Source organism: Hemitrygon akajei, chromosome 8 (assembly GCF_048418815.1).
Source record: "Hemitrygon akajei chromosome 8, sHemAka1.3, whole genome shotgun sequence".
NCBI classification, from domain to species: Eukaryota; Metazoa; Chordata; class Chondrichthyes; order Myliobatiformes; family Dasyatidae; genus Hemitrygon; species Hemitrygon akajei.
The window spans coordinates 137,156,196-137,228,284 of NC_133131.1; the positions used below are offsets into that span (position 1 = coordinate 137,156,196).

Here is a 72,089-nt window from a genome sequence, read left to right on the forward strand (position 1 = left end):
TATTATGATCAACACCCCTGAAACAATTTGGAGAATTCTGCTTTTTACATTCTGAATCATTCTGCACACAGTTCATAGAGACTTCAAAGGAAACATGTTATTAAGTGTATTTTTATAGTCGTGAACATTGTTTCAGGAAGGGGTGCAGTGCACATGCTTCTGGCTATATTGACAGTGTCAATGTTGAGTGGGCTGAGAGTTTCAAGTTCCTCAGAGTGAACTTTACCAGTAACCTGTCCTGGTTCAACCATGTTGATGTCACAGACAAGCAATCTCACCAATACTTTTATTTCCTCTGGAGGCAAAAGAAATTCAATATGTCCCTTTGACTCATACTAAATTTTATTGAGAAACCTAAGAAGACATTCTGCCTGAATGCAGAACATCTTGGTTTGTCAAATGCTCGGCACGTGACTGCAAGAAACTGCAGAGAGTTGTGGATAAGCTTCGTATATCACAGGAACCAGCCTTCCCTCTATTGGTTCTTTGCATTTAGGAATCAATGGCAGAGGGGGAATAAGCTATTCCTAAACTACTGAGTGTGTGCCTTCAGGCTTGTGTTCTCCCTTCCTAATGGTAACAATGAGAGGAGCCCATTTCCTGGGTGATGGGGGTCCTTAATAATGGACGTGGCATTTCTAAGGCACTGCTCCTTGGATACTATGCATGCCCGTACCCAAGATGAATCTGACTAATTTTCTAATATTCTTTTGGTTTGGGAAATGTATGGATGTTTTGAAACTCATTGTAAACCTGAATGAAGGCAGAAATACTATATTTATATTCAGACCGTTCAGCATTCACAAACCATATGTCAGAAGGAGTAAACTCTTAAGAGATAGCAAAACTTTCTGGGAAAATGGCACGATGGATATTACCTTATATTTGTTATCCTGATTGCTTTTGGCTGTAAAAGAGCTTATAATACAGTGATCAGTACAAAGGAAGTGACATGTGTTCGACCAGAATATTACCTTCATTTATTTTATGGGAAAAAATGTAATGCCTTTTTTATGCTGTTATACTGTAAGGATTTCATTTTAGCAGTTTCTGTAAAAGCAGTATGTCCTGCTGGTGGAATGTTTTGGTTTTGACTAAAGATAAGGAGCCATGTTGCTCAACTTGAGAATGTTGTGTCAGCCAATCGGGATGGTGAGGTCAGGAGATGGCTCTGGAGAGAGCTGGGCAGGGAGAGATTTGTCATGGACGATGGTTGAGTTCATGGTATTTTGACGGGAGAAGACGGCTAGAGGATTCAATCTGAGGGGCAGACCCTAATGCAAGCAGTGACTTGGGACGTGAAGGAATCCATGAAGAGAAGTTCTGCCTGTGATTGGTGATGAGAATTCAGCACGGTGAGTAATGACCATTGCAATATGACATGAACTCCAATGTCTGTTCGCACCTTTAGACTGGTATAATTGTAATGGGCCATTTTATTTTTATCCGTTGACATTTCATTCTATTAACTGTTTGACAAATCTGAAGCTGGTAAATATACTTTTTTATAATTTTGTACAGTGTGACATCTGTTATTTCTTGTTGATTGATTATTGTGTATAGGCAGTACTTACACAACATTTGCTCAAGTCGAGGTTCCTTTAATCAGAATTCCCAATGTTCACGATTGTTGAACCTCAAATCATACTGAACCTAGATGTATATTTTTTATGAAAGGTGGCTTTCTCACAGCTGAGTCTCGTGGATGTTATCAGAGTTTGCATACAAGCCTTGATGAGAAGATTACACACAGTTTCCTAATTACTTCTGAGAACGTGCTGACACGGATTTTCCCAGAAGTAATAAGGAAAACCTCATAGCTGCACTTATAGACCTTCATTATGGTATTCAGAAAGCAAAGAATTTTAAACCTTACGAGAATACATAATTGAAATCAATTATATGCAATTATCAGTTATAAATTTGTGTTGCTCATTTGCTTTTCCTAAATTAATTCATGAAATATATTTAGAAACAAACTTGTGCCAAATTTACTTCACATTACAAGCCAAAGAGTCCCCATTCACATCTTTGTAAACATAGGTTTTTGTAGATTCTCCATTTACCAGGATGAGGTAGGAAACAGTTTTCCTAATTTTCCTGTGGCTGGGCTGTTAAACTTAGTATTCTCCCTTGATCTTTACTGTCTGGGCATTCCGGAAAATATGTGAGCAACTCACAAACACGAAGTCATGCAGGCTCCTGTGAAACAGAGGAGGAAACACTGCATATTGTTACCAAAGAAGCATTCATGATAGTCATGCTAAAGCACTGTTATTCTACGACATATTAAAGATACAGGGGCAGCTGTCTCAATATCATAAATTTTAAGAATCATATTAAAATTTCAATAGAGCTTTTTTTTGATGCAACTGAAGTACTGATAAGTGGCACTTCTTTGGAATAAGAGATCCGAAAAGCCAGTTCCACCATTGGCATCTTGGTCAAAATGAGTAGTGGCGAACTGACAAACCAACATAATGAAACACGTATTGCAGAGGAAAAATCAGAAAGATGTTGTAACAGTCATCCTCCACATTCATCGGTTGCAAATTGCTTCATAGCACCAGCAATCAGTGATCAGCATTGAATTCCTCCCTCTGTCTATAAGGAGTTTGTACGTTCTCCTGTAACTGTGTGAGTTTCCTCCGGGTGCTCTGTTTTCCTCTCCCATTCCAAAGGAAAGTGGATTAGGATTAGTACATTGTGGGCTTGTTATGTGAAGAATACTGAGTGGTGGCAATGGATATTGGACAGGTGACTTCTTAGACACCTGCTTCACTCAGAGGATACACAGATGGTTTGTTTGAGAGGCTATTGGACCTTTATGCCCCATTCTCTCCACTACTGAGGCTCTTGTATTCAACTGCAATATAAGTAAGCTCCCACTAGCCCAATCATTCTGAAGCTGACTGATGCTATTCACAGTTCAAAGTATATTTATTATCAAAGTGTAGCAGTGTGCTACACATAGCGCTGAAATAACGACACGCAGTCGGTAAGTTGTTTCATACTTATTATCAAAGTATGTGTACATGCAACATTAAGATTTGTCTCCTTGCAGGCAGCCACAAAAGAAAGACACCGAATAGGACACATTAAAAAGAAGACCATCATACAACCAAAGTGCAGAAAAGAAACAAATTGTACTAACAATAAGAGTAAGCAAAAAACATTCAGAACTAAAGTTCATGAAACTGAGACCACAGCAACGAAGCCAGTCACAGCCAATCCAGGAGCCTGTTATATGCAGACCACAGCCTCCAGTCAGTGCAGAGATGAGTAAATCTCACAAGCAGAAAGCTGAACACTGGCCTCAATCCCCGACAGTTCAATCTGGCCTGACACTTAAATTGGTTAAAAAGTAGGTCATTCCTTGTTCTCGGACCTGGGCCCTGCTGCTTCAATATGCTCTCGGGCACGGCACCTGCTGCCTCGATTTGGCTCACATTTGTCCTTTGAAATCTGGCCCGCTGCTTAGATCGATCAAACGTTGGCTTGTTCATTGTCCTCAGGTCCCAACCCCACTGCTTCCACTCTGCCACACCTCAGTTCTACTGTGTCAAATCACCACAAAGTCCACTCTAGCAATGGATAAACATTAGCTCTTTCTAAACTCTCGAGACTGGGCCTTGACACCTCAATTCGGCCCGTGCATGCCATGCTACAGCCAGCTAGCACAAAAATGTCAGGTCGTACAGGTGGTTCAAAAGCTCAACTCTGAAAGGGAATTTACAGGCTATTGATGCAGTGATCATTGTAGAGAAATAATGTGATTAATAAAGTAGTTAGTAGTTTTGTTTGCTATCAGTAAGTCATCACTGTGCTTCACCAGTGCTATCTGAAACCATCATTCTCCATAGACAGTATAATTATATATTGTTTCACTGTACAAAAATAAATACACACTAAGTCAAGATGCTTGGGAAATATATAGATAAGAACCCATTGTAGGAGCTGCTGAAGGCTGAAATACTACACTTAAAATGAGGTTTCACATAAAACAGTGAAGCAAACGCAAATCATATATCCAAAAGAAACAAGGCTGAATAATCACTGAGACTAGGAGAGTGCTCCAAATTATACAGTGTTATTTGTGAACCATTGCAATGTCAGAACAAGTTCTAAGGAAATAGCACATGGAGAAAAGATTTAACTGATCAAATTCCACCTGCAATTAATTCACAAGAAGGACAACAATGTCCTTATTACATCTCGCAAACTGCTGATAAGATCTTCCCCATTGCAGCTTGTTCTATATCACAGACCAACATGATATGAAGCTAACATTTGGGTTGTAAAAGATCTCTAATACAGCAATCAGAGCAAAGGAAATGGCCTGTGCGTGACCAATATTTGACCTTCAATTATCTTTGGGAGAACCATAGTTTTCCTTACTACTACTGGGAAACTGCTGACACAGTCGGTCCCAGAGCAGCACTTACACATTTTCATTATGGAGTTCAGAAAGAAAAGAGTTTTAAATTTCATGAGAATTCATCATTGAAGTCAATCATATGCAATTATCAATTATAAATTTGTGTTGCTCGTTTGCTTTCTGCCAGTTCCATACAGTGATGGGGGTGAATGTGGGACATAAGTGCCCCACATTACAGTTGTTGGGAAGTGAATGGTCAATTCCGTCATCCTGGTACGTGATCATATTTGCTCTGGAAGATAACAAACTAAGCACAATTTTGTGATCAACATCCCTAAAACCATTTGGAGAATTCTGCTTTTTACATTCTGAATCATTCTGCTCACAGTTCATAGAGACTTCAAAGGAAACATGTTATTAACAGTGTATTTTAATAGTTGTGAACATTGATTTCAGGAAGGGGTGCAGTGCACATGCTTCTGGCTATATTGACAGTGTCAATGTTGAGTGGGCTGAGAGTTTCAAGTTCCTAAGAGTGAATATTACCAATAGCTTGTCCTGGTCCAACCATGTTGATGTCACAGACAAGAAATCTCACCAATGCCTTTACTTCTTCTGGAAGCTAAAGAAATTCAACACGTCCCCTTTAACTCTTACTAGTTATTATTGATATTCCAGAGAAAGCAATCTGCCTGGATGCATAACAGCTGGGTTTGGCAATTGCTCTGCGCATGACCACAAGAAACTGCAGAGAGTTGTGGACAAGCTTGGTACATCACAGGAACCAGTATCCGCTCTATGGATTCTGTCTACACTTCTCGCTGTCTCAGTAAAGCAACTGGGATAATCAAATTCTCCACACACCCCAGACATGTTCTCATCAACCCCTCTCCCATCAGGCAGGAGATATTAAAGACTGAAAGCATGTACCACCAGGCTCAAAAACAGCTTCTATCCCACTGTTATCAGACTCTTGAATGAGCCTTTTTATCAAACAGATGATGATGACTGACAGTGATAATGGAAATTGTACCAGCTATTCGTACATGCAGAACTTGCTGCTGTTCCCACAGTGACCTGAACTCACTGTTACAGCCCTGATTCCTGACATCCCAGCCTGAGGAGCCTCTGCAGAAATACTCACTTCTACTAACCTAGTAAAATGTGTGCCAGTTATTTCCAGATCAGGCTTTCCAAAAGTCCCTTAGTTTAAGAAATTACCAGTTTTTTTCAATGGGAAATCTACTATGCTCTGTATTATTATTATTATTATTATTTCTCCCGTGAGGTTTCTGGCCTTGTGCAAAATCAAGTCTTGAGCAAAGAAAAAAATAAGTAGGTTATTGCAACACAGAGAATTAAGGCTTTCAATTAAATACAAAACAAGCTGAGAGTATTCAGTCATAATTCTCCTAGCAGTGACCATGGAACAGTTCACATACTTACTACAATGCAGAGGAAGCCATTCAGTACATTGCCTCCCAACAACAAAATCCCATCAGGATAATTCCACCCTTTGGTAGCTCTGAAATATATTTCCTTCAGTGCTTGCCTACTGTATATAGAGGTAATTTGCAGTTGCCAACTAACTTGCTTTTGGGAAAGGGTGGGGTAAATATATACGTATATGTATATATATATATATATATATATATAGAGAGAGAGAGAGAGAGAGAGAGAGAGAGAGAGGGTGTGTGTGTGTGTGTGTGTGTGTGTGTGTGTGTGTGTGTGTGTGTGTGTGTGTGTGTGTGTGTGTGTGTGTGTGTGTGTGTGTGTGATAGTTAAATTAAATAAGTAGTGAAAAAAGAAATAAACAAAGTAGTGAGGTGGTGTTCAAGGGTTCAATGTCCATTCGGATATCGGAAGGCAAGAGGGAAGATGCTGTTCCTGAATCATTGAGTGTGTGTCTTCAGGCTTCTGTACCTCCTCCCTGATGGTAGCAATGAGAAGAGGGCATGTCCTGGGTGATGGGGTCCTTACTGATGGATGCCGACTTTTTGAGGCACCGTTCCTTGAAGATGTTCTGCATACCATGGAGGCTAGTGCCCATGATGGAAATGACTAAGTTTACTTCTCTCTGCAGCTTACTTTGATCCACTCATTTCAGGAACAACCCTGGATCCCTGGAGCACCACTGCAATAGAACAAAATCAGAAGTGAAACTGTCTCCAGGATGTCTGTGTTTGAAAATGTCTCACTGCAGTTACTGGTGACGTGATTCTAATAGCCCTGTAAATGAATAACCATGCACAGTGATCTCCCGACTGTTTCTTCTTCCTGATTTTGAACACAGCATTTTGAAGAGATGAAGGTTTTGGAGCTTCGTTAAATTTTCATCATGTCCTGTTATAAGACAGATTGTGTTGAGAAAGTCCTCAGCACAGCTTTTAAGAAGCTCGGGAAGATTGTTGGCACACATCCCTGGTGGTTCTTCACAATTCCTCTACTTATTTCTGCAGGACTGGGTGCAGGTTTTTATTTTTTACCGGTACTTGAAGCCAATGATTTGGAAGAGCAATTTACACCTATCGGAGGGCCAGCAAAGTCCGAGAGAAAATTTATTAAGCAACATTTTCCAACCAATGATTCTGAATCCTTCTTTGCACAGAGGCTTTACACAGACGGGACGTTTGCTTCCTTTATTGCTGTATCGAAAAATGAAAGCATTCTTACCGAAGATGTGTTTAAAGAGATCATGTCACTTGATGAAAAGGTGAAACAGTTTACTATTTCTGATAATGACATGGGAAGCTACTCTTCTCTCTGTGCATCGAGTTCAGTCTCTTGCATTTCAAATGATACTTTAAACTTCATAAATGACAGAGTGGGGAGAACCAATTTTACTTATCCAACAATGAACAACATTTTTCTTGGTTCAACAATTGGAGGTGTAAAATTAAAAGAAAAAAGCAATATCATAGAATCAGCAAAAGCAATTCAAGTTGACTATTATTTACAAGAAGACAGAGAAGAAATGAAAGAGAGAAGTTTGCTTTGGCTTGAAAATTTCCTTTCTGCCTTTCCAAAGGAACTGATGAACTTGACGAAAATTGAGGTTAGTCTTTATTGTTTACATTTTTGTAAGTGCTGGATAAATGGAAATGTGCCACTTATGAGAAACTGTTGCAGTAGATGTTTGCAGTTTATACTGAACTTTGATAATGAACGAAGCATTTTCTTTCACTCGTACCAACTTATATCTGTACGTGATTACACAAGAGGAAATCTCTTTCTGTAACCTGGCTATTTTTTGGGGCTTTTAGTAATCTGCCAGATTTATCATGATTGAGCAGGTAAACACCAACAATAATTCACAGATCGCTGAGTTCTTTGCCACTCCTGCAATTTTCACTTTCTTTCTAAGAGCAGAAATAATTGTCGAAATGGGTAGGATATTGGATATTGGATAATTGTGCCTTTCTGTTGCTCTATATTGAAAAACTGTTTGGAGTTAGATGTTCTTCACTTTGAGGAATATGGAAACATAAAAAATGCCACACATCCTCTTGAGTTCATTCTGTATTCAATTCGTTCAACTTCAACAGCTTGGGATTCTGCAGTGTTTTAAACTCAGTGAAATGTCCAAAAGGACTTCATACTGTTACCAAAGTGAAGGAGGAGATAGCAGAGGAGGGAAATATTTTAAGGCATATTTTACAGAGAGGTAAGAGAATAACATAAAGACGGTAAGGCGCAGGCACCTGAATGTTTCTGAGATTAAAACAAAAGAATATGTAGTAATTACAAAACACAGTGATCTGATTTTGATATTGAAGGAGACCATCAAAATGGACAAAGGGACAACCATAGTGTGATTTGAATGTAAGTCGGAGAATTTTAATTGGAGACATTTGCTGTTTTGCAGTTCTCAGACCATTCATTCATATCGCTAAAAATTAAACAATTCTCACCAGAGAGTCTGTGATTATATTATTTCCCTTGGGAACCTAGCTTTTCACCATTTAGAATGCAATCTGTTCAGCTCTTGTTGATCCAAATTTGATAACCTCACAACTGGCTTGAACAATTTTGGTCATAGATAATATTGCTTCAGTTTCAGCCCAATATGAAACAGTCACTTATTAATACACTCTAGCAACATTGGTTTGCATTTTTGCCACCATCTGGTTGAATGGGCCTGGATTTGCCTTTTCCAATCCTGACAATGCTGTTGTAGCTAACGAAGCACCATCAATAGTTTCTTGTTCTTCCCTCAGAATATTGGAGACTTTGCCTTCTTTCAACTTCCCATCTGCCGCTCAGTGATATTTAATATAAACAAAGTGGTTTGTTTTACATCCACCAGTTGACATCAAGAAGGTGCATCAACTTTAGTGTCTCTCTTGCCCCCTTTGTTTCCTTTAGTTTGTTGTTATTTTTTGTCTTGGACCTAGCTCTTGATGAGCAAATGTTTCCTCCAATTCATGTCATGCTAAAAATTCTCTTCGCTATTTTTTACTCCATCCCATTCTCTCTCCCTTTCTCTCTCTCATCCTCTTTCTCTCTCTCTCTTTCTTTCTCTCTTATCTACTAAGAAATTTCTTGAGAACTTTTTTTATTTCATTGCTTTGAACTGTTGGTCTTACTTCTATATAAGGCTCAAACTTTGTTTAACACTGAGCCTCACATAGGACTAGAACTAATAGCTAAAATAATGAAAAAAAAGGTCTGAGGAGCTCTTGCGGAGCACATTTAGCTATTTGCTACCTATATTGAAGATGGTATACATTTGTGATAATTTTTATACTAAACTAAACTTGTCATTTTTTTGAGATTTCTGTCAGAGATTTTACAATAATTGTGATCATTTTAAGTTCCAAATATCTCAACATATTTCTAATTGGAGAATATTATCATTGCCTATTCATTCTATGAACATGATTATAACAGTGATACACCTGTGAAATTCACTGTCAGCTCCAATATTTAGAAAACTGTTAAAATAAGTTCAAAATCATCGATTCAAAGTCATAAGGTCATAGTCACTCATTGTGAAACCATGCATTTTGGCACATTAGCCCATGCCAATCATCAATTATATCTATTGTTTAGTCTAATCTGAAGTTTTGAATAAGTTCATCAATATTTGCATGTTAAGTAATTTCACAGAGCACACATCTACTTTGTTTCAGAACCATAGAAACATAGAACATTACAGCACAGAACTTAACTGGATTTCTTTATTCCTCCTCTGGGTATTTGTACTTTTTGTAAGGCCAGCATTTATCATCCAATCCTGGCTGTCACTGACACTGACCTCTTAAAAAACTAACTTACTTTGAAATTCTCAACAAATTTGGTTCCAGGTGGTGAGATAGTGGAGAGGATTGTGACCATGAGGGAGTTAACTGAGTCCACAAACCTTGGGGGAAGGGGTCCTCTATACTGGACATCGTCTTTTTGAGCCACTCATGAAGATGTCTTGGTTATGATGAAGGCTTAACAGCAACGGTTTCATCAGCAAATTTACAGATTGAATTTGAGTTGTGCCTAGCCACACAGTCATGAGTATAGAGAGAATAGAAAAGAGGGTTAAGCACACATACTTGAGGTGTGCCAAAGTTGACTGTCAGCGAGGAGGAAATCTTATTAGTGACTGTGGTATCCCAATAAGGAAATCAAGGATGCGGTTGGAGAGGGAGGTACAGAGACTCAGGTTTTCAAGTTTAATATGCTTGAAAACCTTATGAACCTTTAAAAATTTATGAAGGTCCCCATGGAAGGCTCATTCAGAAAGTGATGAGGCATGTAGGACTTGTCACCCTTGGACAGCAGCCCACCAAGGAGGAGAACTCTGATTTTCTACCCCTGCTGCCTTGCAGTGTCAGGGTCCGGTCCGGTCCGGAATCCACGTTCCGGGTCTCGATCCGGTCTGATGCTCCGGACTCCAGGTCCTGCAGTTGTCCCTCCCGTCACCCGTGAACTAGTTAGGATCCTCCTGGCTCAAGGAGGCACACCTGTGACTCATTGAGCTGCAGGTGTTTATAAGGGGCCTTGGGACTGGGACCAGGCGGTTGGTCGTTTTGTTCAGTATCCTGTTCTGCCCTGGTTGCCGCCCTGCTTGGAATGCTGTTCTACCCTGGTTGCTGCCCTGCTCAGAATCCTGCTCTGCCCTGGTTGCTGGCCTGTTCTGTATATGCTCTATCTGGTTGGTCTTGTTCCCCTGCTTCTCCCCTGTGCGTGTCGTGGTTTCTCGTGCCCCACAAACGACCAGGCGACGCAGAAGATTCTTCAAGAAGTATTAAACTTTAATTTGCAAATCAAAGCTGCGACAGTCATTGAGCTAGTCGCCAATTGCCCACCGATCCTTGTACATAGCATATTTTATAGCAATCTCCTGGATTAGTTGCATTAGCATATCCAATCGGTCTACAGTTGCGTATCACAAGTACATCCGCCACTATTGTTTCTACCCATTGACTTAATCATGTTCTAATCTACATCTCTTAGCTTTACCAGCGCTTTAAACTATATATTGGATTGTCCTTGTTTCCTATTCTGTTCTGCCCATACAGACCACTATTCAGAGCAGTATCCACAGAACTTTCTCTTTGCACCTCGTCTATTCAGACCCTTATCTCTTAAGGCGGTATCCATGAGGATTTTCTCTATTTTCCTTTCCCTGCCCATTCAGACCTTCGTTTCATACGAAGCGGTATCCACAGGGATTTTCTCTATTTTCCTTTCCCTGCTCGTTCAGACCTTCGTTTCATACGAAGCGGTATCCACAGGGACTTACCAACACCACATGGAATTTTTCTTCACTTAACTTGTTATTATCTTATTTGTACTTACCCTCATTGCAGTGTTCTTGATCAATCCTCTGAGCCTCCTGTTGACCCCCAATTCTGCCAGATTCTTTGGACCGGAGACACCCTTCGGCAGTGGTTCCACACTTCTGAGACTCCAAGACCTCCCCAAAACCAACAGAATTCTTAGTCCAAATTGTCGCAAAAAGCGCTTACCTTTTGTTTGGGTGCACCCTTAATTCTGTTAGCCTTGTGGGGGTCCCTAGAGGACTGGGAAGCATCCCCAATATGCCGTTTCCTTTCCGCGGGTCTCTATCCGGTCCTGCCGCGGTCGCCAATTTTGTCGTGGTTTCTCGTGCCCCACAAACGACCAGGAGACGCAGAAGATTCTTCAAGAAGTATTAAACTTTAATTTGCATATCAAAGCTGAGTCAGTCATTGAGCTAGTCGCCGATTGCCCACCGATCCTTGTACATAGCATTTGTTATAGCAATCTCCTGGTTTAGTTGCATTAGCATATCCAATCGGTCTACAGTTGCGTATCACAAGTACATCCACCACTATTGTTTCTACCCATTGACTTAATCATGTTCTAATCTACATCTCTTAGCTACCTCTCATTAACACACCATTGTCTTCTACATTCTCAAGATTTCATTCTCCTACTAAATTGATACATGCATAGCAAATAGCAAACTCAAAGCTGATTACATAGTTTTGGTTACACAGCAAACAATGCAACTTTTATACTCCAATATGCGCTGGTCCCGCTGTTCCGCCTTATTCTTCTTGCTTGCACTGCCACGCTGTTGGTTGCCTTTCCCAATTTACCAATGTACCCGGTGGATCACTGTAGTTCTGCTGCTCACCCTGGACCCAGCTTCCTACCCGTTGCCTCTGTCGGGCAGGTCTGGCTGGACTGCCGCTGCCCGGCGGGGGTTTCTGCCCTTTCCACCTATTGCTCCCTAAGGGTTGTGCCCCGCACCTGTCCAGGTGTCCGCGACTGGCCCAGGCTTCTGCGTTTTCCATCTGGGAGGCAGCCCTGCCCGGGATCCATGTGGCCCGCCCTAGGGACTCCTACCCTTTCCTCCCCTCGTTTCCCATGGGTTGTGCCCCGCACCTACCCACACCTGGGCGACTGGCCGAGGCCTCTGTGTTCCTGCCTGGGGGGCAGCCCTGCCCGGGATCCCTGCGGCCCTCCATGAGGAATCTGCCTGCCCGCCTGCCTGCCCCGAACTGTGGGATCTGCCTGCCTCATCTGAACTCTTGGATCCAGCCCCGCCTGCATTTACCCTTAAATGCCATGGCATCCCTATCCTGTCCTCCCCCCTAGTACTTCAGTGCTTGCGTCCTGCATTTGGGTCCATCCAGCCCCGTTCCTGACACGTAGCCATACCCAGCCATGGGAAAGGCTTTGGGAGTAAACCCCAAGGAAGAAATCCGGAGCCGGGGTCCCTAAGGCAGTTTGATGTTGTATGCAACTTCACTCTGGCAGCCTCTGCGACGACACTGGTGCCAAGCTGTATCGGCACTTGCCCTTCCCTTGGACTACATCAATGACGTGGAGAGGGAGGAACCGACTGCATGGGCAACAGCCGGTTCTTCAAATCTTCCTGTCCAGGCTTGTGCCCTGGAGAAGACACAGTCCACCAGAGGCGCAAACCCATGATCCCCTGTGATTGACGGTTGCCTACTATAAATGTGACCCATGAAAACTTGGCTGCATGGATTTGGAATTGGCTTGCCCATAGAATGCAGTGGGTGGTAGTAGATAGAACATATTCTTCAAGATTGTTGAAGGTCATTTCCAGTACACAAGGGTAAAAGAGAATGAAAATGTTATTCTGGATCCGATGCATCACAAAAGCAACACGAATAAAAGAAAGAACACAATTAAAAAAAAGAATAAATATAAAAAAAACATAAGATAGCTTGTGTACACAGATTGATTGCCTGGCTATAAAGTGATGCAAGGCACAGGAGTTTCTGTACATAAAGTGACTGACAGGAAATAATAAAATAGTGATGGTTTGGGTGTGGAGAGGTTTTTCAGTGGGTAGAGGTGTTGATCGGCCTTACTGCTTGAGGAAGCTAACTGTTTTTAAGACTGGTGGTCCTGGCGTGGATGCTATATAGACTCCCCCCGATGGGAGGGGGACAAACAGTCCATGAAAAGGGTGAATGGGAAACTTCATGAGGTTACAGGCCCTCTTTGGGCACCTTACTGTATATTTGCCCTTGATGGGGGTAGGCTGATGCTGGTGCTATGTTGCTTCTTCCTATAGATCCTGCCTGACCTGCTGCATTCCAGCAGCATTTTGTGTGTGTTACCAGGATGCTGACTAGATTAGAGAACATGTCTGAAGAAGATAGTTTGTGTGAGCTAGGATTTTTATCTTCAGAGCAAAGGAGGATGCAAAGTAACTTGATAGAGGTGTATAAGATTATAACAGACATAGACAGAGTGGACAGCCTGTGTCTTTTTACCAGTGCACCCGTGGTTAATACCAGAGGTCATTAAGGTGATTGCAGGAAAGTTTAGAGGAGAGTACAGAAGTAGTTCTTTTACACACAGAGTGGTAGTGCCTGAAACTATGGTCAGGACAATGGTAGCAGCTGATACAATAGAGGCATTTAAGAGACTCTTAGATAGAAGCATGGATGAAATAAAAATGGAGGATAATAGGCCACATAGGAGGGAAGGAATACATTGATCTTGGAGTATGCCTGATATTGTAGTGTGTGAAGGAAGAGAAGTGGATGCAATTACAGTTGCAAGAGAGAAGGTGCTGAAAAAGCTGCAAGACCTAAAGGTACATGAGTCACCTGGAGCAGAGGAACTGCACCCTAGGGTGCAGTTCTGAAAGAGGTAGCATTAGAGATTGTGGCAGCATTAGAAATTATCTTTCAGAAATCTTTGGACTCTGATATGGTGCCAGAGGAATGGAAAATTGCAAATGTTACTCCACCCTTTAAGAAAGGAGGGAGTCAGCAGAAAGGAAATTATATACCAGTCAGCCTGACTTCAGTGGTTGGGAAGATATTGGTGTCAATTGTTAAGGATGTGGTTATTTGGAGTACTTGGTGACACAGGACAAGATAGGACAATGTTAGCATGGCTTCCTTAAGGGAAAATCTTGCCTGACAAACTTCTTGGAATTCTTTGAGGAGATTATAAATAGGACAGATAAAGGGGATGCAGTGGATGTTGTATATTTGAATATTCAGAAGGCCTTTGACAAGGTACCACACATGAGGCTGCTACCAAGTTAAGAGCCCATGGTATTACAGGAAAGTTACTAACATGGTTAGACCATTGGCTGATTGGTAGGAGGCAGTGAGTGGGAATAAAAGGATCCTTTTCTGGTTGGCTGCCAGTGACTAGTAGTGTTCCATAGGTGTCAGTGTTGGGACCACTTCTTTTTATGCTGTATATAAATGATTTAGATGAAGGAATAGATGGCTTTGTTACCAAGTTTATAGATGATACGAAGATTGGTGGAGGGGCAGGTAGTGTTGAGGAAACAGATAGGATGCAGAAGGACTTAGACAGATTAGGGGAATGGGCAAGAAAATATCAAATTAAATACAATGTTGGAAAACGCATGCTCGTGAGCTTTGGTAGTAGAAATAAATGTGCAGACTATTTTCTAAACGGGGAGAAAATCCAGAAATCTGAGATGCAGAGGGACTTTGGAGTCCTTGTGCAGAACACCCTGAAGGATAACTTGGAGTTTCAGTTGGTGAGGAAGGCAATTGCCATGTTAGCATTCATTTCAAAAGGTCTCGAATACAAGAGCAAGGATGTGATGCTGAGAATTTGTAAGGCACTGGTGAGGCCTCACCTTGAGTATTGTGAACAGGTTTGGGCCCCTCATCTTAGAAAAGATGTGCTGGCATTGGAGAGGCTCCAAAGGAGGTTCACAAGGATGATTCTGGGAATGAAAAGGTTATCATACAAGGATCTTTTGATGGTTCTGAGTCTGTACTCACTGGAATTCAGAAGGATGAGGGGGGATCTCATTGCAACCCTTCGAATGTTGAAAGGCCTGGACAGAGTAGATGCGGAAAGGATGTTTCCCGTGGTGGGAGAGTCTAGGACGAGAGGGCTTGTGGTCTTATGGGAACAATGCTGCAACTCTGAGAAGGGCTACTTGTTATCTTACTTTCTCAGACTTAGTCCTGCCTCTAGCCAAGGTGTATGATGTGTAGGCAACAGTGACATGTACCCAATAATATTGAAGTAACGAAGAAATGCCCTCTTCAAAAAAAGGACATGTCCACCCAAGCCCAATCTCATAACAAAGAAAATGGAGAAGCAAGTGGCAAATGGCTCTTACTCATCAATAACCTGCTCCACAATAGTTACTTCGGCTTCTACCAAAAAAAACCCTCACTACTTCACCTTATTAACTCTTGATTTTGTCACGTACCCTGTGACTGGGTTAAAGAACCAGCAGAAATGGAAAACACTATTTAGAGTCTGGTATTACTAGTAGCTAATAGTGTTTATTAGTAAACTAAGCAATACAGTAATATGAATGCAAATATATGGAACAGGTTAGCAATGATATATACAGAAGTGTGGAAATAGCAACCAAAACCAGGCTCTTTCAGAGCTAGGGGTAAATAGATAGAGTCTTACGATGGTGAAGAGTTCAGTTCAGTTCAGGTCGAGGTAGCTGTTTGAGTATTGTTGGAGAGAAAGAGAGAGAGAGAGAGAGAGAGAGAGAGAGAGAGAGAGAGAGAGAGAGAGAGAGAGAGAGAGAGAGGTGGTGCCGTTGCTGTTGATCTTTCTGTTGTCTTCCGAAGTCCTGTTATGGTCACCGACTATGACCAGGATACGTACGACCATTCTTCAGTGGTGGAACTATCACCCAGGCAAGGGAGGACACAGAAATAGTTCCCCACTGGTCACACCTTTTCACACTGTGAGCCACTGATCGATTTCCCTAAATTAATCCTCCAAAACCCCACCTTCATGTGGGTGCACAAAGCTCGTTCAGTGTCCCGTGATGTGTCTCCCTGTGTTTTAGCAGACCTGCTTTTTATCTCCACATGCTGGACCCCGGCTGTCCATCAACCAGCTCCCCCCTGCTGTCTCTTCAGGAATCTTAAGAAGTAGGCAAAAGTGTCCTTGGAGAAAAGTAAACAATCAGCTGACGAACCATAACATTAAAATCTCTCTCTCTTTCCCTCTCTCAATCTCTCTCTCTCTCTCTCTCTCTCTCTCTCTCTCTCTCTCACTCACTCACTCACATTTGCACTGGACGCCTCCCCTCCTCTCTCTCAATAGCAGCACAGTTGATAGGGTCAATTCTGGACCCTGTTTCCAACTTGGTTTGCTCATCACAGTCCAAAAATAAACAATCTCCAATGGTAAGATAGGAGTGATTGCCCTTGGCAACAGGGAAGCACAAATAACTAGTACAACTGAAGGAACAAATCTGAACAGAGGGCAATTCTATGCTGCTGGAGACCTCAGTTCTCCAGTGTTTGTTGGAGGAAAATATTCAGTCCAAAGGCATTTCTCAGAGCATCCTAAACCCAGCCATCAGTTATCAATTGAATAGAAATGGAGCTGTTCTCTGTCATTACAATCTCAAATTCTATCACTTTTAGGCAAAACAATTCTACTGTCTAGCAGCTCATTCATCACTTCTATTTGCTTGAACACTCACTGATTGTTGCAAAATTGCAGAAACTATCTAAAGCAATTTTTGTAAAGGTCTCCAGCCTTGTAACAAAATACAAGGATCCATAGATTGAAATATCATTCATTTTAAGAATCCTCGAAGTCCATGAGACTATCTTCTATCTTTTCCCGACTAAATCCCCGCTTTAAATATACACAATGACTTTGTTTTCACAGTCATGTGTGGCAATGAATTCCACAAATTCACTACCCTCTGGCTAAATAAATCCCTCTTCATTCTCTTCTAAATGGACACCCCTCCATTCTGAGGCAGTGTCCTCTAGTCCTAGACTCTCCCACTATAGGAAACATCATCACCACATTCACTCTGTCCAGGCCTTTCAATATGCAATAGGTTTCAATGAGATCCACCCCTCATTATTTTAAACTCCAGTGAGTACCCAACCCAGAGCCGTCAAACACGCCTCATATGTTAACCCTTTCATTCCTGGAATCATTCTCATGAACTTCCTCTGGACTCTCTCCAATGCCAGCATATCTTTTCTTAGATAAGGTGCCCAGTGTTGCTCACAATACTCCCTGCAGTCTGACCAATGTCTTATAAAGCCTTAGTTTTATATTCCCTGCTTTTATATTCTCTAGACCTCCTGAAAAGAATGCCAATATTTCATTTGCCTTCTCTACTACTGACTCAACCTGCAAGTTAACTTCTAGGGAATCCTGCTCATGGACTCATTTATTTCTACCAAAGTGCATGACCATGCAATTTCCAACATTAGTCTAAGCCCTTCTGCATTCTACCTGTTTCCTCAACACTTCCTGCCCCTCCACCAATCTTCATATCATCTGCAAACTTGGCAATAAAGCCATCTATTCCATTATCTAAAACAGCTTATTAGGGAAAGTGTGCAGGACAGATATAGGAACTGCAAGGAGTTACTCACCCCGAGGCTGCAGGTGTTAGACAAGTGGGTGACTGTCAGGAAAGGGATGGGAAGAGCTCAGATAGTAGAGAGCACCCCTCTGGCCATTCCCCTCAGTAACCATTATCTCGTTTTGGATGCTGTTGAGGGGGGGTGACCTGACAGAGGATGGTCACAATGATCAGAACTCTGGCACTGAGCCTGGTTCCATGGTGCAGAAGGGACAGAAGAAGATGAGGAATACGGTAGTCACAGGGGATTCAATAGTGAGGGGAACAGACAGGAGGTTCTGTCAGCCTGATAGAGATACCCGCATGGTGTGTTGCATCCCAGGTGCCAGGGTATGGGATGTCTCGGATTGGGTGAGGAGTTTTCTGAAGGGAGAGGGTGAACAGCCAGAAGGCTTGGTACACGTTGGTACCAATGACAGGCAGAAAAAGGGAGGAGGTCCTGATGAGAGAATTCAGGGAGTTGGAGAGGAAGCTGAAAAGCAGGACCTCCAGGGTAATAATCTCGGGATTGCTGTCTGTGTCACATGCTAACGAGTGCAAGAATAGCATGATCAGGCACATTAATGCATGGCTGAGAGAGTGGTGTGAGGGGCAGGGCTTTGGGTTCCTGGATCACTGGGGCCTCTTCTGGGGGAGGTACAACCTGTACAAAAAGGACGGGTTACCTCTGAACCCAAAAAGGTCCAATATCCTTAATAGAGCTGTTCGGGAGGGATTAAACTAACTTGGCAGGGGGATGGGAAAGAGTGATAGAGCAGAGGAAGGGAAAAATAGAAATAAATCAAAGGTGGCATGCAACAGAAATGATAGAACGAACAGGCAGGAGTTGAGGCATAATCACAGCCAGTTCATTCTGTTGCAAGGGAGTGACTGGGGATGAACCCAAGTGCAGGACACAGGCATGGAGGCAGGGTAGAGAGGCCCTAGCACAGTCACGAACATGGAACAGGTAGCCAGGGGAATCTAGACTCTGAGACAAAGTTTACGTAGAGTATCCAGAGAATGGAGCGGAACTTAGAACTAACAGCCCTAAGGGATCAGGTAACAAGGTTTACACACACTAAAATTGACCAACGAACTGGCAACCCATGACTGTGCTTCCAGAGTTCTTATCCTATATTCTCTAATGGGAACCAGGTGTGCTTTAATTGATTGAACTAGCAGCAAATGGGAATCAGACAACTGGAATTAAGGCACAATAAAGGAGATAGGAGAGAGATGGGGGATGGCCAGATGGCACCATGACAATACCCCACCCCTCAACGGGCACCTCCAGGTGAACCTCCAGGTATGTCTGGATGGTCCCGATGGAAGTCGCGGATGAGAGAAGGGTCCAGGATGAAGGAGCGGGAAACCCAGGAACGTTCTTCTGGGCTGTATCCTTCCCAGTCAAACAGGTATTGGAGGCCCCTGCCCCGATGGTGCACATCCAGTAGCCGCTGGACGGCATACGCCGAGTGGTCGTCGATGATTTGGGTGGGTGGAGAGGTTTCGGTCGGAGGACACAAGGGGCTGACGGAAACTGGTTTTAATTGGGAAACATGAAAGGTAGGGTGGATGTTCATAGATTTATCTAGTTTTAGACTGCTGCGGGCTTGATGATACTTTTGACCTCGTAAAGTCCCAGGAAGCAAGGGGCGAGTTTCTTAGGCTCGTTCTTGAGAGGAATGTCCTTGGACAAGAACCACACCTTCTGCCCAGGTCAATATTCAGGTGCTGGAGTCCGATGGCGATCGGCAATCCTCCGGTTATGATCAGCTGTTCAGAGCAGAGCCGTGCATGTGTCCTCCCAAACCTTACAGCACCGATCAATATGGGACTGAACAGATGGCACCGCAATCTCCTCTTCTTAAGCGTGAAACAGTGGGGGTTGGTACCCAAGAGAGCGTTCAAAAGGAGATCTTTCAGTGGCAGTACTAACCAGAGAGTTGTGGGCGCACTCTACCCACGCGAGGTGGTCAATCCGGGTAGACGGGTTGTTGGTTATGATGCAACGTAGCACCACCTCCATATCCTGGTTGACCTGTTCCATTTACCTGTTCGTCTGTGGGTGGAAGCCGGATGATAGGCTAACGGAGGCACCCAGGGGTTGACAGAAGGCATTCCATACCTGCGAGATGAATTGGGGACCCTGATCGGAGATGATATCCGCAGGAATTCTGTTGAGGCGGAAGACGTGGCGGACAAGAAGGTCTGTGGTCTCCTGAGCTGAAGGGACTTTAGGGAGGGCTACAAAGTGCACCATATTGGAGAAGCAGTCTACCACGGTGAGTATGGTGGTGTTTCCATGTGATGTGGGTAGTCCGGTGACGAAATCCAGGGCTATCTGCGACCAAGGACGACTAAGGACAGGTAAGGGATGAAGTAATCCAGCAGGTGGCTGGTGGGAGGCTTTTCCGCGGGCACCGACGGAACATGCAGAGACATAGGAATGGGTATCCGCATCCATGGAAGGCCACCAACAGTGTCTTTTCAGGAGGGGCAGTGTCCAATTACTTCCAGAGTGGCAGGTTAACCGAGATGTGTGCCCCCACTGGAGAACCTGAGATCGAACAGAATCAGGCACAAAAAGGCAATTGGCGAGTCCGTTGCTGGGGTCAGGGTCATCCCGTTGGGCTTCTTTTACAATAGCCTCGATTTCACAAGTGAGGGCTGCCACCACACAGGATGCAGGGAGGATGGTCTCTGTGCTGGAAAAGTCCTCCTTGGAATTGTATCGGCGGAAGAGCGTGTCAGGTTTCCCGTTCTTGGACCCTGGACGATAGGTGAGTGTAAATCTGAATCGACCAAAAAATAATGCCCAACCAGCTGGGCGGGAATTCAGACGTTTGGTAGTTTGGATATATGCAAGGTTCTTCTGGTTGGTCCAGATGATAAATTGGTGTTCCGCCCACTCCAATACTAGTTTGACCGCCAGTAGCTCCCGGTTCCCCATGTCATAATTTTGTTCAGTGGGAGACAGCCAGTGAGAAAAGAAGGCACAGTGATGAAGCTTTTGGTCAGAACTTGAACGTTGGGACAGAACTGCTCCCACCCCAGAGTAGGAGGCGTCAACCTCCACAATGAATTGACAGGAGGGGTCCGGTTGGACCAGGATGGGAGCAGCTGTGAAACGCATCTTCAGTTCACTGAATGCTGAGTCAGCCTTGGATTCCCAAAGAAAAGGTGTTGTAGGTGAGGTAAATTGGGTAAGGGACACCACCACCCGACTGTAATCCCTGATAAACTGGCAATAGAAGTTTGCAAACCCCAAAAACCGTTGAAGTTGCTTGTGGGTTGTGGGGCTGGGCCATTCTTCCACTGCCCAAACCTTCTCGGGATCTGCCCTCACTTGCCCACTCTCGATGATGTAGCCCAGGAAGCTGACTGAGGAGAGTGGATTTCACACTTCTCCGCCTTCACAAATAACTTGTTCTCCTGCAGTCTCTTTAGGACTCGACGGACATGCTGAATGTGTTTCTGGAGGCTGCTGGAGAATATCAAGATGTCATCTCGATAGACTAACACAAAGCCATTAATAAAGTCCCTCAGCACATCATTAAACAGGGCTTGAAAAACGGCAGGGGCATTGGTGAGGCCAAATGGCATAACCAGGTATTCAAAATGACCTAGCGGGGTATTAAATGCTGTTTTCCACTCCTCCCCCTCCCTAATTCTGACTAGATGGTAGGCGCTTCAAAGGTCCAACTTCAAAAAAGTGGTGGCTCCGTGAAGTGGTTCAAATGCTGAGTTAATGAGCGGCAGTGGGTACTTGTTTTTAATGGTTACGTTGTTAAGGCCTCGGTAATTGATACAGGGGCATAGCAACCCATCCTTTTTCTCCACAAAAAAGAAACCTGCGCACACTGGGGAGGATGAGGGTCGAATAATGCCCGCCGCAAGAGACTCACTAATGTATTTCTCCATGGCTTCTCTCTCAGGCTGGGACAAGTTATACAGGTGACTGGTGGGTAACGAGGCCTCGGGGAGAAGGTCACTAGCACAATCATACGGGCGGTGTGGAGGCAGGGAAAGAGCCCATTGTTTGCTGAATACCTGTCCCAGGTTGTGGTATTCTACGGGAACTCTGGACAAGTCGCGAGTTTCCAAGACAGGCGAGGTGGTGGTAGCCTTCCTAGGGGATCGGGCCAACTGCAGACAGGTGGCATGGCAAAATCCTCCCAGTAGACCAGTCAATGTGGGGATTCTGGTGGTTCAGCTAGGGGTATCCCAGAATTATAGGGGCTTGAGGACACTGGATTAAATTAAATTGTACCTGCTCTCGATGGTTTCCAGACAAAATCAAGGTCAGGGGTGGTGTACAGTGGGTGACCTGAACAAGAAGTCTCCTGTCCAGTGCCCGGGCCTCCAGAGGGGTATTTAACGGTTCCCGAGGAATTCCGGCTTGGGAGGCTACGTCATTGTCCAACAGATTTCCCTTGGCACTGGAGTCAGACAGGAATACAGACAGGATACAGACAGGAATTGTTGGAGGTAGTTCACGGTAGCCTGGATCTGCATCTGGACTTGGGGGACTGAAGGGATTGTCACCTGACTCACCAGAACAGTAGGAGCGGACGGGGAAGAGAGGCTGGCTGAAAATGGTAAGGTGGGCCGTGGAATGACCCGAGGAGTGGGGCGACCGGTTTTCTCTCTCAGATGCTCTCAAAGTCGATTATCTAGCCTGGTGGCAAGAGAGACCAAAGAGTCCAGGCTATTAGCATCATCCCATGCCGCTAATTCATCTTTTATCTTGTCAGAGAGACCCTGCCGAAATACATCCCGTAGAGCCTCGTCATTCCACCCAGAGTCAGCCGCTAATGTTCGGAACTCTATGGAGTATTCTGCTACGCTTCACAAGTCCTGACAGAGAGTCAGTAGGCACCTAGTGGTGTCCTTTCCGCGAATGGGTCATTCAAAAACCTTCCTCATTTCGGAGACGAAGGTGGAGAAGGAGGAGCAGATCTCTGCCTGGTTGTCCCAGATCATGGTGGCCCATGCTAAGGCATCCCCTTGCAACAACCCCATAATATACGCTATCTTCGATCTGTCAGTGATGTATGTACATGGCTGTGCTCAAGAACCAAGGTGCATTGCAGTAAGAAAGCCTGGCATTTCCCTAGGTCCCCAGTGTAGGGTTCTGGTTCAGGAACGTGCGGCTCTCTTGGTGATTGTATTGTCAGCCCAGACAGAGCGGGTTGGTCCGACTGGGATCTTGGAAGGGACGGAGTAAGGGGAGCAGATACGCGGATGACCTGCTCACTTACCTTCTTTACATACTTGGACAGAGCACGAAGGTTTTCCATGATCTCTCTGAGCAGTTGAACATGGATACCCAGTAGGGAGCCCTGACTGGCAAGGGCCTGTTGCATAAGGTCCGTGTTCGCTGGGTTCATTCTTGGCCAGTTCATTCTGTTGCAAGGGGATGAATCCAAGTGCAGGACACAGGGTCGGAGGCAGGGTAGAGAGGCACTAGCACAGTCGCGAACGTGGAACAGGTAGGCAGGGGAATCTTGACTTGGAGACATAGTTTATGTAGAGTATCCAGAGAATGGAGCGGAGCTTAGAAGTAACAGTCCTAGGAGATCAGGTTTACACACCCTAGAGTTGACCAACGAACTGGCGACCGATGACTTTACCGCCAGAGTTCTTATCCTATATTCTCTAATGGGAACCAGGTATGCCATCACTGATTGAACTAGCAGCAATTGGAATCGGATGACGGGAATTAAAGCACAATCAAGGAGGGAGGAGTGAAATGGGAGATAGCCAGACAGGACCATGACAGTGAGATGCGTGAGAGGGCAATAGAGGTGTGGTGCAGTTGAAACAGAAAGCAACCAATACTGTACTGAAAAAGTTGCATTTGAGTGCACACAGCATAAGAAATAAAATGGATGATCTTGACATTCAGTGACAGATTGGCAAGTATGACGTTGTGGCACTCTCCAAAACTTGGCTAAAGGATGGCTGCCATTGGGAGCTGAACAGCCAAGGATATATGATGTATCGGAAAGATAGGTTAGTAGACAGATGGGGTGGTGTGGTCCTGTGTATAAGAAATAATATTAAATCATTAGAAAGGGATGACATAGGATCAGAAGGTGTAGAGTCTCTATGGGATGAGTAAAGAAATGGCAAGGGTAAAAGGACCCTAATGGCAGTTGTATACGGGCCTCTAAACAGCAGCTGGGAGGTGGATTACAAATTACAGCAGGAGATAGAAAAGGCATGTCAGAAGGGCAATGTCATGATAATCGCTGGGGATTTTCCCATGAAAGTGGATTGGGATAACCAGGCCAGTACTGGATCTCAAGAGAAGGAATTTGTAGAATATCTAAGGGATGGTTTTTTAGAACAACTTTTTGTTGAGCCCACTAGGGGATCAGCTGTGCTGGATTAGGTGTTGTGCAATGATCCAGAGATGATATAAGGTTAAGGAACCTTTAGGGAACAGTGATCACAATATGATCAAATTCATTTTGAAATTTCAGAAGGAGAAGCTAAATTTCAATGTGTCAATGTTTCAGTGGAATAAAGGAAATTACAATGGAATGTGAGGGAAACTAGCCAGGGTTGACTGGAAAGAGACACTAGCAGGAAAACCAGCAGAGCAGGAATGGCTGGAGTTTCTGCGAAAAATGAGGGAAGTACAAGACAGATATATTCCAAATAAGAAAAAAATTTCGAATGGAAGAAAGACACTACCACGGCTGACAAGTGAAGTCAGAGCCAAAGTAAAAGCAAAAGAGAGGGCACAAAAGGAAGCCAAAGCTAGTGGGAAGATAGAGGATTGGAAAGCTTATAAAAACTTGCAGAAGTAAAATAAGAAGGTAATTAGGAAGGAAAAGATGAAGTATGATAGGAAGATGGCAACTAATATCAAAGAAGATACTAGGATAAAAGAGAGTTGAGGGTAGATATATGACCAATAGAAAATGACGCTGGAGATATTGTAATGAGAGATGCAGTGATGGATGAGGAACTGAATGTGTATTTTCCATCAGTCTTCACAGTGAAAGACATCTGCAGTGCACTGGACATTCAAAAGTGTCAGGAAACTGAAAATTATGACTGGGAAGGTGCTCAGGAAGCTTAATGGTCTGAGGGTGGATAAATCTCCTGCTCCTGATGGAATGCACCCTCAGGTTCTGAAGGAAGTAGCTGGAGAGACTGCAGAGGCATTAACAATGATCTTTCAAGAATTGATAGTTTCTGGCATTGTACTGGTTGACTGGAAAATTGCAAATGTTACTCCTCTATTTAAGAAGGGTTGGAGGCAGCAGAAAGGAAACTATAGACCTGTTAGCCTGCCGACAGTGTTTGGGAAGCTGTTGGAAGCGATTGTTAGGGATGAGATTACGGAGTACCTGGAGGCACATGACAAGATAGGCCAAAGCCAGCATGGTTTCTTGAAAGGAAAATCCTGCCTGATGAACCTACTGCAATTTCTTGTGGAAATTGCAAGCAGGGTAGACAAAGGAGATGCAGTAGATGTGGGGTACTTGGATTTTCAGAAGGCCTTTGACAAGGTGCTGCAGAAGACACTGCTTAGCAAGATAAGAACCCATGGAATTACAGGGGAGTTATTAGCATTGGCTGATCAGCAGAAAGCAGAGATTGGGAGTAAACGCTAGCTGACTGTTGGTTACCAGTGGAGTTGCACAGGGGTCAGTGTTGGGACCACTGCTTTTTACGATGTAAGTCAATGATTTGGATTATGGAATTAATGGTTTTATGGCTAAATTTGCCGATGATACAAAGATAGTTGGAGGATTGAGTAGTGTTGATGAAACAGAGAGCCTGCAGAAAGACTTAGCTAACTTAGGCGAATGGCCAAAGAAGTGGCAAATGAAATACAATGTTGGAAAGTGTATTGTCATGCACTTTGGTGGAAGAAATAAACAGGCAGATGGAGTTCAACCCAGGTAAGTGTGAGGTGGGACATTTTGGTAGGTCAAATATGATGGCAGAATATAGTATTAATGGTAAGACTCTTGGCAGTGTGGAGGATCAGAGGGATTTTGGGGTCTGAGTCCATAGGATGCTCAAAGCAGCTGCACAGGTTGACACTGTGGTTTAGAAAGCATATCGTGCATTGGCCTTCATCAATCGTGGGATTGAGTTCAAGAGCCGAGAGGTAATGTTGCAGCAATACAGGACCCTGGTCAGTCCCCACTTGGAGTACTATGCTCAGTTCTGGTCGCCTCACTACAGGAAGGATGTGGAAACCATAGAAAGGGTGCAGACAAGATTTACAAGGATGTTGCCTAGATTGGGGAGCATGCCTTATGAAAACAAGTTGAGTGAACTCAGCCTTTTCTCCCTGGAGCAACAGAGGATGAGAGGTAACCTGATAGAGGTGTATAAGATGATGAGAGGCATTGATCGTGTGGATAGTCAGAGGTTTTTTTCCAGGGCTGAAACAGTTGCCACAAGAGGACACAGGTTTAAGGTGTTGGGGAGTAGGTACAGAGGAGATGTCAGTTGTAAGTTTTTTATGCAGAAAGTGGTGAGTGCATGGAATAGGCTGCTGGCAACGGCGGTGAAGGCGGATACAATAGGGTCTTTTAAGAGACTTGGGTAGGTACATGGAGCTTAGAAAAATATAGGGCTATGGGTAAGCCTAGTAATTTCTAAGGTAGGGACATGTTTGGCACATCTGTGGAATTTGTTGCCACGAGCAGCTGTGGAGGGAGAAGACAGAGGAGTGGGGATGACCGGAGCAATTGGACCAGCCCATGATTGTATAGCTGAGCGGACCCGATAGGCTGACTGGCTACTTCTGCTCCTATATCTTATGTCTGATGGTCTTAATTATATACAGCATAAAAAGAAGTGGTCCCAACACCGACCACTCCAGAAAACCACTGGTCACCAACAGCCAACCAGTAAAAGATCCTTTTATTCCCACTCACTGCTTCCTACCAATCATCCAAATCCAAAGAAGGAGAGGGTGCAGAAGAGGTTATCAGGATGCTGCCTAGATTAAAGGCTATTGGCTATAAGGAGAGGCTGGACAAACTTGTGTTTTTTTTCTGCACTATCAGAGGCCAAGGGGAGACCTGATACAAGTTTATAAAATTGAGAGCAGCATAGATAGGGTAGGCAGCCAGAATAATTTTCCCAGTATAGAAATATTGAGTACTTGAGAGCGTTCCTTTAGGGTGTGAGAGGGCAAGTCTATAGGAGATGTGGAAGGCAATTTTTTTTCACACAGAGAGATGGATGCATCAAATGAGCTTTCAGGGTTGGCAGTGGGGATGAGGGTGCTTTTTGATAGACTAACTAAACATGCAGAGTATGGAGGGATATGGATCATGTGCAGGCAGAAGGGATTAGTTTAATTTGGCATCATATTCAGTGGCATCATGGGCCAGAGGGCCTATTCCTGTGCTGTATTGTCCAATCACAGTGCCTGACTGGTTGGTGGAGGCACGTGCTTCCACAATACTTGAGGAGTACCTAGAAGAACACTTGAATTGCTAAAATATTGTGGGCCATGGACCAAGTGCTGTTAAATGTAGCACTTTATTCTGTATTCTGTTATTGCTTTTCCCTTTTACTACCTTGATGTACTGATGTGATGCAATGATCTGTATGGGTGGATGCCAAAAGTAGATTATTTTTCACTCTACCATGCTACACGTGCCACAATAAACCAATAACTGAAATGGAATTAGCATAGAGAAGTTCTTGGTGGTCATCCTAGACATGACGGACTGATACTGTTACTCTACAAATGTATAATTACAGCTTCATTAATGTATATGTTGATCTGGAACTGATAGATTTAAAAAACATTAGAGGTGGTGATTATGGTATCTCTGGAGTGCCCTGAGGAGATGTTAGAGTTGTCCCTTCATTTTTGTCTGCATGTCTGCACTTCCTGCTGCCTCAGTAATGCAGCCAACAGACTCAAAGACCCCTGTCACCCAAGGTATTCTCTCTTCTCCTCCCTCCTGTTGGGCAGAAGAAACAAAAGCCTGAAAGCTCACACCATCAGTTTCAGGTACAACATCTATCTTGCTGTTGAATGGATCTGTTGCATGTTAAGGTGGACTCTTAATCTCACAAGGTGCCTTATCATAGGCCTGCACCTTACTGACCACTTACACAGTGCTTTCTCTGTAAATGTAACATTATATGGTGCTTTTCTCTTGGACTGTCTCAATGTACTCGAATAATGAAATGATCTGTATGGATGGCAAAGCTTTTCACTATACCTAGGTACCTGTGACAGTAATAAACCAAATTAGCAAATTACTTCCATGCTTCTGAGACATAAGGAAGAAAGGAATTATTGTGACCCAGTAGTCTACACTCACCAGGAATTTCAGAAGAGTTCCTAATGGAATTTAGCAAAATGTTGCTTAGCATACCTAAGGACATAAAATCTTAACTTAAGTGGAGTGAAACTATTGGTCTATATCAAAATATAGTCTCCTTTTTCTGAACTCCAAACTACGCCATTGAATGCTGACACCAAATTCTATTCAGTAGGTATTAAATGATGACACACAATTTCATTCTGTGTTTCTGTAACTGATTAAACTAAAATGTAAAAATGTCATTCTTCAACATTAGTCTTGTGTATATGAGTATCAAACATTATATTCAACAAAAAAGGCCATCAGTTTTCCTTGTGAATGGTCAATATTTGCTTTAGTGTTCTTAACATGCTTTCAAAGCAATTTGTTCTTAAATATGAATTAAGCCTCTTGTTAGTTGCAACTGCTTGATACACATAGAATAACTATTTGTTTTCATGATGGAGTGGTAAATCTTTTTGGAATTTGGTTGAAATTTGCTTGAGAATAATTCAGAAATACTTTGTATAATTATTTAACATTTGCCCCTAACTTATAGGTGTCTTATTTCACATCGATATCAAGGCAAGAAGAATTTGAGGGAAATTCTGAAAAAATCATTCCTTTGTTCTCAGTCACTTATTTTCTTTCGATCTTTTTTTCCATCTCATCTTGCATGAGGTAAGATGGGGTACTGTCAGATTCAATTTTGATATATTTTCATTGAACATATAAAATAAAAGTTATCTTGTCTTATGGAAGACTACCAAATTTATTTTCAGGTTTGACTGTGTGAGGAACAAAGTCTGGGTTGCTGCTCTGGGAGTTATTTCAGCTGGACTTGCTGTACTATCAGGATTTGGATTGCTGATGTTTTGTGGGATGAAATTTGCCATCAATACGGCCAATGCACCATTCCTCATTCTAGGCAAGTTGCATTTACCTCAATACCATAAGCATGATTAGAATATTGTCCAGATGTGGCCTAACCAAGCTTTTATGTAGCTGCAATGTGCTGTGTCAATTTTTATACTCCGTACCCTGATCAGGGAGGCAATCACACTGCACACCTTCTATATCACCCTACTGACTTGTGTTGCTACTTTCAAGGAGATATAAACTTCTCCTAGATCTCGTCGTATATCAGTCCTCCTACGAGTCCTGTCAATTCCCGCATACGTTCCTCTTGTATTTAACCTCCCAAAAAATCTGTCTCATCACCACTAATTTTTCCAGATTAAAAACGATCTGCTATGTGTCTGACCAAATGTCGAACTGATTTTGCTAAATCCTATGACAACTTTCCTCATTGCGACACAATTTTTGTTTCATCTGCACACTGAGTCATCAGGCCATCTACATTTTGATACCAATCATTAACCTATTTTACAAACAACCAAGTTCCCAGCATTATTCCTTGTGGAACCACTGGTTACAGGTCTCCAACCAGAAAAATACCCATCCTCTGTCTTCTAATAACCAAGCAATGTTTGCATCAGTTTTACCAACTATGGATCCTATGCGAACCTAATACTTTAGACCAGTATATCAAAAGGATAATTTTTGCTTTATTAAAGCTCACATGCACAATATTCACTACCATAACCTCATCAATGATCCTTGTCATTTACCCAAAAAAAATAGTTACGTTTGTGAGATAGGACTTGTCCTGCACAATACCATGCACACTACCACAAACTCCATGCTTTCCCAATTATGAGTAAATCCTGTCAGTAAGAATCATCTCCAATACTTTCTCTGTCACTGATGTAAGGCTGACAGGCCTATAATGTTTTGCTTTATCCCTGTTGCCCTTCTTAAACAAAATAACAACATTAGTTATTTTCCCCTTTTATGGGACCTTAACTATGACTAATGTGGATACAAAGATAGACCATAAGACAGAGGAGCAGAATTAGGACTTTTGGCCTGTTGAGTCAGTTCTGCCATTTCATCATGGCTGATCCATAGAAACATAGAAAACCTACAGCAGAATACAGGCCCTTCAACCCACAAAGTTGTAATGAACATGTCCCTACCTTAGAAATTACTAGGCTTACCTATAACCCTCTATTTTTCTAAGCTCCATGTACCTATCCAGAAGTCTCTTAAAAGACCCAATTGTATCCGCCTCCAACACTGTTGCCAGCAGCCCATTCCACGGACTCACCACTCTCTGAGTAAAAAACTTACCCCTGACATCTCCTCTGTATCTACTCCACAGCACCTTAAACCTGTGTCCTCTTGTGGCAAATATTTCAGCCCTGGGAAAAAGTCTCTGACTACCCACTTGATCACTGCCTCTCATTATCTTATACACCTCTGTCAGGCCACGTCTCATCCTCCATCGCTCCAAGGAGAAATGGCCGAGTTCACTCAACCTATTCTCATAAGGTATGCTCCCCAATCCAGGCAACATCCTTGTAATTCTCCTCTGCTCCCTTTCTATGGCTTCCACAACCTGCCTGTAGTGAGGCTACCAGAACTAACCACAGTACAGGCAGTCCCCGGGTTACGTATGAGTTCTGTTCCTGAGTCTGTCTTTAAGTCAGATTTGTATGTAAGTTGGAACAAGTACAACCGGTATTATTTAGCATCAGTTAATCAAACGTTTGTCTTAGTATATAGTGTATATTTTACCTTTCTATGCATATAAAACACTTAAGGAACATATGAATTCCAATAATTAAACCACTGCATTGCTTAGTAATAATTGTAGCTTTCATGGGGGCAGGGCCTTTCACATGCTCCATTATTCTCACTTTATCCTTTAACATTGTTCCGATCGTTGACCGACTGTAGCCTAATGCTTTTCCAATGACCGATGACATTTCACCTCTTTCTAAACGCTTTATTATTTCCACTTTATTTTCAATCGCTTTGCTTCCCGTCAATGGAACAGAAACACTGCAGGCGGCGGGTCCTGAGCTCCACCGGCTCCCGAGGCCTGCTGGGTCCTAAGGACTACTGCACTGAATTCTCCGGGTTCGAAAGTCCACCGCACTGAGACAGGTTAAATGGGACAAGTGGGGGCTGTCCTGGGTTTGGGTATTTAATCCTCCACGATATTCCGCGTGGGAATTTAAACTGGAGGTGGCAGTGGTTTTTTTACGAGGTTGAGTTGCAAGTTCGACATCGACCCGGCACGGATGGTATGGGAGTCACTGGGTAGACATCAACCCAGCACACGGGAGTGGTCTGTCACTGGATCGAAATCGGGAACCTCCATTCTCCAGCCCGGCGCTGATCTCACTGTGCCACCAACTGACCAGAACGGGGGGGGGGGGTGGCGGGGTCGGGGTGAATCTTGCTAAGAACAATTTAAGCCAAATACAAATTTACACACTCAACACAGTGTCAATGGCAACGATTTAAAATGGCGGACAGCGTTCTCCTTCCTGGGTTTGTGAGTACGAGTTGTCCATAAGTCGGACGTTTGTAACTCGCAGACTACCTGTACTCCAAATGGGGTCGAACTAGGGTCCTTTATAGCTGCAACATTAACTTGGCTCCTAAATTCAATTCCAAGATTGATGAAGGCCAGTACACCGTACGCCTTCTTAACCACAGAGTCAAGCTGCGCAGCTGCTTTAAGCATCCTATGGACTCAGACACCAAGATCCCTCTGATCCTCCACACTGCCAAGAGTCTTATAATTAATACCATAGTCTGACATCATAGTTGACCTACCAAAATGAACCACTTCACACTTATCTGGGTTGAACTCCATCTGCCACTTCTCAGCCCAGTTTTGCATCCTATCAATGTCCTTCTGTAACCTCTGACAGCCCTCCACATCGTCCACAACACACCCAACCTTAGTGTCATCAGCAAAATTACTAACCCATCCCTCCACTTACTCATCCAGGTCATTTATAAAAATCCCAAAGAGTAGGGGTCCCAGAACAAATCCCTGAGGCACTCCACTGGTGACCAACCTCCATGCAGAATATGACCTGTCTACAACCACTCTTTGCCTTCTTTGGGCAAGCCAGTTCTGGATCCACAAAGCAATGTGCCCTTGGATCCCATGCCTCCTTACTTTCTCAATAAGCTTTGTATGTGGTACCTTATCAAATGCCTTGCTGCAATCCACATACAACACATCTACTGCTCTTCCTTCATCATTGTGTTTAGTCACATCTTCAGAAAATTCAATCAGGCCCGTAAGGCATGACCTGCCCTTGAGAAAGCCATCCTGATTACTCCTAATCATATTATACCTCTCCAAATGTTCATAAATCCTGCCTCTCAGGATCTTCTTCATCATCTTACCAACCACTGAGGTAAGACTCCCTAGTCTATAATTTTCTGGGCTCTCTCTACTCTCTTTCTTGAATAAAGGAATAACAAGCGCAACCCTCCAATCCTTGGGAACCTCTCCCATCCCCATTGCTGATGCAAAGATCATCGCCAGAGGCTCAGCAATATCCTCCCTTGCCTCCCACATCTGGGGTCTAGGGTACATCTCATCCGATCCTGGCAACTTATCCAACTTGATGCTTTCCAAAAGCTCCAGCACGTCCTCTTTTTTAATATCTGCATGCTCAAGCTTTTCAGTCTATTGCAAGTTATCACTGCAATCACCAACGTCCTTTTCCATAGTGACTGTAGTGTTCTTGTGCAGGGTGTAGAAACTCTGAACTAACACCAAGTTAAACCGAAGTCAATGAGGACAGGATCGTAGTAAAATTAACCGTTTACTTTTCACTCTTCTTCATTAACATATGGTGAAAACTGTTGATAAAACAATACAAAATATATACAGTATTTGTTTCCTACTTGGCATCACATTTACATCATAAATACTTGTAAAAGTAAAACTACAACAAACTATATTACATTAAAGTCTCATTAAAGTACAACATACAGTCAGAATCTACCTACGCCATCAACGGCTTTAAATATACTTCAACACAAACTATCCAGCAACGCTTTCAATAGCACAAGAAAATAAACTTTATCAACTGTCATTTCTTTTAACAGAAACAGTGTTAACATTTTTACTTCACCATATCGACTGACATATGAACTTACGGTGTTGCTTCTATGACGTTTCTTAGTGCGTAGCAATGGAACTTTTCTTGCACTGATCCTGCACACACCAGCCCCCGCCTTCCCATTTCACCATACCGATATTTACCTGCACGATACAGTGAAACCAGGTGTGACGTCATCACATACCGCGATACATCACAGATAATGAATTTACCTTCAACAACTGCAACGTAGTTATCAACCTTAACTTTAACTAGAAAATAATTACAAATGAATTATTAAAGCGAAAATGTAATAAAGCTAAATAAATGTCTTAAGGGCAACACAGTGAATACTGAAGTAAAGTATTAATTAAGTACCTCTGCTATTTCCTCCAGTTCCATACACACTTTCCCACTGTCACAATTGATAGGTCCTATTCTTTCACATCTTATCCTCTTGCTCTTCGCATACTTGTAGAATGCCTTGGGGTTTTCCTTAATCCTGCCTGCCAAGGCCTTCTCATGGCCCCTTCTGGCTCTCCTAATTTCCTTCTTAAGCTCCTTCCTATTAGCCTTACAATCTTCTAGATCTCTAACATTACCTAGCTCTCTGAGCCTTTTGTAAGTTTTTCTTTTCTTCTTGACTAGATTTATTACAGCCTTTGTACACCACGGTCCCTGTAGCCTACCATAACTTCCCTGTCTCATTGAAATGTACCTATGCAGAACTCCACACAAATATCCTCTGAACATTTGCCACATTTCTTCTGTACTTATCCCTGAGAACATCTGTTTCCAACCTAAACCTCCAATTTCCTGCCTGATAGCCTCATAATTCCCCTTACACCAATTAAACGCTTTTCTAACTTATCTGTTCCTACCTCTCTCCAATGCTATTGTAAAGGAGATAGAATTATGATCGCTATCTCCAAAATGTTCTCCCACTGAGAGATCTGACACCTGACCAGGTTCATTTCCCAATACCAAATCAAGTACAGCCTCTCCTCTTGTGGGTTTATCTACATACTGTGTCAAGAATCCTTCCTGAACACACCTAACAAACTCTACCCTATCTAAACTCCTTGCTCTAGGGAGATGCCAATCGACGTTTGGGAAATTAAAATCTCCCATCACAACAACTCTGTTATTATTACACCTTTCCAGGATCTGTCTCCCTATCTGCTCCTAGATGTCCCTGTTACTATTGGGCGGCCAATAAAAAACATCCAGTAAAGTTATTGACCCCTTCCTCTTCAAAACCTCCACCCACAGAGACTCCGTAGACAATCCCTCCATGGTGTCCACCTTTTGTGCAGCTGTGATACTATCTCTAATCAACAGTGCCATGACCCCACCTCTTTTGCCTCCCTCCCTGTCCTTTCTGAAACATCTAAAACCTGGCACTTGAAGTAACTATTCCTGTCCCGAGCCATCCAAGTCTCTGTAATGGCCACCACATCATATCTCCAAGTACTGATCCATGCTTTAAGCTAATCCACTTTGTTCACAACACTCCTTGTGTTAAAAATAGACACATCTTAAACCTTTGGTCTGAGCGTGTCCCCTATCACCTGCCTATCCTCCCTCTCGCACTGCTTACAAGCTTCCTCGTCCTTTTCCCCAGTCTCTTCAGTTTGGTTGCTCGGTTCAGTTCCCACCCCCCAACAACTCTAGTTTAAACTCTCCCCGGTAGCCTTTGCAAACCTCTCTGCCAGGATATTGGTCCCCTGGGATTCAAGTGCAACCCGTTCTTTTTGTACAGGTCACTCCTGCCCCAAAAGAGGACCCAGTGATCCAGAAATCTGAATCCCTGCCCCCTACTCCAATCCCTCAGCCACACATTTATCCTCCACCTCATTGTATTCCTATTCTCACTGTTGTGTGGCACAGGCAGTATTTCTGAGATTACTACCTTTGTGGTCCTGCTTCTCAACTTCCTTCCTAACTCCCTGTAGTCTGCTTTCAGGACCTCTTCCCTTTTCCTCCCTATGTCATTGGTATCAACATGTACCATGATCTCTGGCTCTTCTCCTTCCCACTGCAGGATATCTCGGATGTGATCTGAAACATCCCGGACCCATTATTGCTCTGAGCCTGGTCTCCTGCGTTCTCCCCTATCCGTTCATGCCTCGACGAATCAAGAATCTATCAACTTCTCCTTTAAATATTTTTAAGGACTTGGCCTCAACAAATGCCTGTGGCAACAAATTCCACAGATTCACCACATTCTCTGGCTGAAGAAATTCCTCCTCATCTCCATTCAAAAAGGACGCTGCTCTATTCTGAGGCTGTATCCTCTGGTCTTAGATTCTCAGACCATAGGAGACATGTACTCTATTATGATAGATAGATAGATAGATAGATAGATACTTTATTCATCCCCATGGGGAAATTCAACATTTTTCCAATGTCCCATACACTTGTTGTAGCAAAAACTCATTACATACAATACTTAACTCAGTAATAATATGATATGCATCTAAATCACTAACTCAAAGGCATTAATAATAGCTTTAAAAAAAAGTTCTTAAGTCCTGGCAGTTGAATTGTAAAGCCTAATGGCATTGGGGAGTATTGACCTCTTCATCCTGTCTGAGGAGCATTGCATCGACAGTAACCTGTCGCTGAAACTGCTTCTCTGTCTCTGGATGGTGCTATGTAGAGGATGTTCAGGGTTTTCCATAATTGACCGTAGCCTACTCAGCGCCCTTCGCTCAGCTACCGATGTTAAACTCTCCAGTACTTTGCCCACGACAGCACAATCTCACCCTCACTGCAGAACTCCACACCAGGCTTACTTCCCTCACAGGAAAATAGCCACTCACAGGAGACCTGGCCCACGCCCAGGTTTACGGCTGCACAGGTGGAAGGTCAACTGAGGAAGATCTGTACCAGCAAGGCGGCTGGACCGGATGGAGTTTCCCCACGATTACTGAGGGCCTGTGCGACTGAACTGGGAGAACCACTACAGCGCATCTTCAACATGAGTCTAGATCAGAGAAGAGTACCCAGACAGTGGAAAACATCTTGTATTGTCCCAGTACCGAAGAAACCACAACCAAAGGAGTTGAATGACTTCAGACCTGTTGCCTTGACGTTGCACGTGATGAAGACCATGGAGCGGCTGATAATACAGAATCTGAGGCCACAAACCAGGCACGCCCGGGATCCGCTTCAGTTTGCGTATAAGGAGAAGGTGGGAGTGGAGGATGCTATCACGTATTTGCTGCACAAATCACTCTCTCACCTAGATGGGGTCAGTTGTGCTGTGAGGATTACATTCCTTGACTTCTCCAGTGCCTTTAACACCATACAGCCCAAGATCTTAAAGCACAAACTAACGGAGATGGGAGTAGACTCTCACATGGTGGATTGGATAGTGGACTACTTGACAGATAGACCTCAGTATGTGCGGTTGGGAGACTGTAGGTCTGACACAGTGGTCAGCAGCACAGGAGCGCCACAGGGAACCGTACTCTCTCCGGTCCTGTTCACCCTGTACACATCTGACTTCCAATATAACTCGGAGTCCTGCCATGTGCAGAAGTTCGCTGATGACACGGCCATAGTGGGGTGTGTCAGGAATGGACAGGAGGAGGAGTATAGGAAACTGATACAGGACTTTGTGATATGGTGCAACTCAAACTACCTGCGTCTCAATGTCACCAAGACCAAGGAGATGGTGGTGGACTTTAGGAGATCTAGGCCTCATATGGAGCCAGTGATCATTAATGGAGAATGTGTGGAGCAGGTTAAGACCTACAAGTATCTGGGAGTACAGTTGGACGAGAAGCTAGACTGGACTGCCAACACAGATGCCTTGTGCAGGAAGGCACAGAGTCGACTGTACTTCCTTAGAAGGTTGGCGTCATTCAATGTCTGCAGTGAGATGCTGAAGATGTTCTATAGGTCAGTTGTTGAGAGCGCCCTCTTCTTTGTGGTGGCGTGTTGGGGAGGAAGCATTAAGAAGAAGGACGCCTCACGTCTTAATAAGCTGATCAGCAATCTCCTTTCAGTATCCATTCCATGATTTTCAAGGCATTCCTCATTCTGAATCTTAATGTGTCCATGTCTTCAATGTGTATGTAAATTAAGAAAGAAATCAGGAAGGCAAAGAAGGTTCACAAAGTATCAATGGCAGACAAGATTAAGGGAAATAGCAAAGCATTTTATCATTATATACATACAGGCAAAGAGGGTACCCAGGGAAAGAGTAGGGACCAAGGGGAGAAACTATGTGATGCCAGGGGATATGGGTGTGGTCTTGTCATCTGTAATAACTAGAGAACAATATTGTATTTGCAGATTTCAGGGGATGTTCTAGAGAATATTAACACAGTATAAAAGAGAAGGTTTTAGATGCTTTAGAATCAGAATCCATATCAGGTTTATTATCACTGGCATATGTCGTGGAATTTTTTAACTTAGCAGCAGCAGTTCAATGCAATACATAATATAGAAAAAGAAGAAGAAGAAGAATAAGAAGAAGAAGAAGAAGAAGAAGAAGAAGAAGACAAATAAATAAATAAACAAATCAATTACAGTATACATGTATTGAATAGATTAAAAGTCATGCAAAAAACAAAAATAATATATACTAAAAAAGTGCGGTAGTGTTCAAAGCTTCAATGTCCATTTAGAAATCAGATGGCAGAGGGAAAGAAGCTGTTCCTGAATTGCTGAGTGTGTGCCTTCAGGCTTCTGTACCTCCTACCTGATGGTAACACTGAGAAAAGGGCATGCCCTGGGTGCTGGACATCCTTAATAATGGATGCTGCCTTTCTGAGATACCACTTCTTGAAGATGTTCTTGGCACTTTATAGGCTAGTACCCAAGATAGAGCCAACTAAATTTACAACACTCTGCAGCTTCTTTCCGACCGGTGCAATAGCACCCCTCTCCCCATTCCACACAGTGATGCAGCCTGTCAGAATACTCTCAATGGTACATCTATAGAAGTTTGTGAGTGTATTTGTTGACATACCAAATCTCTTCAAACTCCAAATGAAGTATGGTCGCTGTCTTGCCTTCTTTATAACTGCATTGAAAGGAGTGAGCATTTAGAAGTTAGGAGTGAGCAGTTTCAAGTTCCTGGGTGTCAAGATCTCTGAGGAACCTGGTCCCAACATATCGATGTAGTTATATGTGCAAGGTGCCGTAGATTGTTGGGCTCTGAGGATTATAGGGCACTTGAATTGGTTAATCACTTAGAGTTCCTTGTATTTTTCTTGAGCGACTCACTCTTTCTGATGTGGTCTCTTACTGCTTTCTGTTTAAGTTTGTTCAGTTTATTTTGATAGGTTCAGGCAATCATGTTACTTGTATATTTAAGTGGATGCCTGATAAGCACTAACCACAGGGTTCTAGTTTTGAGAATGTTATTTCTCTCAGTGTTGCTTGGCTGAGCCTCTGACGTTCTTTCAGATTTATGATGAATAAACTCTCATTGCTGTCTCCACATTAAAGTCTGTATATCCTCTGCACTTGGGTTCCGATATTGCCAGTGCGCATTCTGACAGAGACACTTCATCAGATCTGTAGCAGGTCTGATGAAGGATCTCATCCTCAAACTTCGACTGTTTATTCCTCTCCACAGATTATGCCTGCCCTGCTGAGTTCCTCCAGCATTTTGTATTTGCTAATCTGGATTTCCAGTATCTGCAGAATCACTTCTGCTCAGGGTGGGAAAGAAGGATTTGGAATTCTTGCGTTCATCAGTCAGTGCAGTGAGAACAGGAATTGGGTATCTCCTTTTCACTGCACAAGTCATTGTTGGAATACTTGAGTACTGTGTGCAGTTCTGGCCACCCAGAATGCCATTAATCTACAGAAGGTGCAGAAAAGATTCCTAATTATGTTAATAGGACTGCAGGATTGAGTTGTAAGCCAAGGCTAGAGTGTAAGATGTTGAGAGGTGACCTTAGAAAGATCTACAAAATCATACGGGGCATAACTGAGGTGGATGGTCACAGTTTTTTTCCCCCAGGATAGGGGAATACAAGAGTAGAGGGCACAAGCTTATAATGAGAGGAGAAAATTTTATTAGAACCTGAGAAGCAAGTTTTTACATAGAAGAGTCAGAATCAGTTTTATTATCACTGGTATAGATTGTGTCATAAAATTTGTTGTTTCACGGCAGCAATACATTGTAATATCTACATAATAATACACAGGAAGTACATACAAAAAAAAAGAAAATGTAATTAAATAAGTGGTGCAAAAAGAGAGGGAAAATATTGAGGTAGAGTTAATTGGGGTTCAACGAGTTCATTGTCCATTCAGAAATCTGATGGCTGGGGGAAGAAATGCTGTGTGTGTACATCCTCCTTGATGGTAGCAACGAGAAGAGGGCACGTCCTGGGTGCTGGTTGTCCTTAATGATGGATAGTGACTTTTTGAAGCTTTGCCTTTTGGAGATATCCTGGATGCTGAGGTTGCTTTCTGACCATGCTGGTGCTGGCAGAGTTTACAACTTTCTGCAGCCTTTTATGCACCTGGGTAGTGGCCCCTCCATACCAGACAGTGATACAACCAGTTAGAATGCTCACCAGGGTACATCTTTAGAAAGTTGCAAGTGTCTTTGGAGACGTACTAATTCTCCTCAAACTCCTCATGAAATGTAGCAGCTGCCATACCCTTCTTATGTAATTGCATTGGTATGTTGGACCCAAGATAAATCCTCAGAGGTGTAGACTTGAAACTTGGTATATGGAAAGAACTACCAGAGAAAGCTATAAAGGCAGGTACAGTTACAATTTTTAAAACATATTTGGACAGGATTGAAAATGCTAAAAAGGATGTGAGTCGTGTTTGGGCAAATGGAACAAGTTAAATTGGTTGGCATGTTTAAATTGGGCCAATGCTGTATAACTATGGATCCCTAAGGTGAAAGCACAGGTAAATATGGTGATGCAGAAGGTATACAGGATACTTGCTTTCATTAGCCGAAGAAGAGAAGACCATGGAGTTCAAAGTAAAATTTTATAAACTTTAGTTACTCCCACAACTGCACAATTGTACATTGTTCTGCTCACTACAATATAGAAAGGTTGTGATTGCACCACAGGGGGTTCAAAGGAGGTTTACCAGCTCAATTAAGGAAAATACGCTGGCAATACTCAGCAGGTCTAATGCAATCTAATGGGAAGAGAAACAGAATCAGTGTTTCAGGTGTCTGAAATGGATCAAGTTGTTGACGTATTGGACATTTTCATGTTTTTACTGTCCAGGAACCTCTTTCAGGCTTGCTGTTGACTCTTCCCATAATTGTGACTAATCTTGCTGAGTACTTCCAGCATTTTTGGTTTGTTTTTATTTTAGATTTCCAGTGTCTGCATTCTTTTTGTTTTTTTGATTGTCACCAGAATGTTGCCTGGAATCAAAAGTTTCAGTTTTACGGAGAGACTAAATAGGCTAGGTTTGATTTCCCTGGAGTAGGGGAGGCTGAGGGGATGATCTGATGGATATGCACAGATAGGTTAGAAAGCAATAAAATATATTTTCCCATAATGGAGATGTTCAAAACCAGAATGCATAAATTTAATGTGAACCATCGGAAGAGAAGAGGGAACTTGAAGAAACAATTTTCACCCAAATAGTAGTTGTTATCTTGGAAGCACTGCCTGAGAAAGTGATGGAGACATCTGTATCTGAACAAGTACTCGAATCACCAAAAACTATAGCACAACTGCTGGTAAATTGGAGTCATATTTATACAGATTGACAACAGTTCCTTCAGCCCAAGTTGTCAACCTATGTAGTCCTGTTTGCCTGATTTTTGCCCATCTATCTCTATACCAGAGGTTCCCAACCCTTTCTATGCTATGGACCCCTACCATTAATCAAGGGGTATGTGGTCCCCATGTTGGAAACCCCTATCCATGCTTTTTCCACAAATCTTTTAAACTTTGGAAATGTGCATACCTGCTGGCTGCTGGTTCCACATCACACATGCCACTGTTGAAAAGTTGCAGCTCAAGTACCTTTTAAATCTTTCCTCTCTCAATGTCAAATATTTAAGACTTCTCCCGTGGGTCTACACACAGTCAACTACATTAATCCTTAAAGGGACCAATTCCCTCCCTAGTTAACATTGTGCTTTCAAAATATACTTGGAGAATCTTTTATGAATCTCCTGTAACTCATCTGCCAAAGTTATCTCATGTTCCCTTTGTGTACTTGTGATTTCACTCATAAATATATTTCGATATCCCTTAAACTCCTCAGAAGATTCACTTGATCATATCTGCCCATGCCTGACATATGTCTCTTTTCTCCTCTTTGGAGCCCTTTTGGTATCCCTTCTTTATCCCCACAAGCCCTTTACTTCCCTCATTCTTCTAAACTCCAGCAAGTATAGCACACAGCCATCAAATGCTCTCCATACATTAACCACTCACATGTTGGCACTGATTTTCCCTATCACACTTTTAAAAGCATCTCACGTGCCATATGTCTGTACACTTGCAAATAGTGTTTCCCATTCAACCTTTGCAAGTTCTTGTATAATATCATCAAAATTAGCCCTGCTCCAGTTCAGCACTTGTGGATTAGTCCTATCTTTTTTCATAACCCAGTTAGAACAGATAGGTACTTGACAGTCAGCAGGCACACAGTGAGCCAAAGATCCTGTTTCTGTAGTGCTTGGCTGTATGGCCTACAATGGTTCCTTCAATATATTAATTTCTGATTAAATGCAACACCATGTTTGTTTACCAGGAAAATATTGCAGAGTAATCCTGTGGCCTGGAAGAAGTTTAGTAAGTGCACTTGGTGGTATCTTGTCTGCATCTTGTTACAATAATATGGTTTCTAATTTCTATTGTACACCTGTAATGTATTTGACAAGCTCTATCAACAAATATTACATGTTATTCCAGTGAGAATGACAATACAATGTGCAATTTTATTCACTTTAAATTGAGGTATTTCACTGGTATTAAGTGTCAAACTAATTCATCATATTTTCACATCTCCAGGTATCGGTGTGGACGACATGTTTGTTATGCTTTCAGGCTGGCAAAAGACAAAAGTTAAAGATAAAGTTGAAGAACGCTTGGCAGACACGTATGCTGAAGCAGCTGTTTCCATCACAATCACCACATTGACTGATGTTTTAGCCTTTTATATTGGCATCATGACACCTTTTCGATCTGTGCAATCATTTTGTGTTTACACTGGTACAACAGTTCTGTTCTGCTTTATTTATAACATTACATTTTTTGGAGCTGTTCTTGCACTGAATGGGAGAAGGGAAGCCAGTAACAGGCACTGGCTGACATTCAGAAAGGTTGACAAGAATCCTAAACCAGGAGGATCTACACTGACCACCATGTGTTGTGTAGGTGGGGCTTATGATCCGAAAACAGGTACCGAATCAGAGCATCCAATCTACTACTTCATGAAGGAATATTACGGTCCATTCCTCACCAATGGATGGACCAAGGCAGCTGTGGTTTTCCTGTATTTAGGATATTTAGCTGCCAGTATTTATGGCTGTTTACAGATCAAGGAAGGAATTGATCTCAGAAATCTGGCCTTTGATGATTCATACGTGATTCCGTTCTATGATGCGGAAAGAGATTTTTTCTCAGAGTACGGACCACGAGTCATGGTCACTGTCACTGAATCTGTAGATTATTGGAATCCCGCTGTGCGGAGTGATATTGAAACCTGTATGGAGAGATTTGAAAACCTCTCATATGTAGATCGTGAACTGTCAGAGTCCTGGCTTCGTATCTACGTTAGTGCAAGTAATGGTATAAATATAAACAAGCAAGATATATTCATGACAAACTTAGCAACATTCCTTCAGTATGCCCCTGCATTCAAACAAGATATTGACTTTTCAGAAAATAATAAGAGCATTATTGCTTCACGTTTTTTCATTCAAACCATGAATGTCAATAGCTCAGTTGCTGAAAAAAACGTACTGACTGAATTAAGAGATCTGGCAAAGAAATGTAGAATTCCCTTGCTGGTATATCACTCTGCATTTATCTATTTTGATCAATATCTTGTTATAGTAACCAACACAATACAGAATGTAGTTGTGGCTGCTCTTGCGATGCTTCTTATTGCTTTATTGTTAATACCTAATCCGGTCTGTTCTCTGTGGGTCACACTTGCAACAGCATCGGTTTTAGTGGGTGTAACTGGGTTCATGGCTTTTTGGGATGTAAATTTAGATTCCATATCGATGATTAATCTGGTCATCTGCATCGGCTTTTCAGTGGATTTTTCAGCTCACATTTCCTATGCATTTGTTTCAAGTGGCAAAAGCAGTTACAATGAACGAGCTATCGATGCATTGTATGCTCTTGGGTATCCCATTATCCAGGGAGCAGTTTCAACCATTCTGGGTGTGGTTGTGCTGGCCGCTGCAGGAAGTTACATCTTCAGGACATTTTTTAAAATCATGTTTCTTGTCATATCTTATGGGGCAGTTCATGGTCTTGTATTCCTGCCCGTGTTTCTAACTTTCTGTGGATTCAATAAAAAGTCAAACAAGGAAACAAATCAGCCGGAAAGATTTTCACCAAACAAAGGTCAGTCACATTTTGGAAGAACAGACAATGTGGTAAATTTGCAGAAAAACCACATATATTACAACGAAGCATATGGAAGTCCAAAACCTGGCAACTTTAATCTAAATGGCAAATGTGTGGGAATGCCTGATCCAGATTGTCCATAATACTGTGGACACACAAAGGGGTGGCAGCTGCTGGATTCTGGAGCAACAAACAGTCTGCCTTTCCCCTCTCCCCTGATGGTTACCATTATTACCTTCTTTATATCAGACTCCACCATTGGTAGCCTTTGTATTCCTGCTTATCATCCCCTAGGATCTGTCCCCAACCTCACCCTCCCCACCCTCCTCCTGGCTCAATCTTCCTCCTTTTCTTTGTCTGGTTCCATCTATCATGTCTCCGAACTCCACCCCCCCCCCCCCCACCTCATTAGATCTGTTTGTCATCCTCCCTTCCTCAGTCCACCAATTACTTCTGGCCTTCGTGTCACTGTAAAATAATGTAAAATAATGACGCTCTTTCAAAAAAAGGTGGTTATTGATTTTTTTCAATTACTTTCATTTGTATTTGTACTTAATCATCACTAAATCGTTTGTTTACTGAAGAGTGTACTGAAATAATTTTGGATATAATTCATTCAATGCATTGAGTATTTATATAATGTATACTATTTTAGTTTACGATCTTTGTAATATGTTCATAAATTAAAATTCATGATACTCACTGGTGCTGTAGAGTGTGAAGTTTCTTGTCTAAGTTTAATTCAGTTTTATGATATCACCTCGTAAAATGAACCTATGCAACAATTGTGAAGTGGGCGATTGTATTGTATTAAATGTTGCTCAAAATAATCCACCTCTGAGGACCACTTATTTCTCTTGTTCATTACTTGCCAATAAGCTCACATCTGCACCTCGACTGACTAAAACTTCTTCAACATTTCAGTCACAAACAAGAGAAAATCTGCAGATTCTGGAAATCCAAGCAACACACACAAAATGCTGGAGGAACTCAGCAGGCCAGGCAGGATATACGGAAAAGAGTATAGTCGATGTTTGGGGCCATGACACTTCAGCAGGTTTTGTTTCAGTGTTGTGTTTTCAAAAATTGTTTCTAGTTTATAAGAAAGCTTGGTCTGTGCTGACTTGTCACTTAACCACTTCATTATTCTGTTTCCCAATACACTATCCAGGGGTGTTCTGCGAATACACAGTTCTATTAAATTATTCATACTCTCGATATGATTTGCAATTGCTTCCTCTGGTATTTGTCTCTGTGTGTTGAGTTTGAAACTGAAATATTTAATATTTTACTTGGAGATAAAGTGTGGAACAGCCCTTCTGGCCCAAAAAGCTACACCTTCCAGCAAAATTAGCCTAATCACAGGACAATTTACAATTAACCTTCTAACCGGTATGTCTTTGGAATGTGGGAGGAAACTGGAGCACCCTGAGGAAACCCACACATTTCACGGGGAGGACTTATAAGCTCCTTACAGACAGGTGTTAGAACTGAACTCCTATCCAGGCAATCTTTCTTCTCTTTTCTTTCTTTTTTTTTCTCTTTTTCTTTAGATAAGGGTTAAGGGGGGAGGGTTAAGGGGAGGGGGGAGGGTTAATATCACTTTTCTTACCATTTCATTATTACATTTATTCTTGTAATTTCTAAAATTCAATAAATAAATAATATTAAAAAAAAGAACTGAACTCCGATGCCCTGAACTGTAAAAGTGTCACACTAAGTATGTTAGATATCTGGGTTGAAGTGCGCAATTAAGTTTGCAACAATTTCATCAAATGGGATTTTTCCCATTCACCGATTACCCCATTGAATTATACTATGTTGTCACTTATTGTCTTTAAAATCTTCTTTTACTTCTGCAGCCTGGGACTTTCAGATACCCTGTGCTCATCAGCATTGCAGTGTATAGGGGTTCGAAAATGCTCCTGAGCAGATCACTTTCAATTTTATAACCAGAAAAAAAAACAGAATTATTACTGTAAATGTATGCCCCTCATTTGTTTTCACTAAGTTAATTTATGAAATAGACTTAGAAATAAAATTGCTTCAAATTTTCTTCAATTTAGCAATTTTTATTTGTAAAACTGGGTTTCCGTAGTTTCTCTGGTCAGTGGATGAGGTGGGAAAGAGTTTTCTTGATTCTCTTGCAGTTGGGAGACCATCCAGCAGGCCAGTCTTCTCCCTTGCTCCTCACTCCCTGAAAATTCAGGTAAATGCATGAACAACTCATAGCAAAATATCACGCAGGCTCCCGCAAAACAGTGGAGGAAGCATAGTACATCGTTACTGAAGGAACATTAGGGATAGAAATGCTGAAACAATGATTTTCATGGTGTTTGAGCCCATTGAATCCTCGACATGGTCTGCTCATCTTTATTTAGATGATGTGGCATCATGCCCACTTGTGTCACCATGACAACTGGATCTTCCTCTTTCACTGCAAATTCCTCTGCAGGTCATATAAGATGTCTCGAGCCCGGGCACCAGGTAGGGAAGGCAGCCTTTGGGATGTTCTATCTCTGCAGCAGAGAACTTTATCTATTCTCCTGACTATACTATCCCCAATTAACACCACATTTCTCTTCTCTCCCCCCTCTTGAATAGCTCCCTGAACCAAAGTGTCACAGTTAGGTTGCTCATCCTTCCTACAGCCCCCACTCTCAACAACAAAGGGAGCAAGAATCTCAGACCTTAACCTCAGTTTAAGAGCTGAGGCTCCTCCAGCACTGTCTCTTGGATCCCACTCACAGTCACACCCTCTTGTCCCTGACCACAGATCGAATTTGAGGCAGCTAATCTAACGGGTGTGACTATCTCCTGAAACAAAGCAGCCAGGTAACTCTCCTTCTTCCTGATGTACGGCAGGGTTTGAAGCTCAGATTCCAGGTCATCAACTTTGAGCACGAGTTCCTCGAGCAGCCAGCACTTGTTACAATGTGACCACCAGGAACCGCAATGTGTTTCTCCAGCTCCCACATCATGCAGCTACAGCACATCACCTGATCAGAAACAGAGCGTCACCTAAAACGCTGAATCTTTGGAGAAGTCAGTTATAGATTGTCATTGTGAAAGCATGTTTATTTGATTATGGTTTGTGAAAGGGAAAGTGAATGTTTTGTACATTTAGCATATTTGGTCCCATTCTCCTACACCTCAGGAAATAAAATCCTAACCTGCTCAACTTTTCTCTATATCTCAGGTCCTCAAGCCCTGGCATCATCCTTGTAAAATGTTTTTTGTAGTTTTTAGATCTTTCCGGTAGATAGAGATTTCAATTGGAATGAGCCTATCTCATGCACTATTACTATTTTCCTCTCAGTTTTTCTGACCCTGTGCAAGTTCAAGTCATGAACAAAGAGAGAAATAGTTTGGATATTGTGGTCAACAGTGTGAGAATTGAGGCTTTCCATTAACAATCAAAGAGCTGTTAGCCAATAATTCTCCCAACAGAGACCCTGAAACAACACACTTATTACAATGCAGAAGGAGACCATTCGACCCATTGCTTCCCAATAGAGTTATCCCATCAGTCCCACACCCCCTTTGGTAGCTCTGTAATATATTGTCACACACATCTTGGTATTGATTTTTTTGCCATTTACCTTATCTCTGGATAATGTTCAATAGCCAACTAACTTATTGCCTAAATTTGGGAATGGGGAAGGAATCCAGAACATCTGGGGAAATAGGGGGAGTTTGCAAACTTCATGATGAAGTGAGATCAGGATCAAACCTGGAGCCCGGGAGCACGGGGGCAACAGTGTCAACCTATTGTGCCATCATGCTACCCTGAGGAAACCAGCATGGTCTGTCTCAAGTTGCCTGTTTGATGCAAACTCTGTCACCCTGGACAACAACACTCCACCTATCCCACCACATGCTCACACCCAAGTACATTTCCCCCTCCTCACACTCAAGCCCTCTGAAAGAGGCAGTATCCTCTCTGATTGATGCAGGTGACGACTGTGGGAGAAGGAACAGAGGGAGATGGACAAAAGTAAAGGGAGCAAAGGAAAGAAAAGAAAGCAACAGGAGGAGAGGGAAAGGGAATGAGTGTGAGTGAAGATGAGGGAGGGAGAGAGAATGTAGCATTGGAGTGAAGATGGAAGGATAGAGGGCAGAGGAAAGAGAAAGGTAAGACGAATCAGTTAAGAATAGTCTCATCTGAACAGGATCTTCCTTCCCCTTCCTCCATCACCCAATCTAAATGATAAATGGGCCACTCCTCAGGCACCATAATGGGTGCCCAATTCTAAATAACAATCCTAATTGGTGCCTTGTTATACAATGGTCAAACTCAACCTTGGTCCCGAGCTGAGTAACTCCTTGATACTGTTTGTCCTGGGATAGGTAAGTACCCTCGCTGAATCAGTACAAGCCCCAGCCATGACACCAATCAAAACCTATTCTAGATGTTCCAGAATATTCATTAAGAAACAACAGATTTCAATAGGATAGCTACAGAGCCTGTAAAAAGTATTCACTCCCCCCCCCACATAGTCTTCCTGTTTTATTGTTTTACAACATTGAATCACAATGGATTTAATTTGCTTTTTTTGACACTGATCAACAGAAAAAAGACTCCATGTCGAAGTGAAAACAGATCTGGACAACTCTACTGCCAGAAGAGATATCAACATATTATATGGTCAGGACTTTGCCTCCATATGGGTGGTTTGGACAAAGCATTGCCAAACTTTAGTGATGAAAGTGATATTACTATTCAGCAACGATGGAAAGATGACAAATATTTAAGAGACTCTTAGATAAAGTACATGGATGAAAGAAAAATGAAGGTCTACATGGGAGGGAAGGGCTAGATTAACCTTGGAGTAGGTTACGAGGTTGTTTACAACATTGTGGGCCAAAGAGCCTGTACTGTACTGTTCGACATTCTAACATTCAGCAGTTCAGGTGAACATTCTATATTAGGTCTTAAAGATGTCCATGTTAGGAATAGGAATTCAGGAAAACTTTGTCTTCAATTCAATTCAAGTTTAATTGTCTTTCAACCATACATGAATCCTCATGAATACAGCCAAACAAGACAGTGTTTCTTCAGGGACAACTGTGCAAAACATTGTACCAACAGTCACATAGAGTACAAAATACATATAGTATTACAAGACAGTAAACACATAAAGCCATCAGTAAAATACAGACACACAATAAAAGAGTCCAAACTTGAGCCACCATAGAGCTTGTCTTCTGCCGCACGAGCACTGGGGGGCAGCACCAACTCAAGCCTGATGCTGTGCCACTCTGCATACTGTGGAGCACACTCCGCAGGCAGTTATAAACAGGCGAGACTGCGGCTTGAGGCCACGCATTGCACATCTGGACACTGCAATTTTTCACCATTCTTCTTTACAAAACTGCTCAAGCTCTAACACGAGAAAATCTGCAGATGCTGGAAATTCAAACAACACACACACAAAATGCTGGTGGAACACAGCAGGCCGGGCAGCATCTACAAGGAGAAGCACTGTCGACGTTTCGGGCCGAGACCCTTCGTCAGGACTCAGGCCTTGGCCCGAAACGTCGACAGTGCTTCTCCTTATTGATGCTGCCTGGCCTGCTGCATTCCACCAGCATTTTGTGTGTGTTGCTCAAGCTCTATCACATTAGGGGATCGTGAATGGACAACACTTTTCAAGCCCAGACACAAATTCTCACCACTCTCCAGAAACTCTCCAACTCCGGTAGGCAGGATCTGAGTTTGGACAGACTGGCTGCCAGTTATCGACATGTTCAAGCTGGAGACTCCTTCAATACTTATGAAGGATTGCCGCACCTACTGACTCCCCAGTGGTATAACGGTAATCACGAAGTGTGCTGAGGATTACTGGTTCAATGCTCCTTTTCAGAATGCAGTACGGTAGCTGATATCATCTCGCTCTTTACTGGAAGAGTCCTTACCTGGGTCACTGCAGTCTGGGACAAGGATTCACCCATCTCTGCCAGTACAGACTTCTTTTCAGAGACTTTGAGGAGAGTGTTCTGTACCCCACCAGAGCATATGGGCATGGGGCTCATTAACTTGCGCCAGAGTAATCAATCCGTACAGACTATTGTTATGAATGTGGAGCAACTCTGAGGGGCCGAAGGGTGCAAAGTCGCCCCCTCCTTTTTGAGAATTGCAAGATCGCTATTATTTTGGGTCTGAGACCCAGGAAATGAGAGAGATACACAGCATGTCAGGAAATGAGAGAGAGAGATGCAGAATACACAACCAGGTGGAATGTCTCCTGACATAAGCAGAACGGAACCACTGATTACTGCTATTGTCTCTTGGAGAAGGAATTGTGTATTGAGGACTGTACTATTCATTGAAATCCCTCAGAGGACAACCAGAGTGGTCTGGTTGAGGGATTGCATCATCCCAACCTAATTGACATCTGAGACCCCGTGAGTGAGGATAAAAGACGGGTCTGGGGAAACACCCCTTAGACACACCAGGAGAAATGCTAGAAATCCAGAGACAGTGTCTTATAGCGAAGCCGGTGAGATCTCGTGTGTGTCCTCCCTTGTCTGGGTGGCGGGCTCATCACGGAAGAACTGTTTAGCTAAAGGAGAGGTCACACTTGAACGGCCACAACAACGAGACACCGACGGATCAAAATCATAAAGGAAGGTTGGCAAAACACTTAGCGGTAACTGTTCCCATTCTTCTATCTCTCTCTCTCTCCACTAATTGCAACACAGCGACAAACAAACGATGGCAGCCTGTGTGAACTGAAACGAACTTTATATTTCCATCGGACAATTCATTTTCCCCTAGACAACGATAGAGCTTGTTTCTTATTGATTATTATTATACCCGCACTTTTAGGTTTAGTATTGACGACGTATATTATCTGTATATTTGCATTGATATTATTTTTGTGTATTTTTACTAATAAATACAGTTAAAAATAGCATCATCAGACTCCAACGGATGCCTCTATCATTGCTGGTAAGTAACCCAATTACGGGGTTCGTAACAACTTGGGGCCTCGTCTCGAGATTTGATACCAAATTGGAAGGCCAGTAAATCGGGCTTTTAAGTCCAAACTTGGATCTGGTTGCACGGGTAACCAGACGGGAAACCAGCAAAGATGGACGTAGACAAATTTATAAAAACCCCAACTCCGGAGGCGCTAGAGGCTGCCACAAAGTCGGACTTGATAAATATTGCGAAAGGACTAAATCTCGCAGATATGAGGTTGTCAATGAAAAAGCGGGCAATGCGGAGGGTCGTAACTCAGCATTATATTGAGAAGAATGTGTTTTCGGCTGAGGTAGTGGAACAGATCCCTGAAAAGGTACCAGCTAGTGGGAAGGTTCAGTTAGAATTGGAAAAATTAAGAGGGAGCATGAAATTAAGTTAAAACAGCTGGAAGCAGCTGAAAAGGAGAAGGAAAGAGCTGAAAAGCAGAGGGAGTATGAGAAGAAGGAGAAACAGAGGCAACATGAGCTGGATATGGAGAAGTTAAGGCAAGAGCGAAGAGCTCAAGGGCCAGACTGAGAGGAGAGGTTTAATGTTAGTAGGGAGTTTAGGTTAGTACCTCCGTTCGAGGAGACGGATGTTGATAGTTATTTCTTGCATTTTGAAAAGGTGGCAGTGAGTCAGAAGTGGCCCAGAGATCAGTGGGTGGCGTTGTTACAAAGTGTGTTAAAAGGGAAGGCACAACGAGCATATGCAGCATTGTCTGTGGAAGAGGAGGAGTATGAGAATTACAAGGAAGTAAAACAGGCCATTCTTCGGGCCTATGAATTGGTACCTGAGGCCTATAGACAAAAGTTCAGAAATTTAAAGAAAGTGAGGAATCAAACGTATGCAGAGTTTGCCTATGAGAAGGGTGTGCTCTTGGATCGCTGGTGTGCAGTAGAAATGGTGGAAGAAGATTTTTGGTGTCTCAGGGAGTTAATTCTGATTGAGGAATTTAAAGGTTGTGTTTCGGATGATATCCGGATGTATTTGAACGAGAAGCCGAATAAGTCCATATCCGAATTTGCCAGGTTCGCAGATGAATATGCCCTAACCCACAAGACAAAGTTTTCCTCGAATAAGAGTTACCAGAAAGACCGTGGGAATGGTAGAGAAAGCCCACCGGCTGAGGCAGAGATTCAGCCGGGAGCTAGTGGTAAAAATAAGAAGGAAAAAAGGCAAGATGGCAGGCGGGGTCCTGGCTTGACCTGTTTTAATTGTGGAAAGGTGGGTCATATTGCATCTAAGTGCTTTGCTCCGAGGAAGGAGACAGGAAAAGGGAAAGCAGCAGTCCCTACAGGGTGTATTGTGTTGATCAGTAAATCAACGAGAAAGCCCCAGGTAGATAGAATACGAGAGGGGCGTGAGAAACTTATTTCAGAAGGGACCGTGTCTGTGAAAGAGGGAGAAACATCAGTTCCAGTGCGGATCTGGATAGACACTGGAGCTGAGCAGTCATTGATTCTCAGTAAGGTACTAAATTTTGGTCCTGAGACGGGAGAGGTAGCTTTGAGAGGCATAGGAAAAGGGACAGAAGCTGTGCCTTTGCATGGGATCATTATAAATTGTGACCTGGTATCTGGACCAGTTGAAATAGGGGTGCGATCAGAATTTCCGAGAACTGACGTGGACGTCCTTCAGGGTAATGATTTAGCTGGTGGTGAGGTTTGGTCAGCAATGAGGCTGATGAGCCAGCCTGTAAGTGTTGAGGACCCGCCCCTAGATTCCAAGATGTATCCCGCATGCACAACCACTCGCAGCATGTCGAGAAAGACAGCTGAGAAAGAGACCAGTTTAAATCAGGCCAGTATCGATTTGGCTGAGACGTTTTTACTGACCCTGTACCAAGAGGGGTTGGGGAATGGTAAAACGGAGAATAGGGAGGTGAAAGAGAGTAAAGGAGAGGAGGTAGACCTACCCTTAGCTAGGAGGAAATTTATAGAGGCATGGAGTAAAAATGAGATACAGATAAGGCTGTTAGAAGGTCCAGGGTTGGACATGGATGATCTGTCTGGATTGACAGAACTGTTTGAAGAAGTTGAAAATTTTAAATGTGTTCCCGATAATAAAATAAGGGCAGTCCTAGATGAAAAGGATGCCGTTACGTTGAAGGAGTCTGCTGGGTTAGCAGATGAAGTTGTTTCAGCCTGCAGGGTTGAGTTTACTCCGGAAGGGAGTTGCCCAGAGAGTAACTGGGAGGATCAGGGGAACTTAGAATTTGAAAAGGGACTGGTATGGAAAGCCTGGAAGAGGCAGAGGTCACGTTTGAGTGTGTTCAAGATGTGGATGCACATGGTACTGAACCTAGTAATGAAACTCAGGAAAAGTCTGAGGTATCTGATTCAGTTAAAAAGGAATGCAGTCCTTGTGGGTCAGATGGACTTGGTTCAATGAAGAAAGGGTTAACCTTGGTACTAGTGGGAAGTGAGAATTCCCAGTTGTTTGTGTTCGAAGGTGTGTTAAAAGTTAGTGAGGAGATAAAAGGTGGTGATGTGGATATTATTATTGAAGGGAAAGTGAAAAGTGTAGTTCCTAAATTGAATGAAGAAAATTTAAAGTCTGGATTGGTGTCAGAAGCAGTAACCAGGCTGAAGAAACAATGGCTTGTTATCAAGGTGCCTGTGAATCAATTACAGTTTGATTTGGAATGTAAAGGTGCCCCAAGCGCTAATGTTATTCAAGGGTGTGCTGTGAAGAGGCAGAATTTGAAATGTTGTTTGGACAAAGAGGGATCACTTGCAGATATTAAACTGAAAACTAATAGAATGAAGGGTCCTGAAGATAAAACTAACGACTTGCTTAAAAATAAAGAATTGTGTGGAAGTTCAGAAAATGGGCTAAGTTTGGTAAACATTGTTGATAAAATAACTCCTATGAAAGGAGCATGCAAAAGCCTATTCCACACTGGTAAGCAAGCTAACCACGTGGGAGTTAACTGGAAAAGGGGCGAGGGTTGACGGGATGCCACTTTAAATAACAGGATCCGGTTTTAAGAGATTTCGACAAAGCATGTAAATAATAAAAAGAACACCATGGAAGATTGACTGTTAAGTTTGAAAGTAAAATAAAGATTAGTATTTGCATAAACTTTTGTAATATACACGTAAGCTAAGATCACAACTCTTTAGTTTTGTTTTGCTGAAGAAAAGGAATAAAAATAGGTGGTTATTAAATTGGAGTCTGATGCTACAGGAATTTATTAAGGTACAAGATATTAAGATATTACAGGAAATGACAATGTAATCACTAACTGTTTAGGTATTGAATTGAATGTATAACTGTATTATTCTGTAGAAAAAAAAACTTTTTTATTGTGTTAGATTCTGAAATTCTGTAAGACTCTGTATTTATTAATTTTTACCTGTGGTAAAAATCCTTAGAAGGATGGGGGTGTTACGAATGTGGAGCAACTCTGAGGGGCCGAAGGGTGCAAAGTCGCCTCCTCCTTTTTGAGAATCGCAAGATCGCTATTATTTCGGGTCTGAGACCCAGGAAATGAGAGAGATACACAGCATGTCAGGAAATGAGAGACAGAGAGATGTAGAATACACAACCAGGTGGAATGTCTCCTGACATAAGCGGAATGGAACCACTGATTACTGCTATTGTCTCTTGGAGAAGGAATTGTGTATTGAATACTGTACTATTCATTGAAACCCCTCAGGGGACAACCAGAGTGGTCTGGTTGAGGGATTGCATCATCCCAACCTGATTGACATCTGGGACCCCGTGAGTGAGGATAAAAGACGGGTTTGGGGAACACCCCTTAGACACACCAGGAGGAACACTAGAAATCCAGTGACAGTGTTTTATAGTGAAGCTGGTGAGATCTCGTGTGTGTCCTCCTTTGCCTGGGTGGTGGGCTCATCACGGAAGAACGGTTTAGCTAAAGGAGAGGTCACACTTGAACGGCCACAACAACGAGACACCAACGGATCAAAATCATAAAGGAAGGTTGGCAAAACACTTAGCGGTAACTGTTCCCATTCTTCTATCTCTCTCTCTCTCCACCAATTGCAACACAGCGACAAACAAACGACGGCAGCCTGTGTGAACTGAAACGAACTTTATATTTCCATCGGACAATTCATTTTCCCCTAGACAATGATAGAGCTTATTTCTTATTGATTATTATTATACCCGCACTTTTAGGTTTAGTATTGACAACGTATATTATCTGTATATTTGCATTGATATTATTTTTGTGTATTTTTACTAATAAATACTGTTAAAAATAGTATCATCAGACTCCAACGGACGCCTCTATCTTTGCTGGTAAGTAACCCAGTTATGGGGTTCGTAACACTATTCTATAGAATTTTGATCCTTGCCCGCAGAGAGTGGTTGGAAAGTGGAAGAGCTAGCTGCTCCATTCCATGAGGGACTGAGTGATGAGCTAAAGAATGCCCACCTGGCCTGAGACCCAGTGGAACATCTAGAGAGTCTTATGATCCTGGCAGTTTGAGTCGATAACTGATTAATAGAAAAGAGAAGGGTTAGGCGAAGGGAATCATTCTGAAGAGACTTTCCCCATGACTATACTCTATCCTCCTCTATTCTCTGGGCCTGGACTCCTCTTCAACCACTGCCAATCCGAACCTCCAAGGAGTCACTGCAAATAGGCTGGGTCAGACTCTTTCAAGCTGAAAGAGGAGAGGTGCTGCATTTACTGTGGATAGGCTGGGCATTAATGGATATCTTGTCCCAAGCTGCCAGGAAACTCCCAGAATCATCCAATGCAGGGAAAGCTGTGACAGTTCCTAGTTTTGTTCCCGGTTCAGCTCCCTCTGGAATGGTGCTCTCTATGTGTCTTCCCTGGGGAGATCAAAAACATTCTCTGAAAGTCTTTCAGAAACAAGAAAAAATCTACAGATACTGGAAATGTTGGGAGATGTCAGCAGGCCAGGCAGCTTCTATGGAAAAGAGTACAGTCAGCATTTCAGTTCTGCCAAAGGGTCTCGGCCCAAAATGTTCAACAGTTGATTCAGAAGATAGGTCAGAAATTGTGTCTGCAGTTATCTCAGAAAGTGATCAAAAGGTCCCCCTTTTAAAGTTCCCCTTTTCCCATCTTAACCAGAGGTTCATTATCACGGCCTGCATTGGATCTTTGGTTCCGGGCAGATCAACCAGAAAACACCACAGTTCAAGATAGGCCAGCATGTGGAATCAATTCATCTCCATCTCATTCACTTCCCAGAAATGCCACTCATTCTGTCAACCCACAACCAGAGAGTCAATTTAACCATTAGCAATGTTCTGGGCTGGTCAACCCAGAGCAAAAGGAAATGCCTTCAAAAGGGGCCCACAACACCTTTTGATCACTTTCTGAGATAACTGCAGACACAATTTCTGACATAGCTTCTGAATCACCTGTTGAACATTCTACCTCTAACCCAGTACATCTGGTTTCTCTAGAGTACCTTCAGAATATTCAGACCTGCTGGAGGTCTGCAGGAACAAAAGGTTCCACCTCACTGGGACTACAACTGCACCATTAATCTGCTACCAGGTACCTGTCCTCCTCGAGCACACCTCCACTCTCTATTGGACGCAGAAAGAAAATTCACGGAGGTCTCAAGATGGCGCTTATGGAGTGAAACTGTTTTAGGCTTCGCTCCAATCCTTTTACTTTTTTCTACCTACAAGCACCCCTTAATTGACCTGTTTATACCTATTCTAAAGAGGTTCATACTTATGAAATCTTTTTCAACTGTTTGCATCATTTTCAACTCTTTAAAATGTCTAAACCACGAGAACCTAAGGAATCGAAACAGACGAAAGAACTGTTAACTTTGGAAGCAATTGCGAAACTTATGGACGAGAGACTTGAAAAACTGGAGAATAAATTAACCCCAAAGCTTTCTGCGCTCGATGAAATTTTAAAGACAGTCGATGCAAAACTTCAATCACTCACACTGGATTCACAACAACAACAAGCAAGAATTTTATTTCTTGAAGATGCCGCTCGCCAGAGAGATCGTAAAATTGAAACTCTGCAACAACAGCAAGCTTCGACTTCTCAACTGCTGGATCGTTATAAATATAAAATCACTGATCTTGAAAACCGCTCTCGAAGACAAAATCTCCGGATAATTGGGCTTCCGGAAAATTCTGAGAACGGTGATCTCACTGTACTTTTCTCTAAATTTTTAATTGACGTCTTCGGTTCAGAAGTACTGGATACCCCTCCAATAATCGACCGTGCACATCGCATTTCTCGTTTTCAACCAGCTCCAGGTACGAAACCACGACCAGTGATTCTCCGGATTCATTATCCTCATACCAAAGAACGTTTGATTCGGGCTGCCTGGAAAAAGGGTATGATCAGCTTTCAAAATTTAAAATTTCGTATTCTGGAAGACTATAGTCCCGAAGTTTTAAGGGCAAGAATGGCTTTTAAATCGTTTATGTCGGAAATTCATCAGAAAGGCTACAAGCAAGCGCTGTTATTTCCAGCACAATTGAGAGTTACTCTCAAAGATGGGACTTATCGGCTGTTCAAATCTCCAGTGGATGCTCAAAGATTCCTTGAAGAATAGTACTTTTTTTTATTATGAGTTGACTAATATAATAATTAGTCTATAGATTTGGATCTTTTATAATTTGATGATTTTTTACGTGATGGCTAACAGTGTATTTCTTACACACGGTAAAGGTCTGTTTTTTTTGGTTTATCCTGAGTTCGTTCTTCTTATATTATTATTCTGTTAGTTCTGAAAGTAACTTATTAGGTTTTTCTTTTAAGTTCATATACACTTTTTTTAATATTTTTAACACTTAAATATTAAGGTTCTTTTTAATAAAAAACTTTTCTAAGATGTCGTTTCTTTTCCCCAAAGACCTCAGTGCTTGGAAATGTCACATCCGTTTTGATGTGTCTGAATAAATTTAAGGACTTTCTTTTAAAACACTAATACAATATTATCCATTTATGGGTTTTAACGTTTTAGTTTTTTTTCTTTTTGTAAATATCCTTTTGTTTTATATATATAACACTAATTTTATAGTTTAACCTTTGTTATACTAACCCTTTCTTAAAATATGGGTGGTTTGTATCTTTTTTTTACTTTTTTGTTTGAGTTGCTGTCTTGAGACATGGGGGTAAATTTAGTATTAAGATTGCCTGCTTGCCTCTTTTTGACTTTTTTCCTGGGGTTTTGAGGGTGGAGGGAGGGGAATCTTTCTTTTTGCTTGCTTCACGCTTAGTTTTACTTCATGGGCTGACTCAAAACTACAAAAATGGTTGCAATGTCATAACTTCCGGCTCCTCCTTGAACTTACTTCCCTCTTCTGGATTCATGAGTTCATTTTTTTTAACCTTACGTGTTAATTGTAATAAATATTGGCAATATGGATAAGATTATTAATTTTGTTTCTTGGAATATTAATGGTTTAAATCATCCGTTCAAATGGAAATTTTTTTTCAAAGTATTCCACAGAATGAATGCTAATATTGTCTTTGTACAAGAGACTCATGTGAGGAAGGTGGATAGTCAACATTTTTTTAGGTTTCGGAAAGACAAACAGTATCACTCGAATTCCCAAGCCAAAGTAAGAGGCGTTTCCATTTTTATAGATTCTTCAATCTCCTTTATACACTATGAAACAATTTCAGACCCACAAGGTAGACTTTTGCTTATTACTGATTTACTTTATAATCAAAAAGTTGTTTTAGTTAATGTTTATGCTCCAAACACTGATTGTCCTGAATTTTTTAAGTGTCTATTTACATCCTTTCCTAATTTGAATCAGTACATGCTGATAATGGGTGGGGATTTTAACTGTTGCTTAAATCCTTTGATGGATAGATCTAAGCCCACCCAAGCTCTTCCGAATAAATCAGCCTCTCTTATTAACTCCTTTATGGTTGATTCTGGAATTTCTGAAATTTGGCATTTTTTACACCCCAATGACAAAGAATTTTCATACTTTTCTCATGTTTATCATAATTATTCAAGAATTGACTACTTCTTTATTGATCATCATTTACTTATAGATGTTATTGATTGTAAATATGATTCCATTACCATTTCTGACCGTGCACCTTTGAAGCTATCCATTAAGACAATGGATTCATCTTCTAATGCTAAATCTTGGAGGTTCAAATCTATTTTATTGCAGGACTCAGACTTTCTTAATTTTATTAAACAACAAATTGATTTGTTTTTTTTCAACTAATTCTACAGCAGAGAACTCTAGTGGAACTTTATGGGACACTTTTAAAGCATTTATTCGTAGACAGGTTATTTCATACTCTGCCGGAGTTAGGAAACGGACTAATTCTGAAATATTAACATTGGTTGATAAAATTAAAGCAATTGATAAGAATTATTCAGTGACCCCCAGCAAAGAACTTTATAAAGAAAGAGTTGAACTTCAAATGGAGCATAGTTTGTTATTATCCTCTTCGATTGAAAATCAGTTAGTTAAATCTAGAACTCAGTTCTATGTACGTGGAGATAAATCTGGCAAATTATTGGCTGATCAATTGAAAACTGCTTCGGTTAAACACCAAATTATTAAGATTTGCAAACGAGATGGCACTTTGACGATTGATCATAAAGAGATAAATAAAGCCTTTCAAGATTTTTATAATTCTTTATATCAATCAGAATTTGTTGAAGATTCTTCTATAATGGATGAATTTTTAAGAAAATTGAATATCCCAAAATTAACAATAGAAGATAGTGTATTTCTAGACGTACCTAATATGGAAACCAAAATAAAAGAGGCTATTTTTTTCAATGAATTCAGGTAAAGCCCCTGGTCCGGATGGTTATACTGCAGAATTTTTAAAATTCTTTTCCTCTATACTCTCTCCTTGGCTTTGTAAAATTTTTAAAGATGTGTTAATTGTAGGTAAATTGCCACAATCTTTTTATGATGCCTCTATTTCTTTAATTCTTAAAAAAGATAAAGACCCCACTGAATGTGCATCCTATCGGCTTATATCCTTGCTGAATACAGACTCTAAGATTTTTAGCAAAATTTTGGCCACTAGATTAGAAAATCTATTACCTTGAATTATCTCTGAAGATCAGACTGGATTTATTAAAAACAGTTATTCACCTTTTAACATCAGAAAATTAATTAATATTATTTATACTCTTTCATCCAAAATACCAGAATGTGTCATTTCCTTAGATGCTGAAAAAGCGTTTGATAGAGTTGAATAGCCATATTTATTTAATACATTGCAGCATTTTAATTTTAGTTCAAAATTTATATCATGGATTAATTTAATATATTATAAACCTTTGGCTTTGGTTTTTACCAATAATCAAAGATCTCCTTTTTTTCAGTTATTCCGTGGTACAAGGCAAGGCTGTCCTTTAAATCCTTTACTATTTGACATTGTTTTGGAACCTTTAGCTATTGCCATTCGTGAATCACCTAATATTTTGGGTATTTCCCGTGGGGAAGGGACTTATAAGTTATCATTATATGCTGATGATTTGTTACTATACATATCTGACCCTGAGAGATCTATTCCTGCTATTTCGTCCTTGCTTGCTCAGTTTAGTAGCTTTTCTGGTTACAAACTGAATTTTAATAAGAGTGAATTATTTCCATTAAATATGCAAGTTCCAATTTATAAACACTTACCACTTAAAGTTGTCACAGATCATTTTACTTATTTGGGTATTAAAATTACCAAGAAACATAAAGATTTATTTAAAGTTAATTTTTTACCTTTAATTGACCAAATTAAGCAACTTGTTACCAGGTGGTCCGCATTATCTTTGTCATTGGTTGGTCGAATTAATGCTATTAAGATGATAGTATTACCCAAATTTTTATATTTATTCCAAGCATTACCAATTTTTATTCCTAAATCTTTTTTTGATATTATTGGCTCCAAAATATCCTCGTATGTGTGGCAGAATAAAAATCCTAGACTAAACAAAAAATATTTACTGGAGCCTAAGAAGGAGGGTGGTTTGGCTTTGCCAAACCTGAGATTTTACTATTGGGCAGTTAAGTTTCGATATTTAATATTTTGGACACAAGAATCGATTATAGTATCTTGCCCACAATGGGTAAATTTGGAATGGAAATCTGTACAAGACTTTTCATTGTTTTCTATTTTAGGATCTTAGCTTCCTTTTGCTTTATCTAAATTGAATAAACAAATAACTAATCCTATAGTTAAACATACATTACGAATATGGTTTCTTTCGTAAATTCTTTGGCTTGAATAAGTTTATCTTATCAAGCCCTATTATATCTAACTTTTTTTTTGGCCCTCTTTTATGGATCAAGCCTTTGTATTATGGAAAACAAAAGGTATAACATGTTTTCGTGATCTATTTTTAGATAATAGTTTTATGTCCTTTGAACAGCTATCTAATAAATATAATTTACCTAAAACTCATTTTTTTTAGATATTTGCAAGTTAGAATTTTCTTGAATAATATGCTACAGTCTTTTCCGAAATTATGTCCAACGGACATTATGGAAATTTTTTTAGCTCTGAATCCTTGCCAGAAGGGTTTAGTAACCATAATTTATAATATGATTATGAAAATACGGCCAGAAGTATCTGAAAAAATTAAGAAGGAATGGGAAAAAGAACTTCATTGTCTTATACCAACTGAGCAGTGGGAGAAAATTTTACAATTAGTCAATTCTTCTTCTATTTGTACTAAACATGCCCTAATACAATTTAAGGTTGTACATAGGGCTCACATGTCCAAGGATAAACTTGCTCGATTTTATTCTTATGTTAATCCAACCTGTGACAGATGTCATTCTGAAGTTGTTTCATTGACCCACATGTTTTGGTCTTGCCCGTGTTTGCAAAATTATTGGAAAGATATTTTTGGTATTATTTCAACGGTTCTGAATATCAAATTGCAACCGCATCCTATTACTGCAATTTTCGGTTTACCAATGGTGGATAATATTTGTTTATCCCCCTCAGCGCGACGGATGATTGCATTTGTTACATTAATGGCTAGAAGATCTATCCTATTGAACTGGAAATAAATTAATCCTCCAACTATATTTCAGTGGTTTTCTCAAGCTATCTCATTTGAGCTTAGAAAAAATTAGAAGTGTTGTCTTTGATCCTTCAGTTAAATTTGAAGAAACTTGGAGACTATTTATTCAACATTTTCATATGAGCTAAACTGACTTTTCCTAAACCTTATTTTTATTATCCTTAATTATTTGGATGGAGGTACAGAGTTATTGACGCTACTGTGTATAATTGACATAAAGCAATGGCCCATGGTGGTTAGGTTTTTTTTTCTTTTCTTTTTTTGGGGATTTTTTTTATTTACTTCTTTTTTTGTAATTACTATGAGTTTGGGAGGTTATTATATATGGATTATCATCTATTTGAATGTATACTTAACCTATTAATTATGTACTTTCAAACTCTCTGTATTCATGTTTCATTTATGTTTGTTTAAGATTAATAATAAGATTCAAAAAGAAAAGAGAGAAAATTCATGGAGGACTACATTCAGGAATCTCTGAAGTTTGGGGCTTATTCTACTTTCCATATCTCCCACTGGGGCCGGATTTTTCTGCGTCACCAAGAAGGATGGTGGACTAAGGCCCTACGTAAACTACAGGGGGCTAATTAGGATCACTGTTAAAAATGCTACCCTCTCCCTTTCATGATACGGCTTTTGATATTCTTCAGGGAGCTACACTATTTACCAAGTTAGACCTCCATAGTGCCAATTACCTAATTTGCATTCATGAAGGAAACAAATGGAAGATGGCATTCAACACACCTACGGGCCACTACAAATACCGGGTCATTCCTTTTGGGTAGGCAAATGATCCAGTGGAATTTCAAGCCTTATCAATTACATGCTCTGGCAGATGCTGCACCAGTACGTCTTTGTCTACTTCAATGATATACTCATTTTCTTCCGGTCCACTCAAGAACACGTCCAGCATGTCTGGCAGGTTCTACAAAGGATTCTGAAGAATCAACTATTTATCAAGCTTGAGAAGATCAAATTCCATGTGTCCACAGTCTCCATCCTTGGGTTTATTATATCTAATCGCAACCTACAAATAAACCCCAATAAGACCCCAATGGATTTGGACTGAAATCTCCTCCATGATGTAACTCCAGCGATTTCTAGATTTTTCCAATTTTTACAGGTGGTTCATTCGTAATTTCAGTTCAGTGGTGGCACTGCTCACCAACCTCAGCAAGAAATCTACTGTGCCCTTCTACCGGAACATGGCGGCCCAGGCAGATCTTGTGCAGTTAAAACAAAGGTCCATGTCTGGACGTATCCCAGACCTGAGCTTGCCGTTTGTAGTGGAGGTTGACACATGAGACCTGGAGTAGGATTCATCTTGTCCCAACGACCTGCCTCAAACCACAAGCTGCATCCTTGTACCTTCTACTCCAGGTATAAGACCACAAACATAGGAGCAGGACTAGGCCATTCACCCATCGAGTCTGTTCCACTCTTACATCATGGCTGATCCCGGATCCCACTCAACCCCATACACCTGCCTTCTCATCATATCCTTTGATGCCCTGACTGATAAGAATCACTTAACTTCCGCCTTAAATATATGCATGAACTTGGCCTCCACTGCGGTCTGTGACAGAGCATTCCACAGATTCACTACTGTCTGGCTAAAAAATATCTTTCCACCCCTGTTCTAAAGGATCACCCCTCAATTTTGAGGCTGTGCCCTCTATTTGTGGATAACCCCCACCATAGGAAACATCCTCTCCACTTCCACCCTATCTAGTCCTTTCAACTTCTGGTAAGTTTCATTGAGATCCTCTCACATTCTTCTAAATTCCAGTGAGTACAGGCCCAAAGCTGCCAAACACTCCTCATATGTTAATCCCTTCATTCTCAGAACCATCTCCTTGGAACATCATTCTGCCATGGATGGAAACTATGATATTGGGAATTGGCTGTTAAACTGGCACTGGAGGAGTGGAGGCACTGGTTGGAGGAGGTCAACTATCCTTTTGTGGTATGGACTGGCCTCGAAAAGTTAGGCTATATCCAGGAGGCTGACTTCCAGGCAGGCATTTTTCTCTCTGTTCTTTAATAGGTTCAACTTCCTTGCTACTTACTTCCCAGGATCAAAGAATCAAAAACCAGATGCTCTCTCTCAAGAGAGTTCAAAGCACTTAACTATAATTTCTAGCTCTAGACTGGTGGTGCCCATCCAGTGGAACATAGACTTGACAGTGCGCCAAGCCCAAAAGCAACATGGGGCAGAGCAGGGTAATGGTCCTCCAATGCATCTTTGTTCCCGAACCTGCTCATTCAGAGGTGCTCCACTGGGGACACATTTAGAACCTGGCTGGGCATTCAGGGATGGCACACAGCTTAGAGTTCATCAAGAAATGTTACTGGAGGACAGGCATGATGAAAGAACCCCGAGCACAGCCTCAAGGTCTGCTTCAGCCTCCCTACATTCCTACTTGTTCATGGTCCCACATTTCTTCGGACTTTGTCAGGTGGTCTTTTTTGTTTTACAAATCTACAAAAATTTATGTACAAAAAAAGCACAAAATACAAATATCAGGTTCTTACAAGACAGTGAACTAATTCAAATTAAAATGTGATTATTAATTTCAATAAAACAGTCAGTTCTCTGGGGGGCATCATTCTCGGCAATCCCCTACTGTACCCATTCTAACCACATGCTTCCTCTGCACAGACACCCGGGCACGAATGCATTCCCGGAACAGGGGCAGGCAGTCAGCCCTGGCAGAGCCCTTGACTGTCCACCGCCTGGACCCATGAATGGCCATCTTGACCAAACCCAGGAGCAAGTCCACCAGCGTCATGGAAATACTAACTCAGAACACCAGCGCGACTTTGAGTTTTATTTTAAGAGTTTATTAACATGATATCATGGAGAGTCCGCAGCAGTCTCCACCACCACCAGAACTCTGATTTTTAGGTTATATGGAGCTCATATTTATACAGCAGGGCAAACAACTTCACATAACTTTGTTTTGCATCCCATAGTCAGTATGTGATCAATCGTTTAAAAGACGTCAATTATCTCTCAGCAGAAGTCTTAATAGTCCTCTTTGTTTCCTGTTATCAGGACTCATAATTTTACCCCCAGACGCATCCTCCCTCCCGGTGCCAGGGGCCTAGTATCTTGTTTATTGGAGTTCCTAGTACTACATTCAAGGTTTCAAAGTTATTCTCAAATTGCATCAGCAGTCTTGAGTTCAGCTGCTCCAGGGTGGTCAAGTATCCCAACATGCACTACTTTTAAACATTTCCACTACAACCAGCAGATCTTCTGAGCAACCCACCCCTCCCGTACTGGGTGCCCGTATATCAGGAGCACAGGGCTGAAGTGTAACCAAAACCTGCGGAGCAACCCATTCAGGTGTTCAAACAGGGGCTGCAACCTCTCACGTTCCATAAATACATGGTACACAGACTCCCCCAGTCACAGAATGGACAAGTGGACGGGGTGTCAGTGATTCTGCTTAAGAGCTTGTTGCACAGTACAGTCCTATGCAACACTGTCCGCTCCAGATCTCCATTGTATAGGGGAAGGACACCTGCATAAAGAGATTTTTGCTCCTGACCTCCTCCACCACCGAATGGTAATATCACGGTGAGTCTGGTCGGAAGGCGAAGGCAAGGACATGAAAGGTGTGCAGAAGCAGCCCGCATAAGAAACGACCTTGGCACATCACGGAAGGGCACAGTGGGCATCCCCACAAAATGGCTCACATTATGTGGAATGTGGATGTGGAAGCATTGGAAAGGGTACAGAGGAGATTTACCAGGATGCTGCCTGGTTTTGAGAGTATTCATTATGATCAGAGATTAAGGGAGCTAGAGCTTTACTCTCTGGAGAGAAGGAGGATGAGAGGAGACATAATAGAGGTATACAGGATATTAAGAGGAACAGATAGAGTAGACAGCCAGCGCCTCTTCCCCAGGGCACCACTGCTCAATTCAGGAGGACATTACTTTATGGTAAGGGGTGGAAAGTTCAAGGGGGATATTAGAGGAAGGTTTTTTAACTCAGAGAGTGGCTGGTGCGTGGAACGTACTGCCTGAGTCAGTGGTGGAGGCAGATACCCTAGTGAAATTTAAGAGTCTACTGGACAGGTACATGGAGGAATTTAAGGTGGGGGGTTATATGGGAGGCAGGGTTAAGGGTTGGCACAGCATTCTGGGCCAAAGGGCCTGTACTTTGCTGTATTGTTCTATGTTCTTTTCAAATCTTTATTATTATTATTATTATTCAAAAATAGCACAAGTACATTGAAGTAACAACACTTACAATGCCTCAAAAAAGAAGAAATTATCTTAAGGATTGAAAATTTTTGTGAATAAAAAAAACTCTACTAAGCAAGACAAGTGAGGAAAAAAAAGAAACCCATTGGAGGTACAACCCCGAAGCCATGCGTCATACAAAAAGCTTCTAAAAATAATCATCAAACCGCCAACAAGATAAAAAGATATATTAAAAAAATTTACGTTTGGATCGTGGAGGAAATCTATCAGTTGACTGAAATGATAATAATGAGCAAATGAGCCCCATCTCTTCTCAAAATCAAATAAAGGTTAAAAGGTTCGACTTCTAATTTTCTCCAAGCTAAGACACAGCATCACTTGAGAGAACCATTGTGACAAAGTAGGAGCTGATATATCCTTCCATTTCAACAAGATGGCCCTCCTAGCTATCAATGTAACAAACGCAATAACATGTTGGTCAGACACAGAATTACCATGGATATTTTGAGGAATTATTCCAAAAAGCACAGTCAATTTATTAGGTTATAAATTGATTCTGAGTGCTTTAGAAATTGTCGAAAAGACTGACTTTCAAAACTGTTGTAATATAGAACATGACCAGAACACATGTGTAGTGTAGCTATCTCAGTTTTACATTTATCACAATACTTGTCAACATTGGGAAATATTTTAGAAAGTCTCTCCTTCATCAAATGATAATGATGTACAATTTTAAATTGAATCAGTGAATGACTAGCACAGATCGAAGAAGAGTTAACCAGCTTCAGAATCCATGTCCAATCCTCCCATATAAAAGTCAAATTGAGTTCTTTCTCCCAATCCTGTTTAATCTTAAGTAAAGGATCCTTATTCCATTGTAATAATAAATTATACATTCTTCCAATAGAACCTTTCATTGAGGGGTTCATATTCATAATAGTATCTAACAAGTCAGCCTCCAATATATAAGGAAAATTACTTAAATATTTTTGTAAAAAATGTCTAACTTGAAGATATTGTAAAAAGTGTGAATATGAGAGAGAATACTTATTGCCTAATTGTTCAAAAGACATTAATCTGCCTTCTTTAAATAAATCCTAAAAAGAATTAATACCTTTATTTTTTTAAAGTAAAAAAATTGGATCACTCCAAGAAGGTTTAAAAAAGTAATTACGATAAATTATACTACAAAGTTTAAATTTTTTAAGATTAAAAAAATTGCGGAACTGGAGCCAAATTTGTAAAGAGTGTTTAACCACAGGATATAGGTTTAAATTAGCAACTTTAGCTAATTGTATAGGTAGAGCAACTCCTAATAATAAAGTTAAATAAAGCAGTTTCACAGCTCTCAGTTCCAGGTCTACCCAAATTGGCTGATCATTCCTATCACCCCAATATAACCAAAAGGACATATACTGCAAATTAACAGCCCAATAATACATTCTTAGATTAGGCAAAACGAGACCTCTGTCCTTTTTCAACTTTTGAAAATGACATTTACAAATTCTTGGTCTTTTATTATCCCAAATAAAAGTTAGAATAATAGAATCAATCTAATCAAAAAACTTCTTAGTCAAAAAGACAGGAATATTCTGAAATAAATATAAAAATTTTGGTAAAATCATCATTTTAACTACATGAATATGACCAACAAGTGAAAATGTAAGTGGATTCCATCTACTAAAGGAATACTTCATGGAGTCCTCTAAAGGAGGAAAATTGGCTTTATAAAGATTCTTATATTTTTTAGTAATTATAACACCTAAATATCTAAAAGAATCTGTAACTTTAAAAGGAATATTATCATATATAGAGACAGATTCATTTAAAGGAAGTAATTCACTTTTACTATAATTTATCTTATATCCTGAAAAGTCTCCAACTTTGTCAAATAACTTTAGCAAAGCAGGAATAGATTCTTCAGGCTTAGATATATATACCAATAAATCATCAGCATAAACAGAGATCTTGGGCATGGTTTCATTCACAAAAATCCCATAAATATTTTTGGCTTCATGAAGAGCAATAGCAAGGGGTTCATATATTAAGTTAAATAACAAAGGATTTAATGGACAACCATGTCTTGTCCCCCGTGATAGCTGAAAAAAAAGGAGACCTACAGTTATTAGTGACAACAGTAGCAATAGGAGTTTTATGTATCATTTTAATCCAATTATTAAAATTAACACCAAAACCAAATTTTTCTAAGACATTAAATAAATATTTCCATTTGACTCAATCAAATGCTTTTTCAGCATCCAAAGATATTCTGCATTGTGGAGTGTTAGAAGAAGGCGAATATATAATGTTAAATAATCTCCGAACGTTTGAGAAAGACCCTTTATAAAGCCTGCTTGATCTTTAAAAATGATTTTACCCAAAATACTCTCCAACCAATTAGCCATTATCTTTGAGAGAATCTTAGCATCAACATTCAATAATGAAATAGGTCTGTATGAGGCACAATCAGTAGGATCTTTATCCATTTTGAGAATTAAAGAAATAGAAGCTTCATAAAAAGTAGAGGGTAAATCACTTTTCACAAAAGAATCTTTAAACATCTCCAACATATATGGAGAAAGCAATTTTCCAAATTTTTTATAAAATTCTACAGGATAACCATCAAGTCCCGGGCCCTTACCAGATAGCATTGAAAAAATATCTTTCTGAATTTCGGATTCAGTAATTTGGGCATCAAGAGTTGTTTGATCCTCAGCAGAAATTTTAGGAAAAGCAATCTTTCGTAAAGAAGCATTTATTTCAGAAGAGTCTGCTGGACATTGAGATTTATAAAGTTCAGTATAAAAATCTTGAAAAATCTTATTAATTTCTTATTAATCTTATTAATCCCAAGCCAGGGTACCATCTTCTCTATGAATTTTCAAAATTTGCCTCTTGGCTCCAGCCAATTTTAACTGAGATGCAAGTAGTTTATTATTTTTATCTCCAAACATATATAATTGGCTCTTTAACTTAAGTAGATAACTTTTAATTGGATGAGTTAATAATAGGTTATATTGTGATTGAAGTTTTACCCTTTTTTCAAATAAGTCAATATTAGGGGAAATCGCATAGATATTAACTAAATCTTTAATTTGTTTTGAAACTTTATTTAATTCTGCTTTAGTCTGTTTTTTAAATTTAGCTGAATGAGAAATAATCTGACCACATAAAAATGCTTTGTATGTATCCCATATAATTAATGTAGACTTACCTCCTATATCATTAAAAAGAAAAAATTCTTTTATCTGGCTTTTGATAAAACTGATAAAGTCAGAGTTTTGCAATAAAGTCTGAGACACTTGGCCATGGTGGACGGCCAAAAATTCAAAGAACAAACTCAAAGATGCATGATCAGATATAGCAATAGCGTCATATTCACAGTTTTTAACATTAGGCAAAAGACGGGGATCAACTATAATATAATCAATCCTCGAATATTTTTTATAAATGTGAAAAAAAGGAATATTCTCTGTTATCAGGGTGTAAATGCCTCCATAATTCGAACAACCCAAAATCGGTCAAAAAGGAGTTAATAACTGACGCAGAACAATTTGGAAGTCGCTGATTAGTTGGAGCTCTTGTCAATCATAGGATTTAAACAACAGTTAAAATCCCCACCCATTATCAACATATACTTATTTAAATCTGGCAGTAAAGCAAATATTTCTTTTTTAAAAAGGATCATCTAAATTAGGACCATACAAATTAACCAAAACAACCTTTCTATTACAAATCACTCCTTTAACAATTAAAAATCTACCATTGGAATCTGATTCAATATCCTATTGAGTAAATATATTAGATTTAATAAAGATAGACACACCCTTAGTTTTGCTCTGAGAAGTAGCATGGAGCTATATTCCATTCCACCAGCGAAAAAAGTCTATTTTGATCTCCTGCCCTGCGTCTCCTGAGCAAAAAATATATCAGGTTGGAATTAATTAATAATTTTAAAAGTCTTTTTTCGTTTAATAGGATGATTCCAACCACGTACATTCCAACTTATTACATTAATTCGTTTAACTGCCATACTATAATGTTATTCCAATTTACTTTATACATGCACAGAACACATACCAATACGGGATTATCAAAGATGGCGGCGATGAAGAATACAGCCATATAGAAAACACGCATGCTCTGGAACCAGCCAATGGGAAAAAACCCCTAACTCTAAACCCACCCTCCTTCCCAAAAGCCTGAAAAAAAGGCAAGTGAACTAAGATAGATGCGAAGCCATGGGCCGCTCTGTCGGTCTTGTCTCTTCCTTCCCTCAAGCCAGTACACAAAAAAAATAAAATGACCTTGCACGAAAGGCAATAACATCTCGACAAAGGAGAGTATTTACATTCCATCATGTATTAAATAGAAAAAGAACCAAAATAATATAATCTCTTAGAGAGAAAAACTGGCGCCATCTTAAGTTTAGCTTTACGTCCCTAAGAAAACTTTAAATTCGGTTATAGGGCGCTATAATAAAACATAAAAAAAGGTTAATAGTATATTTAACTGAACTAAATTTATGACAATATTAATTAGTAATATCGTAGTAACTAAACCCTCCCAGATATATATATATATATATATAAAAAGAAACCCTATTGGTAGGAAAAAAAACTACCAGTTAATAAGTTAAGAAACAACAAAAAAAAACATCAAACCAAATAGTAGATAAAAGGAACAAATCCTTTTATCCTCTTTTCTCAGTCAAATATGCACTTAACCATTTAAACAGCCAAACTTGAACCGTAAATCTTCTTTCCAAAATAAAATCCAATAGGATGTAATGATGAGCAGGCTTTCTTATCTTCTTTTATTAATCTGTCAATGAAATATCTAAATAGCCTTCATATATCTTCTTTTCGAAATGTAAGTAATATACAGATAATCAAACAGTTTTTCAGATAGTTCATTTGGTAGTAACATCAGTGGCAGTGACAGGTATAGCCTAGACAAAATCCAGCGTGACTTTTGGGTCAAAGAAATTACGTGGGGAAGAATTAGGAGGAAAAACTTGCATTCTTGTCGGGTAACTCAAAGAGGGAAATAATTTCTTATCATATGCTTGTTTCATTACCAAAGCAAATGTTGCTGTTTGTTCCATTACTTCTTTTGGACAATCTTCATAAAAACGGAGCTCAGACTCATTGAATCTGAAAATTCTGTTTTCTTGCCTGTTGCATTATTTGATCTTTAATTTTAAAGTGATGAAAACAAACCAAAATAAATCTTGGTCTGGTTGAGTCTTTAAATTTCGAAGTGGACAGCCTGTGCGCTCTTTCAACAGCAGGCAGCTGTGATAAAATAGTCGGAAATAGATCATGAAAGAGCTTACCAAAGTAAACCGTTAAGTCTCCATTTTCAGCTGCTTCTTGTAATCCAACATATCTTCTTGTATGTTGTTTCGGCGAGACCTAGTTTCCAGATCAATAATCTTATTATGATATTTTTTCAAACGAGTTATAGTTTCAGATAGTTTTTGCTTAGTTGAATTAAAAACCTCTTCATGTTTAGTAACTTGAGTTTCCACATCTTTAAGTTTTCCCAGAAATAACTTCATTTCATTATTATTCTTTTCCAGTTGATCTTTAATTACCTTATTCTGATCTTGAATTGATTTCAGTGTACGAACGATATCTTCAGCCCATGCTGGCATTTCATCAGATCTTTCCTTCAGCATCTTTCCTTTTCCATTACCTTTGTCAGTAGGTTCATGCGGATTCTTCCCAATTCTCGTAGACATAGACATATTACTCCCCTTCAAGAATCAGCAATTAAAAATTTTAAATTCAAAATTTAAGCTGGGGGGAGAGAGAGAGAAAACTAAGAGCAGCACAGAATTAGAGCTACTCCATTGATAGACAGGGGCGGTCTCCTTGTTCTACGTTCCATGTGGGATGCTCTTCCGTGAGGTATCTCGAGGCCTGGGTCCCATGAACAAATACGACTGACCAGGTGTTAGCGCAGCCGGGACCACTCCACCACCCTGAGCCTCCTCGACATCCACCATGATGGGATGGGCACCATTCCCCACTGGCTCAGGAGCACCCTGTCTGGGTGAGACTAAACCCCATTCCCACAGCAGTCCCTGATAAAACCGGGCAGCTCCCGCAAAGCAATGCAGCTGATGATTACCACTGGGCGATGTGTATCCTTTTGCGGAGAAGGTGCATTGTCCGTGCCTGCCATCCCGGAGGGTGGTCAGTATACAGTATACATGTTTTGAGGCAGAGAGTCATCAGCTGGGGTATGCACGCACACTGATGACTGACTGCCCCACGCATGCAGAAGACTCAGGGCAGCAACGGAGACCCAATGCCTCCTATTGCACAGAAGAAATCTTCTGGGTCCTGGAGACAA

The 72,089-nt window shown here is 41.3% G+C and overlaps 1 protein-coding gene across 1 annotated transcript; it reads left to right on the forward strand.

The window, feature by feature from the left end:
* The first annotated feature begins 6,679 nt into the window (after positions 1-6,679).
* Positions 6,680-44,122, forward strand: LOC140731471 (patched domain-containing protein 3-like). The gene is made up of 4 exons (XM_073052954.1): positions 6,680-7,433; positions 28,566-28,687; positions 28,789-28,934; positions 41,964-44,122. Exons 1-4 carry the CDS (start codon positions 6,717-6,719, stop codon positions 43,676-43,678), a joined length of 2,700 nt encoding a protein of 899 aa, XP_072909055.1. The 5' UTR covers positions 6,680-6,716; the 3' UTR covers positions 43,679-44,122.
* The last annotated feature ends 27,967 nt before the right edge of the window (positions 44,123-72,089 follow it).

Bases quoted from the DNA above. Each gene is read 5' to 3' on its own strand.
- LOC140731471 (XM_073052954.1), top strand. From the start codon at position 6,717: ATGTCCTGTTATAAGACAGATTGTGTTGAGAAAGTCCTCAGCACAGCT. The intron at 28,688-28,788 runs GTAAGATGGGGT...ATTTATTTTCAG, and splicing joins TCCATCTCATCTTGCATGAG to GTTTGACTGTGTGAGGAACA. The intron at 28,935-41,963 runs GCAAGTTGCATT...TCACATCTCCAG, and splicing joins TGCACCATTCCTCATTCTAG to GTATCGGTGTGGACGACATG.